Source organism: Aquarana catesbeiana, linkage group LG03, assembly GCF_042186555.1.
Source record: "Aquarana catesbeiana isolate 2022-GZ linkage group LG03, ASM4218655v1, whole genome shotgun sequence".
In the NCBI taxonomy this organism is placed as follows: domain Eukaryota; kingdom Metazoa; phylum Chordata; class Amphibia; order Anura; family Ranidae; genus Aquarana; species Aquarana catesbeiana.
The window spans coordinates 626579875-626651963 of NC_133326.1; the positions used below are offsets into that span (position 1 = coordinate 626579875).

A 72089-nucleotide genomic window follows, 5' to 3' on the forward strand; every position below is an offset into this window, starting at 1 on the left:
AAAACGGTATTAAACCCAAAACCAAAAATGTAATATTTTACAGCTTTCTAATCTTTAGAGTAGATGTGGTGGCTGCATTAGTTTTTCTTTTTTGGCTTTTCCCTCTGTTTTTGCCTGATGACCTGGCCAGTAACACGCCTCCTCTATTACAGTGGCCAGCAGCATTATCAGTTTTGGGGCAGGGGAGTGTTAGATGTATGGTCTGTAGCAAGAGATATACAAATAAACCGCCCCTGAATCTCTCTTACTCCACTGCGCCAAAGAAAAGTGCAAAGCTATATAAAAGATGTGTAAATAAATACAAAATGTGTGTACATACACAGTGTACAGTGAAAAAAGCTGCCACTTAAATAAATACATAAACTGATCAGAATCCCAAAACTATACCTCTCACACGTGTACAGATAGAGATAGCGGCGCTAATATAAATTGTGTAAAATAATGGGTCAGAGCAGTATAATGCCTATGACCCTCTACTTATGCATAAAAATATTAATAATAATAGTGTCATGAAAAATATTAATTTTATCATGAAAAGAAATGTCTTTAACACCCAGTGAAAAGTGTCACTATAATTAATAAATTACAAGAAATGAATGATCAAGTTCAACAGTTGTTTTTCAATCTTCTTGTGTGAAAAATCTTCTACTCTTCCACCACACCACTGTGATCGTGACACCACTCCCTCTGAAGAGCGCACTCACCAGATTGTATAGCCTCCCACTCTCGTGTTCGGCAAAACAGCAATTGAACCACACCTGGGTTGCATGTGATGAACCGTGACTCCAATCAAGCCAGTTCCATATGTGAAAAAATGAATAAAGTGCTCCACATAGCATGATACCATTTTGACAGATTTATTAAAATCACTTCAAACACACTTCAATGATTACACTCACTTTTAAACTGAAACATAAAAGCCTTTAAAAAGAAATCCACAGCAACCACAGCAAGCAACAGGATCAGTGATCCAACGGTGCACCGCGGTCACAGCGGACCTGAAGTGTAAACTGGTGTATCTCTCACCCAACCTTCTAAGGCCCAGCCATCCGATCGGTGTAGTCCTGCTCAGACAGTGGCATCTAATGTCAGTGCGATGGAATGCCGTGTAACCATGCCCAAGACATGTTTCGTCGAAAAGACTTCTTCAAATAGGATTGGCTACACGGATGGTTCATCAATCCTTATATACTATCTATGATCAGTCATGTGATCACCATCAGTCATGTGATCACCATCAGTCATGGTGAAAAAAGCTGCCACTTAAATAAACACATAAACTTATCAGTTTATGTATTTATTTAAGTGGCAGCTTTTTTCACTGTACACTGTGTATGTACACACATTTTGTATTTATTTACACATCTTTTATATATTTGGCGCAGTGGAGTAAGAGAGATTCAGGGGCGGTTTATTTGTATATCTCTTGCTACAGACCATTGTCTATTTATTTACCACTTACAGCCTTGGATGCCATTAATTGTCTGTCTAACAGACGGATAATCCCGGAAGATATCTTCTCCGCTAATCAGATAGTTACTGATGGCGAGGAAGATGTCCTGGGATCTCTAAAGAATTTGGAAAATCTTTTGGAGAAACAAGTTAAAACTTGCTGGGATGTTTTCATGTTTGAGGTGGTTTTATTCATTGACCACTGATGATATATCATTATTATTTCCCTTTTTTTAGACTCGCCTGCAGTCATCCATATTTTTTATTAATAGGATCAGATTGTGTTTCAGTCATTGTTTGTCCTATGCAGCTGTATGATAGTATCATGACTAATTTATATTGCTTGTATTTTAAACTAGACAAATTCATTATCTCCTGTTGAAATGTTCATTTTAATTTATTAATATTCATTTTTATTGGTTACTTTTCCACATTAGCACTGTAACTAGTGGTGGATTATAAGTTAGGATATGTCATATGTCATATATGGTAATGCTGGACGCAGCATTCTAACTACACACCGTAAAAATGTTTGGGATCCACTAATGCATTCAGTCTTTGTACCTGTGCTTCACAGTCAAGGGAACATGAAGTGTGAGCATGTGCAGAGCAGGAGGTCACATGACTGATGGTGATCACATGACTGATGGTGATCACATGACTGATGGTGATCACATGACTGATCATAGATAGTAGGGATGAGCCGAACACCCCCCCGGTTCGGTTCGCACCAGAACCTGCGAACGGACCGAAAGTTCGCACGAACGTTAGAACCCCATTGACGTCTATGGGACTCGAAAGTTCGAAATCAAAAGTGCTAATTTTAAAGGCTAATTTGCATGGTATTGTCCTAAAAAGGGTTTGGGGACCTGGGTCCTACCCCAGGGGACATGTATCAATGCAAAAAAAGCTTTTAAAAACGGCAGTTTTTTCGGGAGCAGTGATTTTAATGATGCTTAAAGTAAAAAAAAAAAAAAGTGAAATATTCCTTTAAATATCGTACCTGGGGGGTGTCTATAGTATGCCTGTAAAGTGGCGCGTGTTTCCCATGTTTAGAACAGTCCCTGCACCAAATGTCATTTTTAAAGGAAAAAATCTCATTTAAAACTGCTTGCGGGTTTAATGTAATGTTGGGTCCTGGCATGACACTGTAGGGGTTTAAGCCCAGTCTCATACTCTTTTACCTTACCCCACATTACCCTCCCTCCAAAAACATCATAAACGACTCGAACTAGTTTTTGGAGTAAATGGCCTCACGGCCTTAAATTTCTTTATTAAAATATAAATTACCATAAATATATAACATAAATAACCGTAACTTTTTAATAACACTTTATTATGAAAATATCAGTAAACAACTGTCACCATGGTCACTGTAAACAATTCTTTTCTTGAACCTACCAGTCGGGAACCCCTGACTCGGCAGTACCCTAACTTCTGGTGACCAAAACCATTTTACCTCCTCCAAGCCCTACATAGCCTGAAAGTACACCACTTCAATCCCCAACCTTCATGGATGGGTACCAGCAAAACTCCCCATCCAATGGATGGGTACCATAACCAACCCCCATCCCCTGGATGGGTACAACATGTTTCATACCAACCAGATGGCTTGCATCCGAGGGTACTTAGGGAACTCAGTCAGGTGGTTGCCAGACCGTTGTTCCAGTGGCGTCACTAGGGTTGGTGTCACCCGGTGCCAAAAAAATTGGTGTCACCCCCCTCCACCAACTACCTCAGTACAGACCCCCCTCCACTAACAACAGACCCCACTCCATCAATATAGCCCCCCTCCCTCAGTACAGACCCCCTTCCATCAATATAGACCCCCCCACTAAGTACAGACTCCCCTCCCTCAGTACAGACCCCCTCCATCAGTACAGACCCCCGCTCAGTGCAGACCCCCTTTCCTCAGTATAGACCCCCCACTAAGTACTGACCCCCTCCCTCAGTACAGACCTCCCATCAGTACAGAAACCCTCCCTCAGTACAGAGTCTGCAGACCCCCCTCCATCAGTATCAACCTCCCACCTCAGTGCAGACCGCCCCATCAGTACATACACCCCCCCAGTGCTGACCCCCATCAGTATAGAATCCCCCGTCAGTGCAGACTCCCCATCAGTATAAAATCCCCCCTCAGTGCAGAGCCCCCCATTAGTATAGATTCCCCCCTCAGTGCAGAGCCCCCCATTTGTATAGAATCCCCCTCAGTGCAGAGCCCCCATTAGTATAGAATCCCCCTCAGTGCAGAGCCCCCCATTAGTATAGAATCCCCCTCAGTGCAGAGCCCCCCATTAGTATAGAATCCCCCTCAGTGCAGAGCCCCCATTAGTATAGAATCCACCTCAGTGCAGAGCCCCCCATTAGTATAGAATCCCCCCAGTGCAGAGCCCCCATTAGTATAGAATCCCCCAGTGCAGCGCCCCCCATTAATATAGAATCCCCCTCAGTGCAGCGCCCCCCATTAGTATAGAATCCCCCAGTGCAGCGCCCCCCATTAGTATAGAATCCCCCTCAGTGCAGCGCCCCCCATTAGTATAGAATCCCCCTCAGTGCAGAGCCCCCATTAGTATAGAATCCCCCAGTGCAGAGCCCCCATTAGTATAGAATCCCCCTCAGTGCAGAGCCCCCATTAGTATAGAATCCCCCTCAGTGCAGAGCCCCCCATTAGTATAGAATCCCCCCAGTGCAGCGCCCCCCATTAGTATAGAATCCCCCTCAGTGCAGCGACCCCTATTAGTATAGAATCCCCCAGTGCAGCGCCCCCCATTAGTATAGAATCCCCCTCAGTGCAGAGCCCCCCATTAGTATAGAATCCCCCTCAGTGCAGAGCCCCCATTAGTATAGAATCCCCCTGCACATGTCCACCCACATACTGTATGCATAAAGTTTACAGACCTCAGAACAGCGCGGACAGATGCACACAGCCGTGTGTGTCCCTCGGGCTCCTCCTCCTCCTGTGTGAAGTAAACAGAGAGGAGGGGGAGGCGGCTTCAGTCCGCTGTGCTGAGGGACACAGCACAAGCCGCAGCGGGCAGTGTAGCAGTGTGTGCCGCTACCTACGGGTGTCACCCCTCTGGCGGGTGTCACCCGGTGCGGTCCGCACCCCCCGCACCCACCTAACAACGCCACTGCGTTGTTCCTAATTTTTACAGACAGTCTATTGACTGGAATGGTACCAGCTGATTGGAGAAAAGCCAATGTAGCACCAATATTTAAAAAGGGCCCAAAAAACATCCCTGGGAATTACAGACCAGTTAGCCTAACATCAATAGTATATAAAATCTTGGAGGGGATGATAAGGGACTATATACAAGATTTTAGTAATAAGAACGATATCATTAGCAGTAATCAGCATGGATTCATGAAGAATCGTTCTTGCCAAACCAATCTATTAACCTTCTATGAGGAGGTGAGTTGCCATCTAGATAAAGGAAGGCCCGTAGACGTGGTGTATCTGGATTTTGCAAAAGCATTTGACACAGTTCCCCATAAACGTTTACTGTACAAAATAGGGTCCGTTGGCATGGACCATAGGGTGAGTACCTGGATTGAAAACTGGCTACAAGGGCGTGTTCAGAGGGTGGTGATAAATGGGGAGTACTCAGAATGGTCAGGGGTGGGTAGTGGGGTTCCCCAGGGTTCTGTGCTGGGACCATTTCTATTTAATTTGTTTATAAACGATCTGGAGAATGGGATAAACAGTTCAATCTCTGTATTTGCAGACGATACTAAGCTAAGTAGGGCAATAACTTCTCCGCAGGATGTGGAAGCCTTGCAAAAAGACCTGAACAAATTAATGGGGTGGGCGACTACATGGCAAATGAGGTTCAATGTAGAAAAATGTAAAATAATGCATTTGGGTGGCAAAAATATGAATGCAATCTATACACTGGGGGGAGAACCTCTGGGGGAATCTAGGATGGAAAAGGACCTGGGGTCCTAGTAGATGATAGGCTCAGCAATGGCATGCAATGTCAAGCTGCTGCTAATAAGGCAAACAGAATATTGGCATGTATTAAAAGGGGGATCAACTCCAGAGATAAAACGATAATTCTCCCGCTCTACAAGACTCTGGTCCGGCCGCACCTGGAGTATGCTGTCCAGTTCTGGTCACCAGTCCTCAGGAAGGATGTACTGGAAATGGAGCGAGTACAAAGAAGGGCAACAAAGCTAATAAAGGGTCTGGAGGATCTTAGTTATGAGGAAAGGTTGCGAGCGTTGAACTTATTCTCTCTGGAGAAGAGACGCTTGAGAGAGGATATGATTTCAATTTACAAATACTGTACTGGTGACCCCACAATAGGGATAAAACTTTTTCGCAGAAGAGAGTTTAATAAGACTCGGGGCCACTCATTACAATTAGAAGAAAAGAGGTTTAACCTTAAACTACGTAGAGGGTTCTTTACTGTAAGAGCGGTAAGGATGTGGAATTCCCTTCCACAGGCGGTGGTCTCAGCGGGGAGCATTGATAGCTTCAAGAAACTATTAGATAATCACCTGAATGACCGCAACATACAGGGATATGTAAGGTAATACTGACACATAATCACACACATAGGTTGGACTTGATGGACGTGTGTCTTTTTTCAACCTCACCTACTATGTAACTATGTAACTTGAGAAATCCTATTCAAGGAAACCAAAAAACTGCCACAGCACGAAAGGGGTAACCCCTTACCCTTGAGCGCACCTCCACACCCTCAAGCCTCTCTGGATCCCTTCTTGCACCCCTAAGGACCACAGATCAGTCCCCACCTCGTTCAAATGTACCCCATCACTGCGTAGATATCGCCAAGTATCCACCTCTAGTTCTCTATGCCTGATGGCTAAGCCCCCGTTCTTCACAAAGAATCTACTCACTTCTTTATTCACTTTGATCCTTGCTCTGTCCACCTTCTTTGCTGACCATGCCCAACGCCATGACAGCCTGCCCACCATGTCAGACCAGACTAGTACCATATTAGGGTATGCTGCTTTCAAATGTAAAAAATCGCATTTTATGTCTCTAATAAGGTCCCTCATGGATCTGGCTCCCATGTCATTCCCACCCACATGCAAAAGCAATACCCGGGACCCCAATCCACCTGACGAGTGCTTCTTGCCTGGGAATCCTTAACTGTCTGCCGTTCGGCCGAACGTCGGCTCTCTTTGCCCCCCAAAAAACGTATGAGTGGCCGAGTATCCATACCAGGCCCACGTCATTACCTGTAAACAAGAAGAACAATACAAAAAACTCCCATGAACATACCGTATCCACCAACATGCCATTTAACTTAAGCAACTATACTTACAACAATTGTGGGCGGACGTACAATTTAAATCTATCCGAATCCCACCTACCAATACGTCGAATGACGTCTTGGCTCAAACCTGCCCTAGCCGCCTCTGTGGCCGCTCCAATCCTGAAGGAATGGGAAGAAAATTGTCGCGGGTCGCACCCCACCCTGACCACGCATTTTTTAAAAACCGCTACAAACTGGAATTTTGATAAGAACCCACCATCCTCGTGTATTAACAAGGGCCCTTCACACTCTGATCTAGTCTCCAAAAAGGATTTTACGACATTCACCGGGCAGATACTCACCTCGTCAATCCTGCCAACCTCCAAGTACCTGCCTTTGCCAGCCTGATCAGTCTTAGACCTTCTGATCCACGCTCTAATCGACTCATGCCCCAACTCCATATCTCCCACCATGAGACCCCCTGGTATTGTCTTAGATGGGCTGACCAACTCGCTGATACGCAGTGCCCCAAAAAATGCCAAGGCAAAAGCTGCCCGAAATAACTTGTGTTCGTAAACGGATATACATACCATTTCCAAACAACCAAACATCCTTCTCAACATGTCAAACGATACCGGTCGCCTCCCATCCCTGCTTTTGTGCGACTTCCTATAACCCTTGACAGCCTGTCTTACCCAAAATTCCTTGGTATAATCACATAACCCTTGCCATTTGAAAAGAAAGGCCAAACCTGCCAACTCGCGGTCTATGGCAGCTGCCGAGATACCCTTTTCAAAACCCTGAACGATGAAATACAGAACCGCATGTCCGACTGTTGGATCATCTGCGGCTATTCCCAGCTCGTTTAAACAAGTAAACCAGGCTCTCCATACCTTAGAGTAGGCAGTCCACATAGCCATACTCACGGATTGCCGAATCCACTTTGCTGCGATTCCAAAGCAATGTTCCACATCCAGTTGGGACAGGCGATCCCTTGTTGTTCCGCTTCCGGCGCCAACGTCCGGAACCTGTCCCACTGAAAACGAGACAAAGCGTCAGCCAAAGTGTTGTCAACCCCAGGTAAGTGTACAGCATAAATAAATGCGTTCACTTGTAAACAGCGAAGCACCAAGTGTCTTAACAACCTGACCACTGGAACAGATGCCGCTGTCAGCCGGTTAACCACTTGGACCACTCCCAAATTGTCACAATTGAAGCGTACTTTTAGGTTCCTGAAGGATTCTCCCCACAGTTCCATAGCCACCACAATCGGGAACAGTTCCAATAAAACAAGGTTTTTCAAGAACCCAGCCTCTTGCCATGCCTCCGGCCATCTGGCCGCGCACCATTGACCTTTGCAGAAAGCCCCAAACCCTGTGGAGCCGGCCGCATCGGTGAATAGCTCCAGGTCACAGTTGCTAACGGGACCTGACATCCAAAGAGCCCTTCCATTGAAGGACTCTAAGAAAACCTGCCATACCCGCAAATCATCTCTATGTTCCCGAGTAAGACTGACAAAATGTGTTGGCGCCCTGATCCCAGCTGTAGCACCCGCCAAACGCCTGCAAAAATCTCTGCCCATCGGCATGATTCGGCAAGCAAAGTTCAGCTTTCCAAGTAAAGATTGCAGTTTCCTCAGCTGTATTTTCCGAAGCCCTCTGGTCCCACGCACTTCCTCTTGCAACTGCAGCAGCTTGTCCATCGGAAGCCTGCACTCCATCTTAGTTGAGTCTATCTCAATACCCAAAAACGTTATAGTCACAGTCGGACCTTCCGTTTTTTCAGGAGCTAAGGGAACCCCAAAACGCTCCGCCAGGTGTTGCAGTGTACCCAACAGAACCGCACAAATCTTGGAGCCCGCTGGGCCAACACATAGAAAATCGTCCAAATAATGGATGACTGAGTTGATCCCCGCGACATCCCTAACTGCCCATTCCAGGAAGGAGCTGAATGTCTCAAAAAGGGCGCAAGATATAGAGCATCTCATGGGTAGGCATCTATCTACATAGTAAACCCCATCCCAGGTACATCCTAGTAACCGAAAACTGTCCGGGTGTACCGGCAGTAACCGGAAAGCCGATTCTATATCAGACTTAGCCATTAGGGAACCCTGCCCATACTTCCATACCCACACCACCGCCGCGTCGAAGGACGTGTACGTCACCGCACACTCTTCTGGAGCAATGGCATCATTGACCGACCCCCTTTTGGAAAAGAGAGGTGGTGTATGAGCCTAAACTTATTGGGCTCCTTTTTGGGAACCACTCCCAAAGGGGAGACCACTAAATCCGGCAGTGGCAAATCTTTGAACGGGCCCGCCATGCGACCCAAAGCTACCTCCTTCCCCAATTTCTCGGCCACTATCGCTGGATGTTGCATTGCCAACTTCAGATTCTGAGCCTCCGGCGGTGTTATTGCCAAAGAACACGGAATCCGAAAACCGCTTGTAAATCCAGCTTCTAATACAGCAGCCGCTGTACGATCGGGATATCTATTGAGGAAAGGAAGCATCCTTTCCACCTGTACCGGGGTCCTCCCTCTTACCTGAAGCATCTCCAACCCGACCTTTTCCTTTCTTAAAACATTTGGACAACGCATGAGATCCCCGCAGCCGGAGCACATGTGTTTAAAGCGACAGTTGGATCCGAATCTGCAGGTGCCCTCGTTGAACTGCCAGCAGTAACCCCATCTTTTTTCGGCCGGTTGTCCTGGAGCTGCGGAACCTCCGACCCCTGCCTGAAAAAACTGATTCGGGGCCCTCACCGCCGTCATCAACCTCATCCATAGGCTTATGTCTTTATGGTCCCAGCGCAGAGTTGGTCTTACCGCCATCCGCTGACGAAATTGTTCATCATACCTTAGCCAAGCCATGCCGCCATACGTCCTGTGGGCTTCGCTAATGGCTTCCAGATAAAAGAATAAAGCCGAGCAGTTCTCTGGTGCCTTTTCACCTACCACACTTGCTAAAATGGCAAACGCCTGCAGCCAATTAACAAATGTACGCGGAATTAAGCGATATCTCCGATTTTCCTCATCCTCTTTTTTGCCCTCCACTGGTTTTAACCTATCCAGGTTAAATTTTTCCAACGGCAATAACGTGAAAATTTCCACGTATTCGCCCTTCCATATCTTTTCCTTTATCTCCGTCTTTAAATGGGCTCCCAAAGGTCCCTCAAAACACACGTACACCTCGCTCCTAACCGCGCCTGCCAACCTAACTGAATCCGGCCTTTTTTCGCCCGTCTTACCTTGATCCCTCGAAGTCGTGGCCACTACTGTCGGGCTGACATCTCCTACCGGTGTCACAGGTAGAACGCCTGTGACCTGCGTGCCCCCCCGTCTGCGGAAGGGTAGGAGCCGTCCATGCACTCGCGGGACTACCACTCGTCCCTGCCTCAACCCGTGTCACTAGCTCCTTCAGCCCGACTAACAGCTCCCTTAAACCCACGTTCCCAGACCCGGGTACCCCCACTATCGGTGTAGCTATGGTAGGGCCAGTAACCCCCGACCCTGTTACCTCCTTTGTATGTTGTAGTCCCCCCTGTCTTCCTTGACCCAATAAAGCATGTAATAAAGATGTAACAGAATTCGAAGAATCGCACTCACCGGGCTGACCTGGACTGGGACCAACAGCCGCCACTCCTGGAACCACCGCCACAGGAAATCGTTCGTCTTCTCCTCCATCCGACCCGGACACTTCCCCTTCATCACTGGGTTCATTCCTGACGATCGCCTGTTGCACCCCAGGCGCGACTGCTCTAGGTGCCGAGGGGCTGCGGTGCTGTGGACGGCCTTCTCTTTCGGAAGTACCGCCAGACCCGTTAGATGCCCCCCTAGCTGAACCTCTGCGACTTCCGAGTTGTGGGGTACTTAACACCTGGCTGCTGGCTGCATTGGAGCCCGACCCTGCATTCCTCGCTGACCCACTCCTCTGCTGCCAAGTGGTGCTAGCCGACCCAGCCGTCTGTGCTATCTCCTGGCAGGCTGACCCCCTCTCTCTGGTGTCATTCCTCCTCTCCATCCCTGCTGCTCCATCCCTCAGTGTCATGCACCTGCAACGCGCTGGGGGGGAAGAGCCACGTGGTCTGCTGGGCGTCCTGGCACTTGTCCCTCTACCTCTGCGACTGGCTCCCCTTGCTTCCCCTGCCCTGGTCACAGGGGGCCGATCACTAGCGATACTCTGGGGATCCCTGTTGTCCTCCGGTCCTCCCCCGGGACTCACTGGGGCCTGCAGCTGGACTGTACCTCTCAGGAGGCCGGGACCGCCGAGCACAAGGTGGGGGCGGCCCCCCCCCCGCTCGCCGCTGCTCTCTCCCCAGCTATCTGTGCAAGCTGCTGCTGCAGCCAGTCCGCGCCGTGAGCGGCAACCGCCGCTCTCAAATCTTCTAGAAATCCCTCCATTGCCGCCATCCTTATGAATAAGCACTTACAGGAGGGGAAAAAAGGCCTGATGTGAAGAGCGGTGAGGAGCTGATGAATCTTCTTCCTCCGCCGCTCTCCGACTGACATCACTTCCCCCCTGCTGTTCTATTTCCCCTCACTGCTCCCTCGGCCCCTCCCTTATCCTTAAAGGGCCAAACTCACTCTTCACCTAATACTTGTGCCATCCCCAGCACTGTCATGCCGGCCCTGCACCGATCGTTTCACTTAGCTCCGGGCCTCTCTATATGGATGAAAATCAGTGAGACAAACGGTACCCCCCAGTCCATTACCAGGCCCTTTGGGTCTTGTATGGATATTAAGGGGAACCCTGCACCCAAATTAAAATAAGGAAAGGTGTGGGGCCACCAGGCCCTATATACTCTGAACAGCAGTATACAGGCGGTGCAAACAAGACAGGGACTGTAGGTTTGTTGGTAAGTAGAATCTGTTTGTCATTTTGAACGGGTACATTTTTAACGTGTTTAGCTCCAGCCAAAAAATCTTTTTTAAGCTTTTTGGAAAACATAGGGAAGGGTTATCACCCCTGTGACATTTGCTTTGCTGTCTTTCCTCCTCTTTAGAAAATTTCACCTCACTTTTTGTCCCAATGACAAATGTTTTTTGAGAATTTGGGGTTTTTTGTGGAACAAGGATTGGAAAGCATCAGTGGAAAGGAGAAATGTTTTTACTATATTAACTCTTACAGGAGAGAATTTCCCTTCCTAGGGGTAGATTTCATCTCACTTCCTGTTGTCTCCTTCCGTTTGCAAGTAGGAGTCATTTGTAAGTTAAATGTTTGAAAGTAGGGGCCTGCCCTATATACTCAGCAGAAATTTGGGCCTTAGGTGTTGTTGTGGCCACAACAACGTAAGCCCTCACAGGGCCCTGCTGTGAAATATTAGATCAAGAATTGTAATTACATGCCCCTGTTGAACAGGGGCAGAAAAACTGGGCCTTTGGTGGTGGTGGTGCTGGTGCTGGTGCCACAACACTGTAAGTCCTCACTCGCTCTTGGTGGGTGCAGAAATGGGCCCTGCTGTGAAATATTAGATCAAGAATTGTAATTACATGCCCCTGTTGAACAGGGGCAGAAAAATTGGGCCTTTGGTGGTGGTGGTGGTGCTGCTGGTGCCACAACACTGCAATCCCTCACAGACACTCTAGTTGGAACGCAGGAACGAGCCCTGCTGCAAAGTATTGCATCAAAAATTGTAATTACACGCCCCTGTTAAACAGGGGCAGAAAAATTGGGCCTTAGGCAGTGGTGCTGGTGCCACAACACTGCAACCCCTCACAGACACTCTAGTTGGAACGCAGGAACGAGCCCTGCTGCAAAGTATTGCATCAAAAATTGTAATTACACGCCCCTGTTAAACAGGGGCTGAAAAATTGTGCCTTAGGCACTGGTGGTGGCGCCCAGAACCAAAAATGTTCTTACAAGCTATCAGCGTGATGATTGAGGAGGAAGAGGATAATTACTCAGGGATAGTCACTCAGCATCAGCATAGGCAGTCTTTGAAGGGATCTGAGATTTCAAAAAAAATTATTCGGTTACATCAGCATCAGGTGCTTGGTAGCTGGTGGTGATCCAAGACTGATTCAATTTTATGAAGGTCAGTCGATCGACCGAGTGGGTGGACAGACGCACCCTGTGATCGGTTACCACGCCTCCAGCAGCACTGAATGTGCGTTCCGAAAGAACGCTGGATGCAGGACAGGCCAGTAGCTCAATTGCATACTGTGCAAGCTCTGGCCAGTGATCCATCCTCAAGACCCAGTAACCCAGAGGATTTTCGGTGGGAAAGGTGTCCAAGTCTGATCTTGCCCCTAGGTATTCCTGCACCATGTAAAACAGACGCTGATCATACCTTGGGGCTGCGGACCAAAAAATTGTCTGAACGCATTGGTCAGACGGCCACCTTCTCCACCGCTCCTTCTTTGACTGACTCAGCAACACTTTGTCCAGAAACAGGAGTTTGTAACCTCCCAGTCTCTGGGAACGCGTTGCACAGACCTTTCTGCAAGGCCTCCCGAAGATGTTTCATCCTCTGCTCCCTCTGCGATGGCAAGATAAGGTCCGCAACCTTACCCTTGTAACGTGGATCAAGAAGGGTTGCCACCTCCATACTGACACAATCTTCCTCCTCCTCCTCGTCCTCTTCCTGTGTGATCGGCGGGCACGCAGGAACACTGTCTGGATAAAGGGGGCCTTGAGAGCTAAGGAAGTCCTCCTCTTCCTGCCTCTGTTCTGCCTCAAGTGCCCTGTCCATTATTCCACGCAGCGTGTGCTCCAACAGGTGGACAAGGGGGACAGTGTCACTGATGCATGCACTGTCACTGCTCACCATCCTCGTGGCCTCCTCAAATGGTGACAGGACAGTGCATGCATCCCTGATCATGGCCCACTGGCGTGGGGAAAAAAAACCAAGCTCCCCTGACCCTGTCCTGGTGCCATAGTCGCACAGGTACTCATTGATGGCCCTCTGCTGCGTGTGCAGCCACTGCAGCATGGCCAACATTGAGTTCCACCTGGTGGGCATGTCATAGATTAGGCGGTTCTTGGGCAGGTTAAACTCCTTTTGGAGGTCCGTCAGCCGAGCACTGGCATTATATGACTGGCGGAAATGCACACAGACTTTCCTGGCCTGCCTCAGGACATCCTGTAAGCCCGGGTACCTGCCCAAGAACCGCTGCACCACCAAGTTAAGGACGTGAGCCAAACAGGGCACATGGGTCATTTGTCCCTGTCGGAGGGAAGAGAGGAGGTTGGTGCCATTGTCGCAAACCACCATTCCTGCCTTAAGTTGGCGTGGCGTCAACCACCTCTGAACCTGCCCCTGCAGAGCTGACAGAACCTCTGCCCCAGTGTGGCTCCTGTCCCCCAAGCACACCAGCTCAAGCACTGCATGGCATCTTTTGGCCTGCGTACTTGCGTAGCCCCTTGAACGGCTACGGAGCACCGCTGGTTCCGAGGACAAAGCACAGGAAGAGGCCATGGAGGAAGAAGAAAAGGAGGGGGTGGAGGAGAGAGGTGTGTCACAATCATTAGCATTTTGGAGGCGTGGTGGCGGAACAACCTCCAACACTACTGCACCTTGTCCTGCATCCTTCCTAGCTGCCAGCAGAGTCACCCAATGCGCCTTGAAACTTAGGTAACGTCCCTGTCCATGCCTGCTGGACCATGAGTCAGCGGTAATATGCACCTTACCGCTGACCGCCCTGTCCAGCGAGGCATGGACATTGCCTTCCACATGCCGGTAGAGAGCCGGAATCGCCTTCCGTGAGAAAAAGTGGCGTTTGGGTACCTGCCACTGAGGAACCGCACATTCCACAAACTCACGGAAGGGGGCAGAGTCTACCAACTGAAAAGGAAGCAGTTGAAGTGCTAGCAATTTTGCCAAGCTAGCATTCAACCGCTGGGCATGTGGATGGCTGGGAGCAAACTTCTTTCGGCGGTGCAGCAGCTGGGGCAGAGAAATTTGCCTGGTACAATCTGACGTCGGTGTACCAAAAGCAGATTGCCCACAAGTACTTGGCTGTGACACACCTAATTCTACACCTTCATTCCTCTCAGTGCAGGTCTCAGAGAGGACTGAAGGTATAGTGGGATTGGAAATCTCAGCTGATGAGGAGCAAGGAGAGGTCCTCTTTGTTCTTCGGTGCGGGTCTTTTAGATACGCTTGCCAACGAACTGCATGGCAGGTCAACATATGTCTGGTCAAGCATGTGGTACCCAAGCGGGAGATGTTTTGGCCATGCGAGATACGCTTGAGACATATGTTGCAAATAGCAGCGGTGCGATCTGATGCACTCGTCTCAAAAAAGGCCCACACCAAAGAACTTTTTGAATAACGCGCAGAGACTGCAACGTCCTGCACATGTGGAGCTCTGGGGTGTGGTGCAGTCAATGTGCTGCCCTTATGATGTGCCACCTCCTCCTCCTCTCTCCTATCAGGCACCCACGTTGAGTCAGTGACCTCATCATCCCCTCCCTCCTCATCACTGGAGCAAACCTTGCAGTATGCTGCAGCAGAGGGAGCATGACTGCCAGATTGCTGTCCTTCTTGGGCGCCCCCTCTGTCCGTACTCATGTTATTGCCTTCATCGAGCTCAGTATCATCATCAGAGCCTTCCAAACGCTGGGCATCCTCCTGGAGCATGTACCCAACACTGTGGTCAAACAGTTCGAGGGACTCCTCAGGAGGACATGGTGGGGCTAGGGAAGGAGTCACTGATGACATTGAGCCGAGGGAAGAGGCCGCTGCTTTGCCAGACAAAGTACCCTGGGCATGGGTGAGAGAGGATGAGGAGGATGAGGACGGCTTGGTCATCCACTCGGTCTTCCGCATGTTGCGGCTCAACACGGCCAGCTGCCGAAAAAAAGACCAAGCGTGTCCCACGGCCATGTGCTGATGAGGATGCACCGTCTCCACGACCAGCACTAGACACAGAGCCTGCTTGCCCTCTCTTATTGGCTTGTGACTGTCTGCCTCTCCTTCTTGGCCTTCCAGACATACTAATGGCCTGTAGCTGCACTAAGCAGGGATATTATATATATATATATATATATATATATGTACTGATACTGCAGCTAGCAAAATCAACTGCCTGCCTGTAGTATGAGAACACCACCAACCTTCTACAGGTAGCTTTAGCTGAACACTGTGAGGTGGACGCACCCCACTAACTTGTAGGTTTAGCTGAACACTGTGAACAGGACGCACCCCACTAACTTGTAGGTTTAGCTGAACACTGTGAACAGGATGCACCCCACTAACTTGTAGGTTTAGCTGAACACTGTGAGGATGCACCACACTAACTTGTAGGTTTAGCTGAACACTGTGAGCAGGACGCACCCCACTAACTTGTAGGTTTAGCTGAACACTGTGAGCAGGACGCACTGCACTAACTGTAAATAGTCTAGCTGCCTGACTGTGGTACTAATAGGATCAAAAGAACACCAGTAATTTTCTTCAGGTAGCTGTATATACTGTAACAAGACAAGCCTGCCTGTCAGTAAGAAGATAACAGGAACGGATCTAGCTGAACACTGTGAGCAGGACGCACCCCACTAACTTGTAGGTTTAGCTGAACACTCTGAGCAGGACGCACCCCACTAACTTGTAGGTTTAGCTGAACACTGTGAGGTGGACGCAACCCACTAACTTGTAGGTTTAGCTGAACACTGTGAGCAGGACGCACTGCACTAACTGTAAATAGTCTAGCTGCCTGACTGTGGTACTAATAGGATCAAAAAAACACCAGTAATTTTCTTCAGGTAGTTATATATACTGTCACAAGACAAGCCTGCCTGTCAGTAAGAAGATAACAGGAACGGATCTAGCTGAACACTGTGAGCAGGACGCACTGCACTAACTTGTAGGTTTAGCTGAACACTGTGAGGTGGACGCACCCCACTAACTTGTATGTTTAGCTGAACACTGTGAGCAGGACGCACTGCACTAACTGTAAATAGTCTAGCTGCCTGACTGTGGTACTAAAAGGATCAAAAGAACACCAGTAATTTTCTTCAGGTAGCTGTATATACTGTAACAAGACAAGCCTGCCTGTCAGTAAGAAGATAACAGGAATGGATCTAGCTGAACACTGAGCAGGACGCTCCCCACTAACTTGTAGGTTTAGCTGAACACTCTGAGCAGGACGCACCCCACTAACTTGTAGGTTTAGCTGAACACTGTGAGGTGGACGCACCCCACTAACTTGTAGGTTTAGCTGAACACTGTGAGCAGGACGCACTGCACTAACTGTAAATAGTCTAGCTGCCTGACTGTGGTACTAATAGGATCAAAAAAACACCAGTAATTTTCTTCAGGTAGCTGTATATACTGTAACAAGACAAGCCTGCCTGTCAGTAAGAAGATAACAGGAACGGATCTAGCTGAACACTGTGAGCAGGACGCACCCCACTAACTTGTAGGTTTAGCTGAACACTCTGAGCAGGACGCACCCCACTAACTTGTAGGTTTAGCTGAACACTGTGAGGTGGACGCACCCCACTAACTTGTAGGTTTAGCTGAACACTGTGAGCAGGACGCACTGCACTAACTGTAAATAGTCTAGCTGCCTGACTGTGGTACTAATAGGATCAAAAAAACACCAGTAATTTTCTTCAGGTAGCTGTATATACTGTAACAAGACAAGCCTGCCTGTCAGTAAGAAGATAACAGGAACGGATCTAGCTGAACACTGTGAGCAGGACGCACTGCACTAACTTGTAGGTTTAGCTGAACACTGTGAGGTGGACGCACCCCACTAACTTGTAGGTTTAGCTGAACACTGCGAGCAGGACGCACTGCACTAACTGTAAATAGTCTAGCTGCCTGACTGTGGTACTAATAGGATCAAAAGAACACCAGCAATTTTCTTCTGGTAGCTGTATATACTGTAACAAGACAAGCCTGCCTGTCAGTAAGAAGATAACAGGAACAAATCTAGCTGAACACTGTGAGCAGGACGCACTGCACTAACTTGTAGGTTTAGCTGAACACTCTGAGCAGGACGCACCCCACTAACTTGTAGGTTTAGCTGAACACTGTGAGGTGGACGCACCACGCTAACTTGTAGGTTTAGCTGAACACTGTTTGCAGGACGCACCGCACTAACTTGTAGGTTTAGCTGAACACTGAGCAGGACGCACCCCACTAACTTGTAGGTTTAGCTGAACACTGTGAGCAGGACGCACCCCACTAACTTGTAGTTTTAGCTGAACACTGTGAGCAGGACGCACTGCACTAACTGTAAATAGTCTAGCTGCCTGACTGTGGTACTAATAGGATCAAAAGAACACCAGCAATTTTCTTCAGGTAGCTGTATATACTGTAACAAGACAAGCCTGCCTGTCAGTAAGAAGATAACAGGAACGGATCTAGCTGAACACTGTGAGCAGGACACACTGCACTAACTGTAAATAGTCTAGCTGCCTGACTGTGGTACTAATAGGATCAAAAGAACACCAGCAATTTTCTTCAGGTAGCTGTATATACTGTAACAAGACAAGCCTGCCTGTCAGTAAGAAGATAACAGGAACGGATCTAGCTGAACACTGTGAGCAGGACGCACTGCACTAACTGTAAATAGTCTAGCTGCCTGACTGTGGTACTAATAGGATCAAAAGAACACCAGCAATTTTCTTCAGGTAGCTGTATATACTGTAACAAGACAAGCCTGCCTGTCAGTAAGAAGATAACAGGAACGGATCTAGCTGAACACTGTGAGCAGGACGCACTGCACTAACTGTAAATAGTCTAGCTGCCTGACTGTGGTACTAATAGGATCAAAAGAACACCAGTAATTTTCTTCAGGTAGCTGTAAATACTGTAACAAGACAAGCCTGCCTGTCAGTAGGAAGATAACAAGAACGGATCTAGCTAAACTGAATACAGTGTATATATATATATATATATGCAACACCTGGGATGCATATATATACACAATACACTGTAAGTGCAGCTAACTGACTGACTGTTCTGCCTAATCTATCTAACTCAAATCAAATGTCACTGTCTGTCTCTCTCTCTCTCTCTCTCTCAATGAACACCGGAACACACACTACACAGGGCCGCCGTGCAGGCGGCCTTATATAGTGTGGGGCGTGTACTAAATCCCCTGAGCCATAATTGGCCAAAGCCTCCTTGGCTTTGGCCAATTATGGCTCTCTGTTCAGGCGGCGCTGTGATTGGCCAAGCATGCGGGTCATAGTGCATGCTTGGCCAATCATCAGCCAGCAATGCACTGCGATGCCGCAGTGAATTATGGGCCGTGACGCGCCACACGAATTTGGCGCGAACGGCCCATATCGTTCGCAATTCGGCGAACGGGCGAACAGACGATGTTCGAGTCGAACATGGGTTCGACTCGAACACGAAGCTCATCCCTAATAGATAGTATATAAGGATTGATTAACCATCCGTGTAGCCAATCCCATTTGAAGAAGTCTTTTCAATGAAACATGTCTTGGGCATGGTTACACGGCATTCCATCGCACTGACATTAGATGCCGTTGTCTGAGGAGGACTACACCGATCGGATGGCTGGGCCTTGGAAGGTTGGGTGAGAGATACACCAGTTTACACCTCAGGTCCGCTGTGACTGCGGTGCACCGTTGGATCACTGATCCTGTTGCTTGCTGTGCTTGCTGTGGATTTCTTTTTAAAGGCTTTTATGTTTCAGTTTAAAAGTGAGTGTAACCATTGAAGTGTGTTTGAAGTGATTTTAATAAATCAGTCAAAATGGTATCACGCTATGTGGAGCACTTTATTCATTTTTTCACATATGGAGCTGGCTTGATTGTAGTCACGGTTCATCACATGCAACCCAGGTGTGGTTCAATTGCTGTTTTGCCGTACACGAGAGTGGGAGGCTATACAATCTGGTGAGTGCGCTCTTCAGAGGGAGTGGTGTCACTATCACAGTGGTGTGGTGGAAGAGTAGAAGATTTTTCACACAAGAAGATTGAAAAACTGTTGAACTTGATCATACATTTCTTGTAATTTATTATTTATAGTGACACTTTTCACTGGGTGTTAAAGAAATTTCTTTTCATGATAAAATTAATATTTTTCATGACACTATTATTATTAATATTTTTATGCATAAGTAGAGGGTCATAGGCATTATACTGCTCTGACCCATTATTTTACACAATTTATCTGTACACATGTGAGAGGTATAGTTTTGGGATTCTGATCAGAGTGTTAGATGTACTAGCAGATTTAAATGCAGTAACAAATTGAAACTGAACTCCATCTAACACTTTATAAGCAGTTATAGCAACAGCATTTACATCCACTCTGATGAACAACAGTACTTGCATTGGGGCTCACCAGCTCTAAGCGATCCATGCATATGTACCGCTCGCCCTAAGCTCAGTTCTTGGTATACTGATTTATAGTCAGTGGTGGTATCTTTCACAAGATACTCCCATACAGCTCTGCTATACAATTCCTGTCTCTAGACCTTGAGAGCCTGCAATAGGGCTTCCGTACATATAGAAATTCATGCCTATACTGTGACTTGACAACTCCCACAAGCTCCTCCCCAGGGACAGATAAGAATCTGCAGCCCTATGGAAATCATCCATGCAGGTATAATGAGAATTCTGAACCAACACAAAGCGATGTAGGCTTGAGCCTCAGGACACAGAAATAATCACAGGAGTTCCCACTCTGCCACTGTGGAAGGTCCCCCAACACATCCAACACTTGCTGCAGTCTGCAGGTGTGGGTTGCTCACCCCAGTTTCCAGATGTGAATAACAGCAAAGGTGAATCAGACAGCTCAGGTAAAGGATTTGACCCAATATACTGGGTTGGACTCCTGCAACAAGGCTATGATGGCTCCCCCACCCCAAAGCACCTTATTCCCATGTTGTTGGGGACCTGTTAGAATATTATTCCAAATTCATAATTTGGCACATATGAAGCACACATGCTTTCATAAGCTTATTACAGCTTTATTACTATTTATTCTATTTCATATATTTTTACCTACACTGAACTGAACTGTACTGTTATACTGTCAGGGCTGGCTCAACCCTTCCTTCTCTGAGCTGGCCGCTCAGCTGTCAGCTAATTGCCAGCTCTCATCTCTCTCCACAGTTAACCAGCTGTTGTGGATCTGCTCGTCAGTCCCGTCTACTTAAAGATCTCCAGCTCACTTCATTCCTGCCTTCGTCTCGGTCACATCACAAGAAACCATCTCCTGCGTTCCTGTTTTAAGACTGGCTTTGCTGACATCCCTTCTGGCTCCTTATCCTGCTTGCTGTTCCTCTACTTGGATCCCTGACTTCTGGCCTGGCTGATTACCCGATCTGGTTACTGAACTCTGGCTTGGCTGACTACCCGATACGCTTACTTTGTTTAGCTTTTTATTAATAAACAAGTGTGATTTTACTGTACTTCTGTCTCGGTCTGGTTCATGGTTTCTGACAGTAGGCAAAGGCCATGAATTCAGAAGATACAGTCAATCCACTTGTTGGTAATATTTTTTCCAGATTGGATGAGCAAGTTCATCGCATGGATCAGTTTGCCATGGCGTTACAAACGCTCCTGAGTCGCACGGCTCACCTGGAATCCCCCACTGTGGCTGCTCCAGTACAACCTGAGTTGCAGGCCGTCCCTGCTGCTGCGCCAGTCTCTGTGCAGGCACTCGCCTTGAGTATTACCTCTATAACAGGTATGTCTGGTTTCGCCCCGATTCCCGGTTAAAGACGAGAAATTCTTCTAAATACGGTGAGTAAAAAGTATGGAATTTATTGATGAAATAGCTAGAGAAAGCAAGCTAGAGTTTAAAGATGTGTCTTTTTATCCAACTGTCACTTATGGGTATATATGTACAAGGAATGTTTACAGGCTAATACAGATTGACAAAGCCAGGTTTACTGTACATAAATTAAGGAAAAAGATAAATAAAAATAATAATAAGAAGAAAGTTTGGAAATGGAGAATGCTGATGAAATAGAAATGAAACCTAAAACTTATCATGTATGTAGCGCTGGTAGATTTTTGATCTACCATCTGATAGGTAAATTTAGTGGGTCGCTTATTAGAGGGAGTTAGATTTGCCTCAGTTCCAGCTTGGCTGACATTGCGTGTGGTTCTACATTGAGCCAGTGGGTGTCGTTGTTACCATTGGTTGGTGTTGGAAGAGCAACGTGTCGAAGTGTATGGGTGCTCCTCTGTCCCGGAGACAAATCGGTGGAGATGGTCCTCCGAGTTGCATTCTGGGAGGGGGTATTTATGGGACAGACGCCATGTTTAGGGTTTTTTTTCAGCCACCTGCTGGCCCTCCTGGCCGACAGGTCTGCGTTAGAGTACCACCTTGTGGTCCTCCGTTCCGGAGGCCCGCGTCGCTGTGGCGCGTGGGTGAGCCCAGAAGCCTGTCTGGGGCCTACCACAGCAGCCGAGGAATGGTCCTGAGCTATCCAGAGTGAAGAAGCTGGACAACCGAGGAGATCCCAGGGGAAGACCCATCATGGAAGGATCATGCAGAGTGCTGGTCTGGAGAGGGGCCTGGTGACTCGGTTGTAGGAGGTATCCTGAAGTAATCTTACTGCATAGTACTGCCGGGTTGGCTTAGAGATCCAAGTACTGTGTCTGACATTCACTGCAAACCAATACATCCTGTGGCAGAGGATCGTACAAATTTTATTTCAAGCAAGTCTGTGGCAGAGACTTTTGTTCGTGCTACGTACTGGCTGCTAGGCAAGTGAGAGAGGCCTATCCAGGCAAGCAAAGATCGCATCCCACAAGAGGATCGCATTCAATTACAGTGTTCAACTCTAAAGGACGTTCTAAAAGAATCCTAAAGAAAAGGTTTTTGAGCTTCCCTGCCGCTTTCCTCCTGCCTCTTTCCTGCTACTTCCTTTGTTACTTGGTTCATTAAAGCATTGAAAACATACTCAAGTGTTGGTGCTTATATCATCCAGAGGTAAACTCAACAGAACCCTAGACCCGGTGCCGGTGAAACAGAGGTATCGAGAGTGAAGGTAACAGCCCGCTTAAACCAGCAGCTCCACCGAGAGTTATTGCTACATGTGGGGGCCCATCTGGGATTTGTTGACCATCAAGTCTCGCAACCCAGAGAGGTGTTTCATCGGGAGTTTACGGTGAGAGCTGGACTTTGTCAAATTTTCAGGAAAAGAAGAGGTTAAAAGTTGCAGGACTTTATTTCTGAATGCGTAGGCGGGAGACGCCAGTAAAAGCCCGGGAGCTACGTGATCAGAGGAACAAGTGGGAGGAGCCTACCCTACTTGATACCGTGTGGGACGTGTGTGTGTGTTTTGGCACCAGAGAAGAAGAGAGGCCTCGTGATCGTGCTGAGAAGATCAGAGTGTGGCCATGTCTTTTTCAGCGATGCAGCCAATTATGGGACCAAGAATGTTCCCTGCGATCACTGTGTCAAGTATGGTGTTGACCGGAACCCTGCTTACAGATACCGGTATTCGTCTGAAGCCGCAGGGGAGGTTTGTTCTTTATACCTCAGGAGATATTGAAGGGCTGGGCATGATCTGCCACAGATGTGACGGACTGGCCGTACATCTCTGTCCATTTGGTCGCTGTCCGCAATGTGGAGAGTATTTGTTTGTGGTGGAGCAACCTACCATGTCGCCCCGTGCTTATCGAATGGATTGGGCAACAGGTATCGCCACAGTAGAAGCTGCTACTACTATGGAAAGAGAACGGCAGGCCGTGACTTTGCCTGTTGTTGCCGAAAATGTTCTGGAGAGAGACACTGCTGTTGCCGTCTCATCAAGGGACATTACTTTGAATTCTGCGTCCACCACACCTGCCGCTATTGTGCCTGTTCAGAAGAAGGTGGGATATGTGAAGGCTTCCCGTGGCTGTGGCCGAGGCCTACCCCAGAGACTACCCGAACCGGATCCAACAAAGTCCACGACAGGAACGGGTAAGCAGCTAATGGGGAATGTATCTGGGACTGTAAATAAATACCTGCCAGCGGAAGAGCTGGGAGATTCGGAAATAGAATCCTTGTCGGATCTTTCCGGTGATGATGACCTATTTGAGACTATGTCACAAGAGCTGTTATGGGCACAAGGCGAAGATGCCGCCTCTGCTATGACTTTCCCTGAATGGACAGCCCTGATTTCTGGGAATACAACACCTTGTGTGGAGCCACACAGCACTGTAAATGAGATATTGTTAAAAGTTGTTAGTTAACTACAGACACCGGCTGGGTCTATGGTGAGCAAATCATTGGATTCCTGTGTGCCTCCTGGCATGTGGAAAAACAGATCTCTACCCAAACTTGCACGTTTGCAGAGAATGTTGAACAAGCGTGTAGCTACGGAATATAGTTTGGAGTTCCCCTATGTTCCTCAGGACATAATGCAAGTGATTGAAGTTAACCGGGAACTTTGGTACAGTGAAGCTGTTTGGGACTATTTGTCTGTGCCTAAGCCTTTCTGAAAGACTGGATGTTCTGTTAAAATGGATGAACGTTTTAGTGGATGTTTTATGCACTGGAACTTCGGTCGGCACGTCTATGCTGACAAAGTGGTCATCTGCAGGCCCGGAAAAGATGACGTTGTGTATTTCATTACTACAGTAGATAAACTGGGAAAGACACTGACCTTGCCAGATCCCCGGTTTTATTGGTGATTATGGACAAAAGAACTTTGGAGTTAGTTAGTTAGTGTCAGTATAAAGAGATCTTCGTGGTCAAGATCTGGATATTCATCCCAGCGTTTTAAATCCAAGGACTTCTTTTTGCTAGCTGGATTTCTTTCATTTGAAGAAGGAAAAATTTTATACAGGGATGGACTCCTAAAGATTATTCTGATATAGATTATAGGAAGAGAGTCTCATTTTTAAATGAGGCTTTGCTCCTGAAATTGTGTAGGTTATTTGTGTGTTTGATATGTTTTCCTTTTCAGGAATCATTTGATCTCCTATCAAGCTGTTAGGCTTTTCAGCTAGATAGATAGTGAGGGTATGTACAGTCATATGATGGTTTTGTTTACGGACGTGAACAAATTTTTTTTTTTATAGATGTTAATCTTATAATGTCTTTCTACTGTCTTTCCTTCTTCTTTATCTAATCCAAGTTTTTTTAAGCTCAAATACCTACTCCCAGGCTTGGGAGTTATTATCATTATTTTTGGACAGACGTTGGGGACAATGTCTATTGTAGTGTGGGGAGTATGTAGCGCTGGTAGATTTTTGATCTACCATCTGATAAGTAAATTTAGTGGGTCGCTTATTAGAGGGAGTTAGATTTGCCTCTGTTCCAGCTTGGCTGACGTTGCGTGTGGTTCCACATTGAGCCAGTGGGTGTCATTGTTACCATTGGTTGGTGTTGGAAGAGCAACGTGTCGAAGCGTATGGGTGCTCCTCTGTCCCGGAGACAACTCGGTGGAGGTGGTCCTCCGAGTTGCATTCTGGGAGGGGGTATTTATGGGACAGACGCCATGTTTTGGATTTTTTTTCAGCCACCTGCTGGGCCCTCCTGGCCAACAGGTATGCGTTAGAGTACCACCTCGTGGTCCTCCGTTCCGGAGGCCCGCATGGCTGCGGCGCATGGGTGGGCCCAGAAGCCTGTCTGGGGCCTACCACAGCAGCCGAGGAATGGTCCTGAGCTGTCTATCCAGAGTGAAGAAGCTGGACAACCGAGGAGATCCCAGGGGTGGACCCGTCATGGAAGGATCATGCAGAGTGCTGGTCTGGAGAGGGGCCTGGTGACTCGGTTGGAGGACGTATCCTGAAGTAATCTTACTGCATAGTACTGCCGGGTTGGCTTAGAGGTCCAAGTACTGTGTCTGACATTCACCGCAAACCAATACATCCTGTGGAAGAGGATCGTATGGGTTTTATTTCAAGCAAGTCTGTGGCAGAGACTTTTGTTCGTGCTACGTACTGGCTGCTAGGCAAATGAGAGAGGCCTATCCAGGCGAGCAAAGATCGTGTCCCACAAGGGGATCGCATTCAATTACAGTGTTCAACTCTAAAGGACGTTCTAAAAGAATCCTAAAGAAAAGGTATTTGAGCTTCCATGCCGCTTTCCTCCTGCCTCTTTCCTGCTACTTCCTTTGTTACTTGGTTCATTAAAGCATTGAAAACATATTCAAGTGTTGGTGCTTATATCGTCCAGAGGTAAACTCAACGGAACCCTAGACCCGGTGCCGGTAAAACAGAGGTAACAGCCCGCTTAAACCAGCAGCTCCACCGAGAGTTATTGCTACATGTAGAACTGCAAAACTAAAATTGCAAATACATGACCAACTTATGAAAGTTTTAAAAGACTTTCCTGTTTATGATTTTGAGGAAAACGTGTTTTCTAATTGGGATTTATTTGAGATGTATGTGGATCGTTTTAATCTGTCAAATGATCAACGTAATTACATATTTCAGCTGTGGGTTCCTGTTAATTTTGCTAAACAAATTAGTTCACCTGTTATTGATGACAAAGGTCAGGAGAGACATAATAACGAGACAGACAGACTGTGACAATTGAAAAGAGAATTAACAGAAAAGGGGGTTAATGGCGCTACCTGTGTCCCGAAAGATGATCTATCAGGTTCACACAGGGGCGACTTGTCAGACGACTTAGCCGCCTGACAAGTCGCGTCCCGTTCTGTACTACAGAACAGTTCTAATAGGAGCGACGCAAGTCGCTCCAACTTAGAAAAAGGTTCCTGTACTATTTTTGGGGCGACTTCAGGCGACTTGCATTGACTTCTATACAGAAGTCGTTTTGCAAGTCGCCGCTGAAGTCGTGTGCAGGTCGCCTCTGTGAGTCGGCCTGCAAGTTGTGTTGCCCCTGTGTGTACCGTCAGTAAGGGAATTCCTTGCGTAAATTGGATCACAGTGGTATAGTTAACCACCTACACCCTGCATGTGCGGGTAAATAAATGTAAGGATCCACCTGTATGAAGACAGATCTCTAACCTGTAACATTAGAGGATGAGTCTGCAATGGTGGTCTTATTTACACCCCTATAAACATTAAAATTTAAAAATGATTAAATATATTTAACCAGTGATAGCAGTAAGTACAACCTTGTAGTAATCCAAAAATATTATAACATAAGTCCAAAACCATAAGTGAAACTCTATGTGTATAGGGTGACCTTAATATTGTGAATTGTCCAAACACTAACAGGTGATAAAAAAACATATAAGTGCTCCAAAGAATATAAAATTAGGTGTGACATTTTTTTTTTTTTAAAAATGCAAAAAATGCAGCAAAACAAAAATCGCAACAATTGCAAAAAAACCCAAACAACCAGATGAAAATATGTATACAGCCGATACAATGTGAATGATTGTTTGTGCTTTAATAGATTATTGCAGGTCACTTTAGTGCTCGCAGTTCTTGACAGGTGACTTGCGTGCTCCCCCTTATAGGTCCCCACTCACCAGCTCCTATAACCCCTGCAGGGGTAATGCGCATGTAGATCCACAATCTAGACCGGTATTCCCAGGTTCCAGTATCTGCAATCTCTCAAGCGTCCCTTGGATTTCCAGGCAATGGAAGATATATACAATTATAAATAAAGAAAATTGCGCTGCGCTTAGGTATATAACAATATATGCGTTCACCCTATCGGTATCATATGCAAAGGTGCCAAGTACATGTGATTCAAATCCCAAAAAAAATTTCGTATATCCAGAAAAATTTGCTACTAAATGCCACATCCAAAGTACAATGTGCTTAATAATAAATGGGTTCTATATGCTTAAATAAAATGTGTTACTGAATGCCACATCCAAAGTGCAATGTGCTTAGTAATAAATGAGCTATATATGCGTAAAAATATATTGTTCACATGCTAATCAATTAAAATAAAAAAGGCTAATAAATGTGCCAAAGAAATGCATCAAAGTGCCATGCATATTAAATCCAAAGTGCAGTGTACGAATAATAAACCCTACATAAATCCATATATAAATAATCAGTAGTATACAATAAAAAAATAATATAAGTGAAAAAAACATGCGCTATGAATATAGTATCTTATACATATAAACTGCAATAAATCATACAGGTGACAGGTGATAAAAAGCATATATGAGTGATATGCGATGCTTGAGACAATAATAGTCCTTATCCGTGAAAAAATCTTCCAAAATGGTATCACACAGCATTGTGCAGTGGAAAGGTTCCAAAGGTGAACTACAGTGCATAAAGGTGTTTCACAGAAAAATCAAATCGTTGAACCACAGTGCCGAGATCATGCCGTGATGTGCCTCGGTGACCCCCAAAGTAGTTGCGCTCACCTTAGAGCGTGTGAAACAGGGTTTAGCTGCGTCAAAACATGCTATGGAGCTACCCCTGGGCTCAGTATTAGGACAACAGATGATCTCCCACCAGGCTCTTTAAGACTCCACAGGCATCAAACCATAAAAGAGAAGGGACTACATAGTATAATATCGCCAGACACTTTATTAAAAAACATGTAAAATCCAATCCCCACACTGGGGTACTCACATTCCACAGGTGCTTAGTGTGCACCAAACAGTACAAGCAGAGTAACGCTAATCGGCGTGCTGTGGGGTGTCAGAGATTCCCAGCCCAGCTCTGTGCTGATCGCTCCGTCCTGGCCCCTCCCCTACATGTCTTCGCCACAGGGAATCACGTGTCTTCATCAGGGAGATATGATTGGACGGGCGCTCTGCAGTTTAAATACACTAACGGCGGCCATTTTCCCTGAGACCGCAGACTCTTATGTATTAGGCTCCGCTCCTCTATGTATAGCACAGCCTTTACCATAATACGTTCTATCATTGTAGCCATACTAATCACGCTGATCATAAGGGGAACCAAATATGCAATATAACTATATCCAGGACGGAGTCTCGGAGGGGAAAGAAACTAAGAAACCACAGCACTCTTATAGCCAACATTAAATCAAGTAAAAAAATATATATAAAAACGATCTCACATATATCTGCTATAGCGATCTCATATCTAACTCTATTATAAAAACCACATACAATTATTGGGAGATCCACAGTGAATATACTGGCTCTATTTGCAAACAATGCCAGTGATCAGTCTGCAAATACCTATCCTCAAGATGAATGTTAATGTGTATGGTAATTGAACTGATTTAATTATGAATGATGCCTGTATACGGCTCTCCCTCCGAGCTGTTGTTTTTCCTATATTTTAAGCAAGCGGCGCATACAGGCATACATACTAAAAAATCCATCTTATGCATATAGACCAACTAATAGCATAAGGCCCTATATATCTACAAAGGTATAAGGCTCACATAAAAAAAATTTTAAAACTTACTTATATTAAAATAAAAATTAAAAAATATATATTAAAAATTATAATATAAAAAAATTAATTAAAAAAGAGAGCACCTTGTTTGCGCGATAGACTGGTGCACAATGTGGTGGAACCACCCCCACTGAAGCCTAAGATGTTCTGGGACCTAAAGGGATTTTTCGGTTGTGGGAGGTGTTATAGTTGTGTAAGAGTACCGTCTAATATTAAGAAAGTTAAAGAATTCTATAACCCCCATAGGAAGCAGATACACACTATAGAGGATTTTGTTTCATGCGACACCATTGGAGTGGTATATGCCATTCAATGTCCTTGCAACTTATTATATATTGGTCGCACTATTAGGGCCCTGAAAGACCGTATGGAGGAGCATGTGAGGAACATACGGAATGGGTCTGATAGCCATTTCCTGTATGTGCATTTTAAGAATGAGCTCAACCAGAGCACGCAGGGCATGAGGTTTTGGGGATTAGAGGCTCCGAAACGAAACTGGAGAGGCTCCAACTATGTCAGAGATATTAGCAAGCGCGGCTCTTTGTCACCAGGTGGGTTGAATAAAGAGTTCGATCTCACATGCTTCTTGAGCAATTTTTAGTCTTCATACTGTACATTATACGATTAATTCCTATATATACTACCCTGGCTTAGATTAGCCGGGAGATTGACATGCATCACTCTGTACCCTACTTTGTCTGAATATCACTTAATTTTTATTATATATATTTCTGGAATTTAGGTAGTCTATTACATATAACTTCATAGCAAGATTATTCTGATGTCTTTTATTATGCAAGTAATTGGAGGGACTTCGGAGGTCCCATATAAGGGTGTCATTTTTACCCCCCTCCTTTCTTTTAGTCTATAGGCTCTAGCTAGGAATGAATAAAATTCTCCCCTCCCTTCTGAGGACATTTAATTAGGTACATATGACTGATTTTTTTAGGTGTCCACTGGTTTATGCACTTTTTTAATTAATTTTTTTATATTATAATTTTTAATATATATTTTTTTATTTTAATATAAGTAAGTAGTGTTTTAAAAATTTTTTTATGTGAGCCTTATACCTTTGTAGATATATAGGGCCTTATGCTATTAGTTGGTCTATATGCATAAGATGGATTTTTTAGTATGTATGCCTGTATGCGCCGCTTGCTTAAAATATAGGAAAAACAACAGCTCGGAGGGAGAGCCGTATACAGGCATCATTCATAATTAAATCAGTTCAATTACCATACACATTAACATTCATCTTGAGGATAGGTATTTGCAGACTGATCACTGGCATTGTTTGCAAATAGAGCCAGTATATTCACTGTGGATCTCCCAATAATTGTATGTGGTTTTTATAATAGAGTTAGATATGAGATCGCTATAGCAGATATATGTGAGATCATTTTTATATATATTTTTTTTACTTGATTTAATGTTGGCTATAAGAGTGCTGTGGTGTCTTAGTTTCTTTCCCCTCCGAGACTCCGTCCTGGATATAGTTATATTGCATATTTGGTTCCCCTTATGATCAGCGTGATTAGTATGGCTACAATGATAGAACGTCTTATGGTAAAGGTTGTGCTATACATAGAGGAGCAGAGCCTAATACATAAGAGTCTGCGGTCTCAGGGAAAATGGCCGCCGTTAGTGTTTTTAAACTGCAGAGCACCCGTCCAATCATATCCCCCTGATGAAGACACGTGATTCCCTGTGTCGAAGACGCATAGGGGAGGGGCCAGGACGGAGCGATCAGCGCAGAGCTGGGCTGGGAATCTCTGACACCCCACAGCACGCCGATTAGCGTTACTCTGCTTGTACTGTTTGGTGCACACTAAGCACCTGTGGAATGTGAGTACCCCAGTGTGGGGATTGGATTTTACATGTTTTTTAATAAAGTGTCTGGCGATATTATACTATGTAGTCCCTTCTCTTTTATGGTTTGATGCCTGTGGAGTCTTAAAGAGCCTGGTGGGAGATCATCTGTTGTCCTAATACTGAGCCCAGGGGTGGCTCCATGGCTAAACCCTGTGTCACACGCTCTAAGGTGAGCGCAACTACTTTGGGGGTCACCGAGGCACATCACGGCATGATCTCGGCACTGTGGTTCAACGATTTGATTTTTCTGTGAAACACCTTTATGCACTGTAGTTCACCTTTGGAACCTTTCCACTGCACATTGCTGTGTGATACCATTTTGGAAGATTTTTTCACGGATAAGGACTATTATTGTCTCAAGCATCGCATATCACTCATATATGCTTTTTATCACCTGTCACCTGTATGATTTATTGCAGTTTATATGTATAAGATACTATATTCATAGCGCATGTTTTTTTCACTTATATTATTTTTTTATTGTATACTACTGATTATTTATATATGGATTTATGTAGGGTTTATTATTCGTACACTGCACTTTGGATTTAATATGCATGGCACTTTGATGCATTTCTTTGGCACATTTATTAGCCTTTTTTATTTTAATTGATTAGCATGTGAACAATATATTTTTACGCATATATAGCTCATTTATTACTAAGCACATTGCACTTTGGATGTGGCATTCAGTAACACATTTTATTTAAGCATATAGAACCCATTTATTATTAAGCACATTGCACTTTGGATGTGGCATTTAGTAGCACATTTTTCTGGATATATGAAATTTTATTTTTGATTTGAATCACATGTACTTGGCACCTTTGCATATGATACCGATAGGGTGAACGCATATATTGTTATATACCTAAGCGCAGCGCAATTTTCTTTATTTATACCTACCGCACGGCCATGAATATGTGATCTGTGTTTGCAGCTGGGTATTTATTTCTATATTTGGTTTGTTTCTTCAGTAGGGCATTGGATTATTGTGGCTCGCAAGATCTTTCCTTTATTTTTATATATACAATTATGTTCCTCAAATGAGAAATTGGCTCCCATAGTGTAGTATCCAAAAAATATTCAGTTTATTAAGAACATTTAAATCAGATATAAAAACAAATATAAAACCAAAGTCCATCCAGCATAGGTGTTCTTACACATAAAACAGCTCTAACTGATGGGTAGCAAAAGGAACCCGAGCTATAGGTCCGCAGCGTGTGCTTCAACTGCGTTCCACCCACTAGCTCTGGTTCCCGGAGGTGACGTAATGTGCGTAGCGGTGCCGTACGCATTTCGCCATAGACATCCTCAGTGACTGTGACAATTGCTGCTATGTATGACTGGTGAAGAACCGACCATAGAAATGTTAGACCTTTTACAGACTACCGCAGAAGAAGACCCTTTTAAGTTTAAAATTAGATTCTGCAATGCATATGAAATTATATTTGGAGTAGACAATGACCCAGGTTTGAAAATTGCGTTCATAAAAAATGTAAGTACCTTGACCCAACTTCACTAGCTATAGTATAGGAATGACAAACTGAATGATATAGTAAGCTTCATTGATAAAATTAGGAGAAAATTGAAGCTAAGCAATCTCACACATGAAGTAGCTATAATTCAATGTGACAAAAATAGTCAGGCTACAGACATGTCAGAAACTACAGTTCTTAGCAAGAATGGTGATGACAGGTGCAAACAAGTGAGGCAAGGAAAGTCTATCACGTGTCTTTACTGTCATAAATTTGGCAATATAAGAAAATATTGCTGTAAATTTAAGAGAGACTCACAAATAAAAACTAACGATATGGACAATAAAAAATAAGCTTTTGTACAACCTGCTTTTTTATGTCGAGATAAAAGTTTGACTGAATTACCTTATGCCACCAAAGTCAAACAGATCAGTAATTTTACTGTTAACAGCAGTTCAGACAACATGGCGAAAGGAGCTGTCACTGAAAGAAAGGGTATATTGCCATTGCCAAAAATAGAATCACATCGAAATTCAATTTCTCTACCAATACTTACAATATGTAGCTCCAATTATGTTGGATGAGAATGGTAGACCATACATACAAGGTTAGAATTACCAGAGAAAACATACCTGTGAAACCTAATTCTCCTATGTGTAATATAGTGGGTTTTAATAATACAGGTAATTCTGCTGCTAGACAGGTATCTAATGTAAAATTTTGAAGTACCTGGACTAGTGAAAACTAATATTGACATTTGGGTATGTCACGATGCAGAGAATATACTTGGCATTGATGTAATCATAAAACAAAAGTGGGTAATTGATTTGGCTAATAAAAGTATTTGGAAAGATCCGTCTAGGCCCAAAGTAGTGCTTATTGATCCCTCTGTATACAGTAATGTTGGTTCTGTTACCAATATGTCTACAGAACAAATATGGCCTGATATTGATGGTAATTGTGCTTTAAAGGAAGTGGTACAACGTTTTCCAAGTTTGTGGTTGAAATAAATATTAAACAAAATATTGCCTGGGTGGTTATGGATTCCCTCTATTTATTTCATATACTGTATGTACTAACTTGTCTATTCCTATAGTTAGCTAATTTATTAAAACTCTGATAATATTTCTGTTGATAGTACAATGATATAAAGTTAGCTATGAAAACAAATACACTGCTTAGTAGGGATGAGCCGAACACCCCCCGATTCGGTTCGCACCAGAACCTACGAACGGACCGAAAATTTGCACGAACGTTAGAACCCCATTGACGTCTATGGGGCTCGAACGTTCGAAATCAAAAGTGCTCATTTTAAAGGCTAATTTGCATGGTATTGTCCTAAAAAGGGTTTGGGGACCCGGGTCCTGCCCCAGGGGACATGTATCAATGCAAAAAAAACTTTTAAAAACGTCCGTTTTTTCGGGAGCAGTGATTTGAATGATGCTTAAAAGTAAGTAAGTAAAAAAAAAAAAAAGTGAAATATTCCTTTAAATGTCGTACCTGGGGGGTGTCTATAGTATGCCTGTAAAGTGGCGTGGGTTTCCCATGCTTAGAACAGTCTCTACACAAAATGTCATTTTTAAAGGAAAAAAAGTCATCTAAAAACGGCTTGCCGCTTTAATGTAATGTCGGGTCCTGGCAATATGGATGAAAATCAGTGAGACAAACGGCATGGGTACCCCCCAGTCCATTACCATGCCCTTTGGGTCTTGTATGGATATTAAGGGGAACCCCGCACCCAAATTAAAAAAGGAAACAGCAGTATACAGGCTCTGTACTCTGAACAGCAGTAAACAGGCGGTGCAAACAAGACAGGGACTGTAGGTTTGTTGTTAAGTAGAATCTGTTTGTAATTTTGAACTGGTACATTTTTAACGTGTTTAGCTCCAGCCAAAAAATCTTTTTTAAGCTTTTTGGAAAACATAGGGAAGGGTTATCATCCCTGTGACATTTGTTTTGCTGTCTGTGCTCCTCTTCAGAAGATTGAACCTCACTTTTTGTCCCAATGACAAATGTTTTTTGAAAATTTGGGTTTTTGTGTGAAACAAGGATTGGTGATAAAGCATCAGTGTAAAGGACAAATGTTTTTCCCATATTAACTCTTACAGGAGAGAATTTCCCTTCCTAGGGGTAGATTTCATCTCACTTCCTGTTGTCTCCTTCCGTTTGCAAGTAGGAGTCGTTTGTAAGTTGGATGTTTGAAAGTAGGGGCCTGCCCTATATACTCAGCAGAAATTTGGGCCTTAGGTGTTGTGGTGGCCACAACACTGTAAGCCCTCACAGGGCCCTGCTGTGAAATATTAGATCAAGAATTGTAATTACATGCCCCTGCTGAACTGGGACTGAAAAATTGGGCCTCTAGGCACTGGTGCTGGTGCCACAACACTGCAACCCCTCACAGATACTCTAGTTGGAACATAGAAACGAGCCCTGCTGCAAAGTATTGCATCAAAAATTGTAATTACACACCCCTGTTAAACAGGGGCTGAAAAATTGGGCCTTAGGCACTGTTGGCGGCGCCCAGAACCAAAAATGTTCTTACAAGCTATCAGCGTGATCATTGAGGAGGAAGAGGATAATTACTCAGGATAGTCACTCAGCATCAGCATAGGCAGTCTTTGAAGGGATCTGAGATTTCAAAACAAATTATTCGGTTACATCAGCATCAGGTGCTTGGTAGCTGGTGGTGATCCAAGACTGAAATTCACTTTTTATGAAGGTCAGTCGAACGACCGAGTCGGTGGACAGACGCACCCTGTGATCGGTTACAAAGCCTCCAGCAGCACTGAATGTGCGTTCCGAAAGAACGCTGGATGCAGGACAGGCCAGTAGCTCAATTGCATACTGTGCAAGCTCTGGCCAGTGATCCATCCTCAAGACCCAGTAACCCAGAGGATTTTTGGTGGGAAAGGTGTCCAAGTCAGATCTTGCCCCTAGGTATTCCTGCACCATGTAAAACAGATGCTGGCGATGGTTGCTGGAACTGATCATACCTTGGGGCTGCGGACTAAAAAATTGTCTGAACGCATCGGTCAGATGGCCACCTTCTCCACCGCTCCTTCTTTGACTGACCGAAGCCTCAGCAACACGTTGTCCAGAAACAGGAGTTTGTAACCTCCCAGTCTCTGGGAACGCGTTGCACAGACCTTTCTGCAAGGCCTCCCGAAGATGTTTCATCCTCTGCTCCCTCTGCGACGGCAAGATAAGGTCCGCAACCTTACACTTGTAACGTGGATCAAGGAGGGTTGCCAGCCAGTATTGGTCCTTCTCCTTGAAACCACGAATACGAGGATCCTTACGCAGGCTTTGCAGGATCAGGGAGGCCATGCAGCATAGGTTTGCTGAGGCATTCGGTCCGGAGTCCTCTGGGTCACTAAGGACGACATGGTCCGCAGCCACCTCCTCCCAGCCACTTACAAGTCCATGTGTTTCTTGGGACTGATCCCTTAAAGACTGCTGCTGATGCTGAGTGCCAGGCTCCACCTCCATACTGACACAATCCTCCTCCTCCTCGTCCTCTTCCTGTGTGATCGGCGGGCACGCAGGAACACTGTCTGGATAAAGGGGGCCTTGAGAGCTAAGGAAGTCCTCCTCTTCCTGCCTCTGTTCTGCCTCAAGTGCCCTGTCCATTATTCCACGCAGCGTGTGCTCCAACAGGTGGACAAGGGGGACAGTGTCACTGATGCATGCACTGTCACTGCTCACCATCCTTGTGGCCTCCTCAAATGGTGACAGGACAGTGCATGCATCCCTGATCATGGCCCACTGGCGTGGGGAAAAAAAACAAGCTCCTCTGACCCTGTCCTGGTGCCATAGTCGCACAGGTACTCATTGATGGCCCTCTGCTGTGTGTGCAGCCGCTGCAGCATGGCCAACGTTGAGTTCCACCTGGTGGGCATGTCACAGATTAGGCGGTTCTTGGGCAGGTTAAACTCCTTTTTGGAGGTCCGCCAGCCGAGCACTGGCATTATATGACCGGCAGAAATGCACACAGACTTTCCTGGCCTGGCTCAGGACATCCTGTAAGCCCGGGTACCTGCCCAAGAACCGCTGCACCACCAAGTTAAGGACGTGAGCCAAACAGGGCACATGGGTCATTTGTCCCTGTCGGAGGGCAGAGAGGAGGTTGGTGTCATTGTCGCAAACCACCATTCCTGCCTTAAGTTGGCGTGGCATCAACCACCTCTGAACCTGCCCCTGCAGAGCTGACAGAACCTCTGCCCCAGTGTGGCTCCTGTCCCCCAAGCACACCAGCTCAAGCACCGCATGGCATCTTTTGGCCTGCGTACTTGCGTAGCCCATTGAACGCCTACGGAGCACCGCTGGTTCCGAGGACAAAGCACAGGAAGAGGCCATGGAGGAAGAAGAAGAGGAGGGGGTGGAGGAGAGAGGTGTGTCACAATCATTAGTAGTGGCATTTTGGAGGCGTGGTGGCGGAACAACCTCCAACACTACTGCACCTTGTCCTACATCCTTCCCAGCTGCCAACAGAGTCACCCAATGCGCGGTGAAACTTAGGTAACGTCCCTGTCCAGGCCTGCTGGACCATGAGTCAGCAGTAATATGCACCTTACCGCTGACCGCCCTGTCCAGCGAGGCATAGACATTGCCTTCCACATGCCGGTAGAAGTCTTCCGCATGTTGCGGCTCAACACGGCCAGCTGCTGAAAAAAAGGCCAAGCGTGTCCCACGGTCACGTGCTGATGAGGATGCACCGTCTCCACGACCAGCACTGTTGCCTCTAGAAACAGAGCCTGCTTGCCCTCTTTTATTGGCTTGTGACTGCCTCTCCTTGTTGGCCTTCCAGACATACTAATGGCCTGTAGCTGCACTGAGCCGGGATATTATATATATATATATATATATATATATATATATATATATATATATATATATATATATATATATATAATGTGTATATGTGTGTGTGTACTGATACTGCAGCTAGCAAAATCAACTGCCTGCCTGTAGTATGAGAACACCACCAACCTTCTACAGGTAGCTTTAGCTGAACACTGTGCAGAGCTCGCAAAAAAATAACTTGTAGCTTATTTATCTGCCTGCGGTAGTGATAGGATCAGGAAAACACCACCAACCTTCTACAGGTAGCTTTAGGTGAACACTGTGCAGAGCTCGCACTACACTAACTTGTAGCTTATTTAGCTGCCTGCGGTAGTGATAGAATCAGGAAAACACCACCAACCTTCTACAGGTAGCTTTAGCTGAACACTGTGCAGAGCTCGCAAAAAAATAACTTGTAGGTTTAGCTGAATACTGTGAGGAGGACGCACTACACTAACTTGTAGCTTTAGCTGAACACTGTGCAGACGTCGCACTACACTAACTTGTAGTTTTAGCTGAACACTGTGAGGAGGACGCACTACACTTTGTTACTCAGAGAGATTGGTGGCATCCTTAATAACATTCAACAAAGTCACATAAGTACCCGGGTTAAAGTGGCTCAGGATTTTGTCCACCATGTTGAGAGGTTGGTAGAGAGTGTGGTGGTACAGGACAGAAATCTGTCATGGGCTCCGGCGTGCACGCAGGGGCAGGCGGAGGTATCAACCAACATCAAGCTGATTGTACAGTCTCTGTATGAGGGGCAGTGGCCTTATGAGTTAGCATCACAGCTCAGTAAGATTGTGCCAAAACACATCGCTTACACTAATGAGAGATGTTATGCTTCCTTACTGATCCCATATACAGAAGTGCAGACTCGGGCTGTATATTTGGTGGCATCAATGGGCTTACTGACTGGGGATTCTATCTTGTTGCATTTGAGGCTAAATTACCCACATGTGATCAGAGAGGATGGAAGCTGGAGGCAGGTTGATATTTCCCTCTGTCAGAGGCATGACCATGATGTCCCTCTGTATGCCAGGTCAATACATGGTGGTGAATGAGAAATGTTTGGAAGAGTTTTCACTCTGTGTACTGTAGGGAGAGATTATTGCTGGGAAGGAAGCACCTGGGTATTATTTGGGACGTAGACAAATTTGTTTTTATTTGTCCTAAAGAATACCGATGTAACGTTAGTCATGGAACTAGGGTGTTCCTTGAACCTAACAATAGCTAGAGGCCCATGGTATACATGGGGAAGGTCTCTATCTCTCTCTCTGTGCAGAGCAATGTGGAGCAGTCTTTCTCTCTCTCTATGTGTGCTGGGCAATGTGCAGCAGTCTTTCTCTCTGTATCGGTACCCCCGTAGGGGCTGCAGAATATAGTAGTTTCACCTGCCCAGCCTGGCATTCACTTCCAGTCACTCTCCAGACAATGAACAGTCCATCAGCTTTGTTTTTATATTTTATTGAGGGATTAGAACTTGGATGGGGTAAAGGAATTCATGGAATGCCCAGAAAATTACTCTTGCATGGTATGGGACAATTTAGATATTCTCCTTCTGCACAACACTTGCTGCAGACTATCTCTCCTTCTCCCTCCAGCACACTTCTTTAGGCTTAGCTAGCACATGGTTTGGCCTTACTCTGGTTTCAGCCAGGCCTTAGCAAAGTTCCCTATTATGGGCCCCTCTTTGGTGCTTGCTGACCTTTTTGATGGACTACTGATCCCAGTCAGGCGTTGCTGACCCTGACAGCTCTCCCAGCTGCAGCAGCCTGACCTTTTCAGTACATCACAGTCTCTTCTGCTGGCTCTACATGCATCTCTGACTACCTCCCAGTCCTCTCTGGCATGCCTCTCCCAGCTCCCCCGACTGTGCCTGTCACTCACCGACACCTGATGGATCCCTCCTGGAGACTTGCCTGGCAGTATTCCCCGCTGTTCTCTCCTGCTCCTTTTCAGGACACCCCTTGGTTTATGTGGGGTTCCTTCACAGCTCCCTCCAAGGCCCCCCGACAGCCTAACACTCCATCTCCAGTTCTTCCACCTGAACAACTCCTCCCCATCTGGGCTGACTCTAGGTTTTTAAGGAGGCCTGCCCCCTGCCAATCCAGGTTGGGGATTGGTCAGGGCTCCTTAGACCACCCCAGACAGCTCCACCCTTCTCCCACTCCTTCTTTCTAGAAGCAGAAGGGAGATAACCGAAAGGTGAAACTAGCTGTGAGAAAGAGAAGTTGAACAGGAGGCTTGGACTTTATAGGCACAACCAAACAGTTTATACAAAAATATAGTTTTTATTGTAAACATAGAAGATCTATATTTTTAAAATCCACATTCATAAATCAAATATAAAAAATAAAGTGCAGCTACTGTACATAACCAATTAACAACTGCATGGAAACTTGGAGATGAATAAGATCATTCCATTATAATGATGGATCCAGGAGTGTGGTTATATTACAGGGAAGCGATGAAAGAATGTTCTAGGCTCGCTCTACATGTTACACGCCTTGCTTTCTTCAGGAGCATCAAAATGACTGACAAAAATGGAAAAGAAGACTATAAATAAAATACAATACAATATACTATAATATAATAAACATGGTGTACTGTTTCACATAACCCCAAAATGGCAGTCTACATTGTCTGAAAACCGTCAGGACAAAGCAAAACGAAACTAGCTGTAAGTCACCAGACTACTCTAAACCACTCCCAGCCACAGATCAAAACAAACAGGCTTAGCTTTCAGCTAGGCCTGCCTAAGTTTACCTGCACTGACAAAAATCTCAACACTAGCACCTACCCAAAGCCGATCCGCCCTATACACTCACTACGCAAGCTGCATAGGGCCCCGCAAATTACTCGAGGCCCCGCCTCCCCCTTGTGTCATAGCGCGTCAATTAATGTTTACAAAATCCATGACAAAATGAAGTGAAACTATCCTTCTGGTCACGAAAAGGGGAAGAAAAAAAACACCATGAGAGTGAATTGTGGGAACAACAATCAGGTAAACTTGTGTTCTCTCCTCTCCAAGTTTGATGTCAGCAAAGTAGAGTTATGTTTATGTGCATTTCTATTGTGTTTTTTTTTTTGGTCTTGCTAACCTAGCTGGGCAGGCAGGCAGTGCATCTCTTGGTCTGTGTCTAGCTGCTAATGCCAGTCAGCCATTTTAGCTTTTATTCATTCACAGCTTATGCATTTTTGATATCAAGAATTCGATTTTTTTACTTTTTGCAATGTGAATTCTTAAATATTTTTATTAGTAGGACCCCTTAGTTAATTTTTACCTACCAATGTCTATTTTTGATATCAGGAATTACATGTTCAGTTGTACAAAAGTTAATTCTTGATATCACTCACAGGGATTATTGATATCTGCATCACTAGTTCACTATTTAAATATTACAAGAGCCAAGCCATAGTATAAATAGTATTTTATATTTGAAAATGTATAAAAGCAAATTGGGAGCCAGTTTAATTGGATCTGATGCAGCTTATAAAAATGAGTTATCTATAATTTGCAGGTGCTATGCTTAAGTTGGTCAGTAGAAGAGATGCTGGATCATCAGCACAGACTCAGTTGTTACACATCCAGCCTCCCCAGCCAGCACTAGCACAGACCCAGTACAGCCAGATTGATCAAAAACAGCACAGCCATCTTCAGCAAGTACTAGCAACACAGACCCAGGTGAAGTACAGGCAGTCTCAGCCAGTACAGCCGTCTTCAGCAGTACTAGCAACACAGACCCAGGTGAAGTACAGGCAGCCTCAGTCAGTACTAGCAGCACAACCAGAGGTGTACGGCCAGCATCAGATACAAGCAGCTCAGACCCAAATAGATCAGTTGCCGCTCCACCAAATGACCCAGCAGATTAGCCCCCAGTCTTAACAGACTTTATGAGGACTGAGTGCGCAGAGGTCCATTCAAACCAGGACTGGATTTTTCTTTCCCTAAAGACAAGTCTAGAAGAGCTTTCCATTCAGGCTTATTACAGAGACAACTATCAAATGGGGAAAAGATTCAAAGGAGCTGGCTTACATACTCAATCAAAAACAATGCTGTTTATTGTTTTTGCTGTAAGCTCTTTTCTACAATAGACAACAAAATTATAAAGGAAGGTGTGAATGACTGGTCAAATATCAATGCCATTCTGAAACACCATGAAAGTAGTCCTGAACACACAAAAAATACGATTAAGTGGAGAGAACTTGATCTGCGCCTAAGTCGGGGACAGACTCTTGACCAGATACAAATGACCATTTACGAGGCTGAAAGAAAGAGATGGCGGGATGTCCTTACACGTTTAATAAGTATCACCCAGTCTCTGGCTGAATGAAACCTAGCATTCAGGGGTTCGTCAGAAAAAACTCTTCCAGCCAGATAATGGAAATTTCCTAAAAGAGGTTGAATTACTGGCAAAATTTGACCCCACTATGGAAAACCATCTCAGCAAAATTAAAGATGGAGAGACACATGCTCATTACCTTGGGCAGCACACACAAAATGAGCTAATACAGATTGTGAGTGGCAAAATTCTGGAAGCAATAGTGATTCAAATAAGAGACTCAAAGTACTTCTCCATTATCTTGGACTGTACACCTGACTTTAGTGACCAAGTGCAAATGTCCATTATTCGGAGAAGCGTGGCTTTAAAGGAAAATCCAGAGATCAAGGAGCACTTCTTCGGCTTTGTGAATGTTGAGGCTACAACAGGTTTACTGTCATCTTAAAAAAGCTGAATGAGCTGAAGATTGCAGAGGACAAGCTTTTGATAATGGGGCCAACATGAAAGGCGAGAACCAAGGAGTACAAGCCAGACTGCTCAGAAAAACCCCCAGAGTGGTGTTTGTCCCATGTGGAGCACATACTCTAAACTTTTTTTTAATTGCAGATGCTGCCAAATCTTCTAAAGATGCAGTAGGGTTCTTTGGACATGTGCAAAAGCTCTTCACCTTCTTTTCAGCTGGCACACAAAGATGGAGTGTTTTAAAGAAACATGTGAAGATAACCATGAAGTCATGGAGTGACACAAGATGAGAGAGTAGGCTCAAAAGCGTTCATGCAATAAGGCACCGGGCATCTGAGGTTCGGGAGGCATTACTGGAAGCCAGACAGACAATCAATGATCCTGTGGCCAAAGTGGAGGCACAAGCACTTGCAGAGGAAGTTCGGTCCTACCGTTTCCTGATTTGCTGTGTCGTATGGTGTGAGATACTGACTATTACAAACTTGGTGAACAAGCTCCTCCAATCTGCCTCAATGCAGTTGGATATAACAGTTAATTTAATCTTGAATGCAAAAGCATCCCTCACTGCATACCGGGAAGCTGGATTCTCTAAAGCCCAGACAACAGCCAAAAGCATTTGCGAAGTAATGAATGTGGAGGCTGTTCTGAAAGAGAAGAGACTGAGAAACAGCAAGAGGCTTTTCAGCTATGAGGCTCCTGATGAACCAGTGACTGATGCACTGAAAAACCTTGAAGTCAACTCCTTTAACATGGTGGTCGACTCTGCTGTGACATCCATGGATGAGAGATTTGAAACACTCAACCAGGTGAAATCCAAATACGGAGTTTTGCTAAACTTCAGCACTGCCTCACAGATGTCTAGTGAATCTTGAAAGGCTCACTGCATGGAAGTTCAAAATACTCTAACCTTCAGAGATGACTATGACATCAGTGGAATGGATCTGGCACACGAGATTCAGAATTTACCTGATCTGCCATCAGATAAGATGACTGCATTTGAGTTACTTTCATTTCTCTGTGAGAAAAACCTGGAGGAACTCTATCCTAATCTTTGGATAGCCCTAAGAATTGCAGTCACCCTGCCTGTAACAGTGGCATCATCAGAGAGGAGCTTTTCAAAATTAAAGCTCATCAAAGGCTATCTGAGGTCTTCAATGTCACAGGAACGTTTGAGTGGATTGGCCATCATGAGCATAAATCATGATGTGGGGAAACACCTGTCCTATGATGACATCATTGATGATTTTGCCTCAAAGTGCAGAAAATGAATATTGATTTTAATTCAAACATTCAAATGTTTACACATTTGTAACATGTAACGAGTAGTGTAAATGACTGCTTAACTAACTATGTGATATTCTTCTCAGTTTCTTTTAGACAGTTCAAATAGTCTGGTGGTGCCCATACTGGTGCCGAAAATTCCCAGGTTGTAGAGAGAACCATAGTTTAATCCCAAAAGCCAAAGTTCAGGGTTATAATTTATTATTTTCTTCTTATTTATGTTTACGTTAATATTCACTTATTTAATAATATTCACTTGTTATCTTAATATTATAGAAAATACTCTATACAATAAATATTGTTTGAACCTCATTCTGTTCTATATTTGTTGTACTTATTCTTTGACTGTTTTGTTTACAGGAGGGAGGATTGTATTGGGTGCACTGAAGTGTCAGATGTGACTGTGTGGCAATGGCAAATGGTTTACATAGCTCACGGCATCACTGGTCAGGTAGAGGGCCCCTTAGCAGAATTTTGCTTAGGGCTCCAGGGCGGTCAGGATCGGCACTGCACCTACCTAAGTAGAGGGTGCTACATCTCTGTGTGGGGCAATGTGGAGTAGTCTCTCTCTCTGTGTGGGGCAGTCTTTCTCTCTCTCTGTGCACCACAATGTGGAGCAGTCTCTCACTATGTGTGCTGAGTAATGTGCAGCAGTCTTTTTCTCTGTGTGGGGCAATGTGGAGTAGTCTCTCTATCTCTCTGTGGGGCAGTCTTTCTCTCTTTCTGTGCAGCGCAATGTGGGGCAGCCTCTCTCTCTTTCTGTGCGGGGCAATGTGGAGAAGTCTCTCCCTCTCTGTGCCAGGCAATGTTGAGCAGTCTCTCTCTCTCTCTCTCTCTCTCTGTGGGGACAGAAATTAAGGGGAAATCTCTCTAGTTTAACCTAGGTGACAAAATACTGATGGGTTACAAAAATCCGCCGTTACTATACTGAAAATAAGAAATATGTTTTTAGCCTTCAGATCTACTTTAAATAACATTGCATATGGTATTTGTTTGTAGCTTAAATACTGAGATTTGCACTTAAAACTGTAATTTTGCGACTTTCTGAAAAGGCAGTAAAAACGTGGCTGTGCCAGTAAATTCTGGGTGTTGTGTCAGTAAATTTCACTTTGGTAGGTTGGCAACGATAAGTGACTAAGGTACAGATCCTGTTTAATTATCCCTCTTTAAGCCCCTCCCATGGTTAGGCAAAGTCTGGCCATGCACGCCGCAGAACTTATTTTTTTGTTATATCCCAGGGCGCCACAGGTCTTTCATAATCCTAGTCATTCTGAGTTTTTATTTGTAAAATCAGGCAGATTACTTGTTATGAGAGGCAGCAGCGAATAAAGGAGGGATGCAACTACTTCTCTTCTGCCAGAAAGTAGTGGGCTACAGAGGTTTCACAATTAGTTCTAGCAGCATGCCAGATGAGTGGTTAACGCTAGATGATGTAATCCAGGATGGAAGAGAAAAGAAATAGGCAACATATAGGTAGGAGGGCAAAGGGAAGGGAATAGCATAGAGAAATGTTAGAGCACAGTATAAGTATTTTCGCAGTATAGGGGTAAATACTTTAGAAGGTTTTTTTTTTTTAACGTATTATTTGCAAATAATTTAGAAAACAAAACTTTTCCACATTGAGGTTGTGAACTATTTTGTGCAGATGATTCAACCCCAGTAAAATATTCTTCAATTCCAGGTTGTAGAGCTTCAAAATGTAAAAAATGTGAGAAAGTCATACTTATGTAAAGTTTTGGACATACGATCGAGATAGATTTTTCATCTGCATGTTTTTTTTTTCTTAGATTTGATAAATGAGGCCCAGACTACTAAAACATTATTGAGTAGTCATTGTTAGGATCACTGCTTTAATTAATAATCTCATTGCTTTACTTGCCTTTCTTGATATGATATTTAAAATAAAATATTCAACTAAGCAACTGAGTAAACACCCCTTTTTGTTCTTCGTTAAGATTCTTAATGCCTTGCTTCAGTTCCTTAAAATTAAATGACAGTGCTGTGCAACTTCTTATTTAGACACAGACACAGATAGCTCAGAGTACGGAGTCCTGTTTGTCAGCTTGGTACAATGAGGAAAACTGAAGATCTGAGAGTGAACTCAGGTAATCCATATATATATGATAATTTATGCATACTGAAGGAGGTAGACATCCTGTCAGGCAACCTTATTAAATACCCTAATGTGACAAGTATCTGTATTACTGGTTCTTTACTAGTGATATGTGGAGTTATTTGGGATTAACTAATACCACTGCAAATTTCCAATTTCCCTGGTGGCAGCATTTCCTTGAAAGAGAAACGTTCACTCATTGAGCTGCTTATGCAGTAGTTGTCTGGAAACATAAATCAATCTACCCTTTTTTAACAAATTTTTTTTTTTTTTTTTTTTGTATTTAGGGTAGGTAATTTGATTTCATTTAGTGTTCTTTGTATTGGTGTTTTTTCCTTTTTTTTTTAGTATACTTGACCATTATTTGTTGTTTTAATATACTTTATTTGCTGCTTGTTTTTTTTTCTCCCCCCAAAAAACCCCATAAAATAAGGAGACTATTGACTGTATTTTTGGCAAAAGAACAGATCTATATCTCACAGCGCCAATTTAGTGCCCATCAAATCCTTCAAGAATTACTCTCAGTTGTATTTAGCACATCATATAGCACTTTGTCATGTTCTGATCGGTTTGGATTAAAAGCACCTCTTTATTTCTGTTAATGCTGGCTGTAGCTCCACTCCATTGTGATTCCAATTTATGGGGGAGGCAGGTACAGCCAGCACTGAGCCCCTATGCCCTCTCTAAGCTCTCTGTCCTTATACTTTTTTTAAAATTCATAATAGTAAAGGATTGGTCCACTCTGGTGGAGCTGTGTGATGGCTTTACAGTTACTTGTAAACATACACAGTCCAGGCAGATAGATCACATAGCCCTGCAGTGCTGAATGATCTTTTACTATTATTAATGAACAAGCAGCACTGCAGGGCCGTGTGATAGAGTTGCTAGTAAACATACCAGGCACCAGCAGCTCTATCACACAGCCCCAACCAGTGCAGTCAGAAAGTGGTGGGCAAACTGTCCAACAATACTGATTAGCAATAGCAAGATGGATCAAAAACAAGACAGGACCAAAATACTACTTGAGAACGTGAGAGAACATGCAATAAAGTTTGGAAGAACACAGCTAAAAAGCACTGTAAGTACGGAGTCTTTCTGCTAAAAGCTGGCAGACCCTAGTTGTAATAATCCTAATTCACCATGATCACTGGAAAATATTGGATCACCAGATTACAAATGAGCAAAACATGCATGTCTAGTTTGAATCCTAATGTACCCAATCTGGTTTTCTCATCTTTCTAATATTTAGGTGACTATGAAGCTTTCCAAAAGTATGAAAAAGGTGACCCTTATTAATTACCTGCTGTTGACATGCCTTATCCTCTTTTTAGTTTGGCATCTTCAGCCATCTTGATTGGTCCAGCCCATAAGGATGCAGTTGCTGTACCTGCGTATGGGAGTTATTTTGTCCCGCAATGTACAGTGTTCTGACAGACTTATGAACTGGTATCCTAGCCTTAGGTATATGCCAGGTGATTTTTTTTTTTTTTTTCAATCTACTCTTTATAAGATTCTGTGGCGCATAAGGTTAGGTAGCAACATTGTTGGGGAACTAATCTTTGAATATGAATTTAATCATTTCTAAAAACTGGGTGAAGGGGGGGTCGAGAAGATTATTTTATTATTCCTAGTTTAGAAATTGCCTACAAAAATCAGCCTCCTGTTGTATTGTCAAATCAATGATTGACCTGAAAAATGATGGCCAAAAATCCCATTTACCCTCACTGGTGGCCAGAAGACCAGAATTTGAGGAGCTGAGGTTACGGGGGGGGGGGGGGGGGTGTAAGTTGATAAAAGTTCAGAGAGAAAATGGAGTGCCAAGCCATGAAGAGTCTTATAGGTTTGCAAGGGGATCTTAAAGTCTATGCAAAGCCTGATGGTTAGCCAGTGCAAGGACTCCAGGACAGGGGGAATATTATCACTTGTACAAGACCTAGTCAGGATTCTGGCTGCAGAAGTAGCTGTATTTTATGTACAATCTGAACTAGTGTAGGTTACTGCTTAAAGTGATTAAGAAAAATAACAAACATGTTATACTTACCTGCTCTGTGCAGTGGTTTTGCACAGGGCAGCCCAGATCGTCTACTTCTCAGGTCCCTCTTCGCTGTTCCTGGCACCTCCCTCCTGTCGAGTGCCCCCACAGCAAGCAGCTTGCTATTGGGGCACCCGAGCCAAGCTGCAGCTCCGTGTGTCCATTCAGACACAGAGCTGCGGCCCGGCCCCATCCCCTTTCTCTCTTGATTGGCTAACTGACTTTAATTGTCAGCCGCGGAAGCCAATGGCACTGCTGCTGTGTCTCAGCCAATCAGGAGGAGAGTCCCAGATGGCTAAGACACTAGTGGACATCCCTGGAGAGAGATGGGGCTCAGATTAGTATTAGGGGGTGCTGGGGCTGCTGCTACTCACAGAAGGTTTTTTTATCTTAATGCATAGAATGCATTAACACCTTTAGGTGTAAGAGGGGGGGGAAAGGCAGCGCGAATGGGCATGAGGCATTTGCACTAGTCCATCCAGGACCCCCTTATGGGCAGACCCAGCAGTGGCTTCTTCCACTGCTACCAGGAAAATTATATTATCTTACTTTCATGTGTTAACCTTTGCATAATTAAGATTAAAATTCATGCTTGTCTCCAGGGGACTCTTCTGATGATAATACGTATGTCAATCTGCAAGATTTTAAAGCACAGAAGATAGAGAATCATCCAAACCATGAAGGTAATTTATTACTACAAGGTGTAACTAGTTTCCATCACTGAGTACTAAAGACACATGCACCAATTTATAGGACATTTATCTTCTGCTAACATGTATAGTGGTGCAATATTGGCCCTAAAAGTCATATCAAACAACCTGTGGGCCATTTATTTCGGGGAGAAGCAGGGGGCTTGCAAAAAATACATTTTGTTTGGCATGAAACACCCATTTTAATGGCTATGATCATGGTGATGTTCCACGGTGTAAAGCGTAACCTCTTTTCATTGCGGAACCATTCAGCAAACTACTGTGTCTTGTTTCTAGTGCAGATATAAGTGTAATGTTGTTTTTGGGAATAAAATAAACAAAGATAGGGAGAAGGGGCAATCACGTCCCCGGGACTTTAACGGTGCTTTGGATACTAGGTGCATAAAACTGAACAAATCATATGCAACTAAATACATAAAAATCACTTTTTTATTTAACAATACATAGTAACAAAAACAAATTATTTTAATTTAAAAAAAAAAAAAAACCACTAAATAGACCCATCCATCGCGGCGGCGTCTGACGTCACCGTCGCAATGCGGACAAACAGTGAGGCATTCCAATTCACGGATGCAGAGTGCTGCCTTTCTTCCCTTTTTTTCTTCGTCCTAACCCCTTTCCTATTGTTTTCCTCCTCTTTCTTTTTCTTACTTTTTCTCTTCCATCTTATTTTATCTATTTCAGTGTATTAGATTCGTGCCTATATCTCTTTATATGATCTGTATGCAATTGTATTGTGTTAGTGTGCAGAATTTAATAGACCCATCCATCGCGGCGGCGTCTGACGTCACCGTCGCAATGCGGACAAACAGTGAGGCATTCCAATTCACGGATGCAGAGTGCTGCCTTTCTTCCCTTTTTTTCTTCGTCCTAACCCCTTTCCTATTGTTTTCCTCCTCTTTCTTTTTCTTACTTTTTCTCTTCCATCTTATTTTATCTATTTCAGTGTATTAGATTTGTGCCTATATCTCTTTATATGATCTGTATGCAATTGTATTGTGTTAGTGTGCCGAATACCCAGAAATGTGACATCAAAGATCCTACAATTTGACAGGGCAGGCAGTGACTGGTTGGGGTTCTGCTCCAACAGCGCAGAGCTTCCACTAGAGTAACTCTCCACAAAACATGAGGTTCTTGTGTTGTTCAGTTTCAGTTATCTACTGTAACTGCAACTTCAGGATACCTTCAGGCACACGGTCTAATTGGGGGGCGGGTAGAGCGTACGTGACGTACACTGGCCGACTGCGCTTGGAGTTAAACATACTGATCGTGTGTAAAGGGCTGAATGCGCGTGCGCAAGCCAGCGGTAACACTGGCATTGGAATCTCACTCCATCTGAGGAGTTTTGCAGCGCCTCTCAGTCAAAGGGAGAAGGGCTACGCAGTGACCAATAGTTATTGGACAAAAAACACAGTGTCTGCCAGCTGATGGTAAAAAAACAAGTAAAAACAATGAATTAAAATTAGTTTGGTCTAAGACACGGGACGGAGTCAATCACATAGCTGCTAATATAGTTGGAGGGGCCAAACAAGGGCACATACAGCAGTGAAGTGGATAAAGATCATTCTGTGAATTAAGGTCTATAGTCCCTACAGCTGCCCGTTTTTGCGTCCGGTAAGAATGTGCGCCTCTAGGGCTACCAGGGGTGAGTGATTGATTACTCACAGAACCCCTGGGTGCCCCTGGTGTCCGTATGAACCAAAGAAGAAGGGAGAGACATCATGCAGAGGAGACCGGCTGCAGAATCCATTGATGAATCAACTGATTGTGTACCAAACATAAAGCAGGCCTGGAAAGAGGGTATACTGCACACTTAGGAGCAAAATAGCAAAGAAGACAATGGAAAAAATACAATGATTAAATTCTGCACACTAACACAATACAATTGCATACAGATCATATAAAGAGATATAGGCACGAATCTAATACACTGAAATAGATAAAATAAGATGGAAGAGAAAAAGTAAGAAAAAGAAAGAGGAGGAAAACAATAGGAAAGGGGTTAGGACGAAGAAAAAAAGGCAAGAAAGGCAGCACATAGGATGACCTTCTCCTGGCAGTTTATAACCAGTTTCTCTGTAGCAACCATGAATACCAAGAGATCCAAGCCTCCTTATAAGTGGAAGGATAGGACCTTCCTGGGTTCTCACTGTACAGTTCCCATACTTTGAAGGGCCTTGGGAGTGCAAGTAGGACTCCCTTCGACGAACACCTTTTCCCAAGCCTGATACCTACTTGAATCTTGCTAAAATGTAGATCCAGTCCTTAGATGCTATAAACAACTTTATTACAGCCTGAAGTAGAGAAAAGAAGGCCGAATACCCAGAAATGTGACATCAAAGATCCTACAATTTGACAGGGCAGGCAGTGACTGGTTGGGGTTCTGCTCCAACAGCGCAGAGCTTCCACTAGAGTAACTCTCCACAAAACATGAGGTTCTTGTGTTGTTCAGTTTCAGTTATCTACTGTAACTGCAACTTCAGGATACCTTCAGGCACACGGCCTAATTCTCTACTCCACTAGGTGAATAGCTTCCAGTTACCCAACCAACAGGAGACCCTCTAGGCTGGAGCTCCATGCCAGGCCAAGCTTTCTAGGACTCCAGCCCTGAGGCCCTCGAACAGGCACACATTCTGCCTACCTGGGATCTTTCACCTAGTAAAGGACAATTCTAGAACAGAGCTCAGCTGTTTTGTAAAAGAATGGTCCAATCCTCTGATGACAAAGTCACCAGGGATTGGTGAGCTACCAAGACAGGCAGAGCTCTCTGCGCCACGCCCTGTCAAAGCCTTCTGGAGCCCACTAAACAAAGTCTGGCAGATGATGCAAAACAGAGAAGCCCTTTAGCGTAGAATTCTAAAAAACATCTTGCAAAATAGCAGAACTAGGGATGAGCCTGGCTTTGGTGCAAAACCATGGCTAACAAATCCAAAAGGATGCTCTCAGTGCCAGCCTAATTAGCTGTGGCCAGGGCATTTCCTGCCCCACAACTGCACATACACAAAGGGGTGGAGATGCTAGTGACACCATTGACTTAACCACTTCAGCTCCGGAAGGTTTTTACCCCCTTCCTGACCAGGCTATTTTTTGCGATACTGCACTGTGTTGCTTTAACTGACAATTGCGCGGCCGTGCAACAATGTAATCAAAAAAAAATTGATGTCCTTTTTTTTTCCCCACAAATAGAGCTTTCTTTTGGATGTATTTGATCACCTCTGCGGTTTTAATTTTTTGAGCTATAAACAAAAAAAAGACCGACAATTTTGAAAAAAAAAAAAAGCGCGTGTGTCCCAGACCCGTGTGAAGGAATCATGTACAGGTACGTGATTTTGTGCTTAAGGGCCACCCTGCCACAGTAAATTGTCATCTGGCTATCTCAACTCAATGACTTTACGAGCTACCCAGTCACTTTGGGTATGTGCAGCTGCAAGGCAGAGAATGCCCCGGCTGCAGCTGATTGGGACGATATTGAGAGCATCCTTCTGGGTTCAGCTGGGTTTGAACTGAACACAAGCTCATCCTTATTCAAAGAAAATAACTAAAGCAGGGCTGTAAAGCTGGCCATAGTTGGTGCGATTTTCTTTCCTCCTACAAAGCTTTTGTGTTCTTCCAGCTGGGGCCGTGGGGGCACAGGGAGCCATCCCGGCTGGTAGAACATACAGTGATTATTGCTGGTGGCTATATCTGCTGGCAATAATCACATGAAAAATCCGAAATGCTGGTAGTATCCAAGTTGATCGATCAATCAACTTGGGTACAATCAGCCTGCCCATACATGATTTGAATCTTGGCCAGTGCCTGCTGAAATGGCTGAGATTCAATCCATCAATGGCCGGATTTAGAGTACACATGCCTACATAAAGAATATGTGCCCCCACACTTGAAGCCAATGTGTATGAGTCCTGAGTCCTAACTCTCTCAGATACTCCTAGGTTCATCCAGCGCAGCTAATGTTTTTCAAAGAAAATTGACACTACAGTGTTGTCCTACATGATTTGCAGATGCACTCACTAACCGTGTCTCTATATTTATTTCAGGGGCTCCAGCTGCCAAGAATACCCAAAATAAAATTATACTGATACTGATGGTTCTCTTGATGTTCCTTATTTTGGCCATCTTAACAAGTCTTCTGTTTATTAACTGTGAGTATCAGTCACTTTGTTGTGGGAATGACGAAAAGAAAAAAATATATTTTCCTAATTTTGTGTTGCACCTTTTGACATTAGCTCTTTTGTTAGTTTATAATAATATGGGCTTGACATAAGTTTTCCACAAATGGTTACTGTAGCACATGGCATGGGCGTCTGCAGAACTTTTTTCAGGGGGGGGGGGCATCATTTTAAGGTCACCAATGCTCCACCCCTTTTCAATAATGTCATGAAGGGGAGGGGCTTAGTCATTATCACATAAAGCGTGATAACCCTCCCCCTTCCATTGCCACATTTGGCACATTTTGTTTCTGCAATAATAATCCCCAATATTGGTGTCAGTTTCTGCAATAATAATCCCCAGCGTTGGTGCAGTAGCTGCAATATTAGCCCCAGCATAGATGGTCAGTGGTGATATGCTAATTTAAAACCATGCAGCATGAAGGAACTAATTAACACTGACATTGGCCACTAATTCAGCTCAAGGGGTTAATGAACACTGCTATTGATCACTAATGCGGTAGCGGCCAGTGGCAGTGTTAATAATTACCCCTTTGTATTGCAGCAGGAATAGGTTAACACTGACACTGGCCACTAATGCAGCACAAAGGGGTTAATTAACTGCTACTGGCCACTAATGCATTAGAGATCAATGGCGGTGTTCATAAACGCCTTGTGCTTTTGTGGCCAGTGTCAGTACATTAACCCCTTCATGCTGCATATTACTGGCTAATGGCTTAATTAACCCCCAATCACAAAATCCACCACAGCTCCCAAGACATTAACCAGTCCAGTGCACTGGAAAAGCGTCACTGCAACATTACACTGTTAAGCAATATGTATATATTCCCCTCTGTCTGCCATTGCTCACTTACCTAATTCCAGCAACATGCACGTTCCCTCGCGGTGCATGTCAGAGGCGGGGACTAGAAATGATCTGTGGTGCGGAGTTCACTCCTCCTGACAGAAGTGTAACTAATGCCTTCTCAGCTGAGTGTAGGAGCGCAGGGAGCGTTCCAGCACTCGGCACTCCGCTGCAGCTCTGCAAGGACACTTTAGGTCTGACGTGGGTAGTGATCTGTGACTGTGTACTGATGTGCATGTTCATCTGCCATCGAGCACAGTTTAGCCGGCACTGCCCGCACTGTCACGTTGCTGATTGACCCCCCTTGCCCCCTGCTGTGGACGCCCATGGCACAGGGGTAGGCAACCTTTTGAGCACAGTGTGCCGAAAAATGTTTTCAAAGAAATTCAGTGTGCCGATTTTATAACAAAAAAATGTCAACTTCACACTCTCAATCACGAACATTTTTTTTATAAAGTAAATGCTGTAAACTATTTTAGTAGTGAGAAATTAACAACCTGCACTCTCATGCCTTAGAATCAGGCCCAATTTATGCAACTCCACACCTCAGATCACTGTCCCTGCTGCAAATTTGTTTCACCACTGTACCCCCCTGCTCTGTCCCACCACTGTACTATCCTGCACATCTGCCCCACCACTGTACTACCCTGCTCATCTGCCCCACCACTGTACTACCCTGCTCATCTGCCCCACCACTGTACTACCCTGCACATCTGCCCCACCACTGTACTACCCTGCTCATCTGCCCCACCACTGTACTACCCTGCTCATCTGCCCCACCACTGTACTACCCTGCTCATCTGCCCCACCACTGTACTACCCTGCACATCTGCCCCACCACTGTACTACCCTGCACATCTGCCCCACCAATGTACTACCCTGCACATCTGCCCCACCACTGTAACCCCTGCTCATCTGCCCCACCACTGTACTACTCTGCACATCTTCCCCACCAATGTACCCCCTTTTATATCTGCCCCACTACTGTAACCCCCTGCACATCTACATCTGCCCCACCACTGAACCCCCTGTAATGGTGATGTGGTGCAGGTAATGTTGGTGAAGGTCCCTGGGAGTTGAATGACCCAGAATACCAAGAAAATAGTCGAAGAGTCAAGTAGTCAAAATAGTCAAATCCAAGGCTTTTTCACAAAAATCAGGACAACTGATGGAATCCCACTATTTATTCTTGTACTTTCATATGTAGCACCCCTCCTACTTGGGGGAGAGAGTAGCAAACTGACCTCCAACAGGGAGAAGGCTAGCATTTATCTCAGGGCATCCATGACCACAGTGGGCAGTGTCAGATGACAAAGAAGGGTGCCAGCCACTTTAGTATTTTGTAGTGGACTGGTTCTGGCTCACCAGGAGAGAGGGTTAGGGTTAGGTCCCCAGTAGCAACCGGCCTTCCAGACTTCATATTCCAAAATAGTGCCAGGATTCTCAGAGAGCAGACTCCCTTTAGCAGACACGCCAGTCTCCCTCCAGCAGATATGCCAGTCTCCCTCCAGCAGACATCCATTAGGCAAAAGAAGGACCAGGACTCTCAGAGTGTCAACCAACTGCCCACCAGCAGACATCCATTGGGCTCTTCTGTCTCAGGGGAATATCGCCCAACAGTCAGGCAGGGGAGCCCTGTCCATCCTGTACTAGGCTCTATAGGTCTCAGGCCTGCACAGCACAATACCCTGCACACATCCTCCCCAGGCCGCAGCCTGGGGGGGAGAGAGCTCACCATGTCACTCCCTGAGCTTTTATAGTCTTTTCCACCATGCACCACTGAAAGAAAGTACTAGTGGGGTCCAGAAGGGACCTAAAAGCTCAATAGCAAAATATTTGTTTTGCCCCATTCCTTTAGCCTTAAAGTGATTAATAAAAGCAATATATATAATTTTTTAATAACAAACATGTTATACTTACCTGCTCTGTGCAGCAGTTTTGCACAGAGCAGCCCTAATCCTCCTCTTCTCGGGTCCCCTGCAAGCGCTCCTGGCCCCTCCCTCCTGCCGAATGCCCCCAGTGAAGGCAGCTTGCAATGGGAGCACCCTTGCAGGTGTGCTCCTGGGCCACTGCTCCGTATGTCCATTCACAATTCACATACAGAGCCGCGGCTTAGCCTGCCCCTCTCTCTCCTCATTGGCTCACTGGCTGTGATTGTCTTAGCCAATGAGGTGGGAGAGACCCAGCAGAGCTGAGGCTCCCGTGCTCAGCGCTGGAGAAAAATAAGGCATGGGGGGGGGTTTGGGGTTCACAGACAGCAATAAAAATTGACAAGATGCACTCTATCCAAAACTGAAAACAAAACATTTTGCCTTTAGTTATAATTTAAGTGTCAGTGACACCTAGTTGTATGAGTCGGGCACTGCAGCAATTCTGAAAGTATAAATTCACTTTTTACAAAAAAGTAATAAATGCACATTGTTTTGCAGGTAAAAAAAAAATGTGCATTTATTTATTTATTTTTCCTGAAGTCTGTAAAGCATTGCACCAGTGATCAACAGATCTGCCAGTGTATCTGTGTGTGCGTAGAGGCAATCAGATACAGTACCTTGAAAAAGTATTCATGCCCCTTGAAATTATACACATTTTGTCATGTTACAACCAAAAACATGAATGTATTTTATTCGGATTTTATGTGATAGACCAACACAAAGTGGCACATAATTGTGAAGTGGAAGAAAAATGATAAATGGTTTCTAACATGCTTTACAAATAAATATCTGAAAAGTGTGGCGTGCATTTGTATTCAGACCCCTTTACTCTGATACCCCTAACTAAAATCTAGTGGAACCAATTGCCTTCAGAAGTCACCTTATTAGTAAAAAGAGTCTACCTGTGTGTAATTGAATCTTAGTATAAATACAGCTGATCTGTGAAGCCCTCAGAGGTTTGTTAGAGAACCTTAGTGAACAAACAGCACCATGAAGGCCAAGGAACACACCAGACAGGTCAGGGATTAAGTTGTGGAGAAATTTAATGCAGGGTTAGGTTATAAAAAATACCCCATGCTTTGAACATCTTAAAGAGCACTGTTCAATACATTATCCGAAAATGGAAAGAGTATGGCACAACTGCAAGCCTACCAAGACATGGCCTTCCACCTAAACTGACAGGCTGTGCAAGGAGAGCATTCATCAGAGAAGCAGCCAAGAGGCCCATGGTATCTCTGGAGGAGCTGCAGAGAGCCACAGCTCAGGTGGAGGAATCTGTCCACAGGACAACTATTAGTTGTGCACTCCACAAATCTTGCCTTTATGGAAGAGTGGCAAGAAGAAAACCATTGTTGAAAGAAAGCCATAAGAAGTCCTGTTTGCAGTTTGCGAGAAGCTATATGAGGGCACAGCAAACATGTGGAAGAAGGTGCTCTGGTCAGATGAGAACAAAATTAAACTTTTTGGCCTAAAAACAAAACACTATCTGTAGCAGATACTGCACATCACCCTGAACACGCCATCCCCACTGTGAAATATGGTGGTGGCAGAATTATGTTGTGGGGATGCTTTTCTTCAGCAGGGACAGGGAAGCTGGTCAGAGCTGATGGGAGGATGGATGCAGCCAAATACAGGGCAGTCTTGAGACTAGGGCAGAGGTTCATCTTCCAGCAGGACAACGACCATAAACATACAGCCAGAGCTACAATGGAATGGTTTAGATCAAAGCATATTCATGTGTTAGAATGGCCCAGTCAAAGTCCAGACCTAAATCCAATTGACAATCTGTGGCAAGACTTGAAAATTTCTGTTCACAGACACTCTCCAACCAATCTGATGGAGCTTGAGCTATTTTGCAAAGAAGAATGGGCAAAAATTTCGCTCTCTTAGATGTACAAAGTTGCTAGAGACTAGGGATGAGCTATCTGTTCAGGTCGAACATGAGTTCGACTCGAACATTTGCTGTTCGCCCGTTCGTCGAAAACCGAACATTATGGGCCGTTCGCGCCAAATTTGAGCCCATAATGCACTGCGAGAGCGCAGTGCATTGCTGTATGATGATTGGCCAGAGCATGCACCATGACCTGCATGCTTTGCCAATCACAGCACCCCCAGCTAAGAGAGCCATAATTGGCCAAAGGCAGGGTGCCTTTCGCCAATCATGGCTCAGGGGGACTAAGTCCACGCCCCACACTATAAAAGGCCACCTGCACGTCGGCCTCGTATAGTGTGTTGTTGGCGTGGACGGAGAGAGAGTCTCATTTAGATTGAGCAGGCAGGCAGATTATTCAGTTAGCTGCAGTGTATTGAATATATACATACAGATATATATATATATATATATATATATATATATATATATATATATATATATATATATATATATATATATACACATATATATATATATATATATATATATATATATATATATATACACATATATATATATATATATATATATATGTATATATATATATATATATATCTCCACTGTAGCCAGTTTAGCTAGATCTCACTGCAGGCCGTTCCTGGTGTACTGTTTCTAATATACTTCTGGCAGGCAGGTGATTCAGTTAGCTGCAGTCTATTTTATATATATATATATATATATATATATATATATATATATATATATATATATATTAACTGCATACAGTTTAGATATATCTCAGTACCGTGCACCCCTAGTGCAGTTGCTACTACTGTAGTTGTTATTAGACTTCTGTTGGTGTACACAGTACCGTGCACCCCTAGTGCAGTTGCTACTACTTTCCTGGTGGTGTACACAGTACACAATACAGTGTAGTGTTTTTTTGCTAAACAAAATTTAAAGCATGTCCGGAAGGCCACCAAGGAGAGGCAGACGCTCACAGGCCACTAAAAGAGGGCAAGCAGGCTCTGTGTCTACAGTCGACAGTGCTATTCATGGACACTTTGCATCCTCAGCACGTGGCCGTGGGGTTCTTTGGTGTGGGCCTTTTTTGACACGTGTGCAGCAGATTGCACCGTTACTGTTTGTCTGAAGCGTATCAAGCGTGGCCAAAACAACAGCTGCTTGGGCACCACATGTTTGACCAGACATATGACATCCTCCCATGCAGTCCGTTGGCAACAGCACTTAAAAGACCCACATCAAAGAACAAAGCGGACTTCTCCTTGCTCCTCATCAGCTGGGTTCTCCAACCCCACTATACCTCCAGTCCTCTCAGAAACCAGCACTGAGAGGAATGAAGGTATAGCAATAGGTGTCCTAAGTACTTGCAGCCAATCTGCTATCAGTACACCTCCATCTGATTTTAGCAGGCAAATTTCCCTACCCCAGTTGCTAAACCATCGAAAGAAATTCAGTCCCAGCCATCCACATGATCAGCGTCTGAATGCTAGCTTGGCCAAATTGCTAGCACTGCAACTGCTGCCTTTTCAGCTGGTAAACTCTGCCCCTTTCATGAATTTGTGGAATGTGCGGTACCTCAGTGGCAAACGCCAATTCCCAAACGCCATTTCTTTTCATGGAAGGCCATTCCGGCTCTCTACCAGCATGTGGAAGGCAATGTCTTGGCCTCGTTGGACAGGGCAGTCAGCAGTAAGTTGCATATTACTGCTGACTCATGGTCCAGCAGGCATGGACAGGGATGTTACCTTTCTTTCAAGGCACACTGGGTAACTTTGCTGGCAGCTGGGAAGGATGCAGGACAGGGTTCAGTATTGTTGGAGCTTGTTCCGCCACCATGCCTCCAAAATGCTATAGGTGATTCTGCCACAGCCCTCTCCTCCACCCCCTCCTCTTCTTCTTCCTCTATGGCCTCTTCCTCTGCAGATTTCTCCTCTGAACCAGCGGTGCTCCGTAGGCGTTCAAGGGGCTACGTAAGCACTCAGACAAAAAGATGCCATGCAGTGCTTGAGTTGGTCTGCTTAGGGGACAGGAGCCACACTGGGGCAGAGATTCTGTCAGCTTTGCAGGGGCAAGATCAGAGGTGGTTGACGCCACGCCAGCTTCAGCCAGGAATGGTTGTATGCGACAATGGCACCAACCTCCTCTCCGCCCTCTGACAGGGACACTTGACACATGTTCCCTGTTTGGCTCACGTCCTGAATTTGGTGGTGCAGCGGTTCTTGAGCAGGTACCCGGGCTTACAGGATCTTCTGAGGCAGGCCAGGAAAGTCTGTGGTTATTTCCACCAGTCATATAATGCCAGTGCTCGGCTGGCTGACATTCAAAGAGAATGCAACCTGCCCAACAACTGACACATTTGGGACACGCCCACCAGGTGGAACTTAATGTTGGCAATGCTGCAGCGGCTGCACATGCAGCAGAGGGCCATCAATGAGTACCTGTGTGAGTATGGCACCAGGACAGGGTCGGGGGAGCTTGGCTTTTTTCGCCACGCCAGTGGCTACTGATCAAGGATGCATGCACTGTCCTGTCACCATTTGAGGAGGACACGAGGATGGTGAGCAGTGACAGTGCATGCATCAGTGATACTGTCCCTCTTGTCTTCCTGTTGGAGCACACGCTTCGTGGAATAATGGACAGAGCACTTGAGGCAGAACAGCGGGAGGAAGAGGAGGACTTCCTTACCTCTCAAGGCCCCCTTTATCCAAATACTAGTATTCATGCAGGCCCGCCGATCACACAGGAAGAAGAAGAGGAGGAGGAGGGGGAGGATTGTGTCAGTATGGAGGTGGAGGATAACACTCAGCATCAGCAGCAGTCTTCAAGGGATTGTTTTCAGTCCCTAGAAACCCATGGAGTTGTAAGTGGCTGGGAGGAGGTGGTTGAGGATCATGTGATCCTTAGTGACCCAGAGGACTCAGGATCAAATGCCTCTGCAAACCTACGCTGCATGGCCTCCCTGATCCTGCAAAGCCTGTGAAAGGACCCTAGGAATCGTGGTATCAAGGAGAGGGATCATTAATGGCTGGCAACCCTTCTTGATCCACGTTACAAGGGTAAGGTTGCAGAACATATCCTGCCTTCGCAGAGGGAGCAGAGGATGAAACATCTTCGGGAGGCCTTGCAGAAAGGTTTGTGCAATGCGTTTCCTGAGCCTGGGAGGTTACAATTTCCTGGTGCTGGACAACATGTTGCTGAGGCTTCGTTCAGTCATAGAAAGAGCGGTGGAGAAGGTGGCCGGCTGACCAATGCCTTCAGGCAATTCTTCAGTCCTCAGCGCCCAGGTCTGATCGGTTCCAGCAACCATCGCCAGCGTCTGAATTCCATGGTGCAGGAATATCTAGGGGCAAGATCAGATTTGGAGACCTTTCCACCAGAACATCCACTGGGTTACTGGGTCTTGAGGATGGACCACTGGCCAGAGCTTGCTCAATATGCAATTGAGCTACTGGCCTGTCCTGCATCCAGCATTTTTTCTGAACGCACATTTAGTGCTGCTGAAGGCTTTGTAACCGATCAGATTGTGCCTGTCCACAGACTCTGTTGATCGGTTCACATTCATTCATGCTGAGTGACTATCCTATTACTCCTCAATTTTCATGATAATAGCTTCTAAGAATATTTTCAGTTCAGGGCACCACCACCACTAAGGCCCAATTTTTCTGCCCCTGTTTAACAGGGGCATGTAATTACAATTTTTGATCAAATATTTAACAGCAGGGCTCATTCCTGCTCTCAATGAGAGTATCTGTGAGGGGTTGCAGTGTTGTGGCAACACCACCACTGCCTAAGGCCCAATTTTTCTGCCCCTGTTTAACAGGGGCATGTAATTAAAATTTTTGATCTAATATTTCACAGCAGAGCCTGTTCCTGCGCTCAACAAAAGTATCTGTAAGGCTTTACAGTGTTGTGCCACCACCACCACCGCCTAAGGCCCAATTTTTCTGCCCCTGGTTAACAGGGGCATGTAATTAAAATTTTTGATCTAATATTTCACAGCAAGGCCTGTTCCTGCGCTCAACAAAAGTATCCGTGAGGCTTTACAGTGTTGTGCCACCACCACCACCGCCTAAGGCCCAATTTTTCTGCCCCTGTTTAACCGGGGCGCATAATTACAATTTGTGATCTAATATTTCACAGCAGGGCCTGTTCCTGCGCTCAACAAAAGTATCTGTGAGGCTTTACAGTGTTGTGCCACCACCACCTAAGGCCCAATTTTTCGTTCCTGTTTAACAGGGGCATGTAATTACAACTCTTGATATAATATTTCACAGCAGGGCCCGTTCCGGTGCCCACTAAGAGCAACTGTGAGGGCTTACAGTGTTCTGGTACCACCAACACCTAAGGCCTAATTTTCCACAGAGTGTATAGGGCAGGCCGTATAGTATATACAGGCGGCCCCCTATTTTCAAACATCCAACTTACAAATGACTCCTACTTACAAACAGAGGGAGACAACAGGAAGTGAGAGGAAATCTACCCCTAGGAAGGGAAATTCTCTCCGGTAAGAGTTAATATGGGAAAAAGGTGTCTCCCCACTGATGCATTATCACCAATCCTTGTTTCCCTAATAACCCAAAATTTTCAAAATCCAATTGTTGGTACAGAAAGTGTGGTGAAATCTTCTGAACAGGGGCACAGACAGCAAAACAAATGTTACAGGGGTGATGATAACCCTTCCCTATGTTATCCAAAAATCTTAAAAAAAGATTTTTTGGCTGGAGCTACACTTACAAAATGTACCTGTTCCAAATTACAAACAGATTCAAATTAAGAACAAACCTACAGTCCCTATCTTGTAACCCGGGGACCGCCTGTATACTGCTGCTGTTCAGAGTATATAGGGCCTGGGGGCCCCATGCCTTTTTTTTTTTTTTGGTGCGGGGTTCACCTTAATATCCATACCAGACCCAAAGGGCCTGGTAATGGGCTGGGGGGCAACATTACATTACAGCCGCCTTTTGTTTGCATGTCCTCTGGGGCAGGACCCGGGTCCCCAAACACTTTTTATGACAATAAATTGCACTTTAACGGTGTTAGCGTCTTCAAACAAATTTTTTGCCTGTTCGCATGTTCTGCTGTGAACCGGGGGGTGTTCGGCCATCCCTAGTAGAGACATACCCAAAAAGACTTGTAGCTGTAATTGCAGCGAAAGGTGGTTCTACAAAGTATTGACTCAGGGGGGCTGAATAAAAAATGCACGCCACACTTTTCACATATTTTTTTGTAAAAAGTGTTGAAAACCATTTATCATAGTTACATAGTACATAGTAGGTGGGGTTGAAAAAAGACACAAGTCCATCAAGTCCAACCTATGTGTGTGATTATATGTCAGTATTACATTGTATATTCCTGTATGTTGAGGTCGTTCAGGTGCTTAACTAATAGTTTTTTTAAACTATCAATGCTCCCCGTTGAGACCACTGCCTGTGGAAGGGAATTCCACATCCTTGCTGCTCTTACAGTAAAGAACCCTCTACATAGTTTAAGGTTAAACCTCTTTTCTTCTAATTTTAATGAGTGGCCATGTGTCTTGTTAAACTCCCTTCCATGAAAAATTGTTGTGGGGTCACCAGTACGGTATTTATAAATTGAAATCGTATCCCCACTCAAGTGTCTCTTCTCCAGAGAGAAAAAGTTCAGTGTTCACAACCTTTCCTCATAACTAATATGCTCCAGACCCTTTATTAGCTTAGTTGCCCTTCTTTTTACTCGCGCCATTTCCAGTACATCCTTCCTGAGGACTGGTGCCCAGAACTAGACAGCATACTCTAGGTGCGGCCGGACCAGTGTCTTGTAGAGCGGGAGAATTATCGTTTTATCTCTGGAGTTGATCCCCTTTTTAATGCATGCCAATATTCTGTTTGCTTAATTGCTTTGTTAGCAGCAGCTTGGCATTGCATGCCATTGCTGAGCCTACCATCTACTAGGACCCCCAGGTCCTTTTCCCTCCTAGATTCCCCCAGAGGTTCTCCCCCAGTGTATAGATTGCATTCATATTTTTGCCACCCAGATGCATTATTTTACATGTTTTTCTTTACATTAAACCTCTTTTGCCATGTAGTTGCCCACCCCATTAATTTGTTGAGATCATTTTGCAAGGTTTGCACATCCGGCGGAGAAGTTATTGCCCTGCTTAGTATCATCCACAAATACAGAGATTGAACTGTTTACCCCATCTTCCAGGTCATATATGAACAAAATAAATATAATTTTCCTTCCACAATTATGTGTCACTTTGTGTTGATCTATCACACAAAATTCCAATAAAATACATTTACATTTATTTATTTTTGGTTGTAACATGACAAATATTAGCAGGTTATTGAATCATGCACTTGGAAGCTTGTTGTATGTAGAGAATACTTTACTTTCATGGAGAAGAAGAACGACAAGGGCGCCACTCTAAGTGCAATATTTAAAAACCAATTTAATGTATCTTAAAAGCAGGCACTCACAAGGGTACATGTAAACAGACATGTGTATAAAATACAGGTAGTGCCAGGTGTCCCAGGGATATAGTCCAGTCACATCTTAGGTATCGTTCCGCTTCATAAGACAGGCTGCGCTGATGAATTGTCGGCAGGTCCGGCCCAGTGGCGTCACTAGGGTCGGTGTCACCCGGTGCGATAAAACATGGTGTCACCCCCCCCACTCCAACTATAGTCGCCCCCCAGTACAGACCCCCCTCCACTAAGTAAAGACCCCCCCCCTGTCAGTGCAGACCCTCTAGGAAGTACAAACCCTCTCCATCAGTATAGACCACCCCCCTCGGTACAGACCCCCCCTCCCACAGTATAGATCTCCCCCTCCCTCAGTATAGACCCCCCCTCAGTATAGACCCCCCTCCATTAGTACAGACTCCCCCAGAACAAACAACCCCCCTCCATAACAAACCACCCCCCTCCATTAGTACAGACCCCCCCAGAACAAACCACCCCCCTCCTCCATTAGTACAAACCAGCCCCCTCCATTAGTACAGACCCCCCCAGAACAAACCCCCTCCCTCCTCCATTAGTACAAACCAGCCCCCTCCATTAGTACAGAACCCCTCAAAACAAACCACCTCCCTCCATTAGTACAGACCACCCCCCCTTCATTTGTACAGACCACCCCCCTCCATTAGTACAGACCCCCCCAGAACAAACCACCCCCCCTCCATTAGTACAGACCCGCCAGAACAAACCACCCCCTCCATTAGTACAGGCCACCCCCCTCCATTAGTACAGACCACCCCCCCTCCATTAGTACAGACCCCCCCAGAACAAACCACCCCCCCACCATTAGTACAGACCCCCCCAGAACAAACCACCCCCCCTCCATTAGTACAGACCCCCCCAGAACAAGCCACCCCCCCTCCATTAGTACAGCCCCCCCAGAACAAACCACCCCCTTCCATATGATATAGCTGTAACCAGCAGCATAAACCAACCTCATCAGCAAGCCCCGCCCCCCCACCCCACAACATCTCACCTCAGGCAGCGGAGGACACCCCCCATCTCAAGCCGACACCCCCCACCCGTTACTGTACCAGCTTGGGCGGCTCAGGTGCACAGAACACCCGGGCGGAGAGGAGGAGAGGAGAGAGACAGAGTGCAGCCGCGCCGCCCGGGTGGAGAGCAGCTGCAGATCGAGACAGGCTTGGGCAGGAGTCAGAGACAGAGGAGGAGGAGAACACATGGCAGGCATGGCCACGGCGCTGGAGGTGTGTCCCGGCTGAAGGAAAAAAAAAACTGCCAAAGGGAGCCAGGGCTTTCATTACCCTCGGGATGGTGCCACCCCTCTAGTGGGTGGCACCCGGTGCGGACCGCACCCCCCCGCCCCCGTCTAGCAACGCCACTGGTCCAGCCGCCGGAACGCACTGTGTGTGTTCTGAGGGAGCAAAAGCACTTCCGGGTCCATGCAGGGATAGCAAATAGGCGACGCGTTTGTACGTTCCAGCGGCCGGACCTGCCGACAATTCATCAGCGCAGCCTGTCTTATGAAGCGGAACGATACCTAAGATGTAACTGGACTATATCCCTGGGACACCTGGCACTACCTGTATTTTATACACATGCCTGTTTACATGTACCCTTGTGAGTACCTGCTTTTAAGATACATTAAATTGGTTTTTAAATATTGCACTTAGAGTGGCGCCCTTGTCGTTCTTCTTCCACAGTATCCAGAGGATTGCTTCTTCTTTATCAACAGGGCTGCCTTCTACAATTGCTCATATTGGACTATAATTTAGTTCTCTTTAGATTTTAGCAGTTCAGAGACTGTTGTTCTGATTATCCATTTATTATTTCAGTTCCAGATTGTCTATTAATGTTATTAACCTCCCCAACCACCCTATTTTTCCTTCATCAAAAGAAACTAGATTCTGGGGGGTCAAAACTGTCTTTCTAATTGTGCTGAATTTAGCGCTCACATCCACATGTTTTACTTTCATGGAGGATTGGCAATGCATGTCTTTATCATATCTGTACATCATTGAACAGGAACTGAAAAACAAACAAGTGCACTAAACTTAGATAGACAATACATCCTGTTATATCATAGAATACATATACTATACACTATAATACTACAGCGCCACCTGCTGGTATAGACAGGTACAATGCATATATACAGTTCACAGTATATAAAGCTATCTGCTGTTGTTCTTCCAACACCCCTTCTCAACAGAATGTGCTTTATTAAATTATATTCAGCTTCTTCTGGAAATAACTATGATGTTGCTTCAACAAAGGCTGGCTGAGTGCATCGGCAGTCATCTCCTCTGATGGGCAGTATTGAATGTCAATTCAATACTTGCAATCAATTGCTCTTGATTGCCCCTCAGTAAGTGATACTTGACGTCAATGTGTTTGTTCCTAGGTTTGGTCCTTTCTGATTGTGTAAGATTTATACATCCCTGGTTGTCTTCAAAAATGGGAACTGGTTTTGACATGTCTATCCCAATGTCCACAAAAACTTGACAAATCCATATCACGTCTTGATAAGCGTGTGCTTGGATTCATACTGGAAGATGAATCCACTTGTGCATTTGCGGTCTGTGCAGTCCCCGGCCCAATCAGCATCCACAACATATCCGACCAGTTTTGGATTGGATGTAGCTGGTAACCGTAACTTCATCTGAATTGTTCCTTTGAGGTACTGCATCACTCTTTTTACTGCATTCCAGTCATGCTGTCAGGTAGCTTATGAAAAGAAAGAAAAGAAGAGCGCACCAGCCTAGTGCATTATCCTTGACAGATTTATTGATTAAAAACGAGATAAAATCTACTCACAAAGGTTGAAGAAACAAATCGCATTTGTAAATGCCACAGCGGCGATTAATCCAGTGGTAGCAGTTTTCCAGGTCCCAGGAAGGAGGCGTACGGACTACTGCTGGCTAACGGGTTTCGAAGGTTACCCTTCTTCATCAGAGCCTTAGTAGTGTTAATCTCCTGCTGGTTTTTATACATGTGTCCACCCAACCAAGGCTGATCAGATTGGTTCTGAGGCTCCTCCTTTATATGGTGGGTGGTTCTTTGGGGGGGGGTTGGGTCTAGGCTATGTTGTTATTATTATTAATATAGGGCCATGGTGAAAAACATAATTTTGGTCTAATTTAATTACTAGTTCTAGTTCTGGTATTTTATTTTATTTTAACTTTTAAATTTTAAATTTTAAATTTTAGATTTTAGTTTTTAGGTTTTTTATTTTTATTTATTTTTTATATTATTTTTAATTAATATTTGATGTTTAAATCAGCGGCCATGTATATATTCGGGAATGCAAAGATCCAGTAACAGACTAAAACGGTCCTGTCAATACTGTCACAAAAAGTGAGCCGAAGCATAACGAATGTTCCTTTTGGGCTCCTCTCCCCTTCTATCTATAGATTACAGACCTCAGGAAAGAATAAATAAACCAGGGGTTACAAATCAAAGATTGGAAATAGAGTGGCATACCTTATGATGTGTATGTCTGATGACAGCTCATTGGCTCGGGTAAAATATCTCTGCAAGGACCGTAGCTGTACCGGCTTCTATTGCTGGCCGGTGACACGTTCCTGTGTACAGTAGAGCCTGGTGGAACGCACGCCGTTCATCCGCTTCCAGGTTGCGGTCCACAGGGCGGAAATGCGGTCGTGACGTCATATCCGGTGCGCCCTTCGGCGCACGAGATTGACTAGCTGTAGTAAACAGTAGTCTCCATTTTGTTGAAGGCAAATGATAGAGGCAAAGAGGGGGACAGAATCGTCTAAGTTGTGGATTATATGGGGATATTAGAAATAGAAATAGAATTCTTGGAAGAGATAAATAAAAACGTATAATACACTAATTCGGGTGATGCCACTGGGGAGGAAAGGGAGGGGGCCTAATTATCAGATGTTAGGCATGATATTTATCCAAATATAAACTAGATGGAGACAGGGGCTATTAAAGAATTAATTCTAGAGCTGTAACCAAAGGGTGACAGTATGCTGAACGCATGTAATTAAAAAACCAGCAAGAGAAACACCAAAAAAAAAAAAAAGGCAGTAGTATAAAATATATAAAATATAATGTATAAAATATATATATATATATATATATATATATATATAAAAAAAATATATACATAAAGATCAGCATAGACATATATGCGCATAAAAATCAGATTAAAAAACAATTAAAAATAGAACCGTATAGAGGTACACAGAATGTATGTGTACTTAGCCAATGTGATATAAAAAAGGTTTTGTTATAGCCACATATAAGTAAAACATATAATGGTTCTTAGCATTATTTCTGGTATATCTAGAAGTTATATAGTAGACACCAGCGAGAGGAATAACAGAATTGTTGTGTCGAATTACATTGTAAAATAGTGGTGATAATAATGATGACGATAATAGCAATCGTTTAGGTTAAAGTCAGACCACCTATTCTGTTATAATTGTTAAAAATGGTGGTAACAAAACAATAATACAATATAGAAAAATTATTATATATATAATATAAGAGGGGAAATTTTTATATGGTATTTTATGGCAGTAAAGATTGGATTACGTTAAATTAGATAAAATTAGAAATTATATAAAAAAAAAAAAAATTTTTTTTATATTATTAAATAATAAGTTAATTCGATCGAATGAGGTAGATATGGATGTAATAGATTGTAGAATGTTAGATAGAGCCACTACCCACAGATAGACGTGCATATATATATATATATACATGCATACACATATACATATATATATACACATATACATACATACACACATGATTACTCGTGTATAAGCATATATATAAGCGCACACACATACATACAGCCACGCAAAGACCCGTAAATGCTATGGTCTAGTCTTATGGTACATGCATATTGGACACCATCTGTGGGAGGGGTATTAAATTAATGTGACTGAAATATATATAAAATTGATCCAAGATCTAATAGGATATGACTCAATGCAATGGAAATGGAATGATAGTATCTGACAAATCTGATATAGGGCGATAGTTGGGGCCTAGTGATAAATGAGTATCTCAACGGTAATGAATTAATAATATAGAATAAAAATTGAATAGATGTAGAATTGGCCTTCAACAGTGGCTTAGTACTAGCGTTATACTATTTTATGTATTTCTGGGTCTTCGTTTAAGCCTCCCGGGGCGAGACTGCCAAGGGTGAAGATCCAGAAGGCTTCTCTCTTGCATAGCCTCTGGTGTCTTCTTCCTGTATCCAGCTCGCCTCCGATCGACTCAATCCCAAATACTCTCATACCTGCGGGGTCCCCTTGGTGGACCTCTACAAAGTGTCGAGGGACTGGATATTTGTCTCTTAGATTTATAATGCCACATTTATGTTCACCAATTCTAACTCGTATTGGACGTTGTGTACGGCCAACGTACAGACGCCCACATGGACAGACGATACCGTAGATAACATACTCTGTTCCACAGTTTATGAATTGTTTGATTTGGTGAACACGCCCATCTCTCCCTGCTACAGTTTTTTTCCTATGCCACATGTACATACATGTGCCGCAGTTCCTAATACCGCACCTGTAGCATCCTTTTTGATCAAATATTGTTGTCCAGCTATTAGTTGGTTTGTTGGTAAATGTTTTTACCCTACTTGGGGCTATCAGGCTCCTAAGATCTCGGGGCTTCCGGAAAACAATATTAGGGTGATCAGGGAGTATCTTACCCAAAACAGGGTCGTGCTTCAGAATATTCCAATTCTTTTTAATAACATTCTGAATTTCGAACGCTTTATTCGTATATTGGGTAGAGAAACAGGCCTGTTGGATGACTGAAGTGGTCTGGTGTCGAGATTTTTTGTTATTTGAATCACCACCAGGTGGATCATCATACAAAGCCAGATACTTAGAGAAGGCTGATTCTATATGGTTGGCTTCATATCCTTTTTCTCTAAACTTCTGCATGAGGAGTTTGCTCTGTTCTAGATAGTCATCTTTTTTGGTACATGTCCGTCTGAGGCGACAAAATTGCCCAAAGGGGACATTCTTTATCCACCTGGGATGATGGTTACTTTTAGCGTGTAGATATGAATTTCCCCCACTGGGTTTAAAGTGAGTTTTGGAGAAAATGTCGCCATCTTGGTCACTCTGTAGTTCCAAATCTAGAAAGACCAGACATTTTTCGTCTAGAACATGAGTAAATTCTATGCCAAACGGATTGTTTTTACAGTGTTCTAAGAAGTTCTGGAGACTTTGATCTGGCCCATCCCAGATGATCAAAATGTCATCTATATATCTCGCATATAGGACCAGATTTGCCCCAAAGGGATTGTTTTTCCATATGAAGTGTTCTTCCCAAAATCCCATAAAAATATTCGCATAGCTAGGGGCAAACCTAGCTCCCATAGCTGTACCCTTTGTCTGCAAAAAATGTTCACCTAAAAAGGAAAAATAATTGTGTGTAAGAGAGAATTCAACACAGTCCAGTAAGAATTTGGCCTGCCTAGGGTTCATTCTGTCGTCCTTAAGTAAGAAATGATTAATAGCTCTTAGGCCAAATGTATGATTTATTGATGTATATAATGAGGCTACATCTAAGGAGAGCCAGGTAGCTTAAACTTTCTTCTAATTTTAATGAGTGGCCACGTGTCTTGTTAAACTCCCTTCCGCGAAAAAGTTTTATCCCTATTGTGGGGTCACCACCAGTATGGTATTTGTAAATTGAAATCATATATCCCTTTTTTGTTATTTCTTTGAACCTTGATCGTGTCCTGAAGAAGCCTAATGGCTAAACGCATAGACGCACAAGGGCTCTCTGTACAAATTGTATCATTTTCATATGATTTTTAATCTTTTGAACATTGTGACTATACCATGTACTTTTTTCAATAAACATTATTTTTGTTACTTCTCCATTGTTTCCATGCCTCCAAAAGTCCGACCTGTGGGTAATTTCCTAGCACCCTTCCTTTTTTTTGCTCCCCCCCAATTTACGGATGCGGCATTGTGAGTGCTCTTTTTCTAATTTTCCTGAAATCATATCCCCTCTCAAGCGCCTCTTCTCCAGAGATATAACTAATGTCTTCCAGACCCTTTATTAGCTTTGTTGCCCTTCTTTGTACTCTCTCCATTTCCAGTACATCCTGAGGACTGGTGCCCAGAACTGGACAGCATACTCCAGGTGTGGCCGGACCAGAGTCTTGTAGAGTGGGAGAATTATCGCTTTATCCCTGGAGTTAATCCCTTTTTTAATGCATGCCAATATTCTGTTTGCTTTGTTATTAGCAGCTTGGCATTGCATGCCATTGCTGAGCCTATCATCTACTAGGACCCCTAGGTCCTTTTCCATCCTAGATTCCCCCAGAGGTTCTCCCCCTAGTGTATAGATTGCATTCATATTTTTGCCACCCAAATGCATTATTTTAAATTTTTCTACATTAGACCTCAGTTGCCATGTAGTTGCCCACCCCATTAATTTGTTCATATCTTCTTACACAGTTTCCACATCCTGCGGAGAGGTTATTGCCCTGCTTAGCTTAATATCCTCCGCAAATACAGAGATTGAACTGTTTACCCCATCCTCCAGGTCGTTTATGAACATGTTAAATAGGATTGGTCCTAGCACAGAACCTTGTGGGACCCCACTACCCACCCCTGACCATTCTGGGTATTACCCATTTATCACCACCCTCTGAACTCGCCCTTGTAGCCAGTTTTCAATCCATGTACTCACCCTATGGTCCATGCAAACGGACCTTATTTTGTACAGTAAACGTTTATGGGGAACTGTGTCAAATGCTTTTGCAAAATCCAGATACACCACATCTACAGGCCTTCGTTTATCTAGATGGCAACTCACCTCCTCATAGAAGGTTAATAGATTGGTTTGGCAAGAACGATTCTTCATGAATCCATGCTGACTACTGCTAATGATACCGTTTTCATTACTAAAATCTTGTATATAGTCCCTTATCATCCCCTCCAAGAGCTTGCATACTATTGATTTTAGGCTAACTGGTCTGTAATTCCCAGGGATGTATTTTGGGCCCTTTTTAAATATTGGTGCTATATTGGCTTTTCTCCAATCCGCTGGTACCATTCCAGTCAGTAGACTGTCAGTAAAAATTAGGAACAATGGTCTGGTAATTACTTGACTGAGTTCCCTAAGTACCCTCGGATGCAAGCCATCTGGTCCTGGTGATTTATTATTGTTAAGTTTCCCAAGTCTATTTCTAATTCTGTCCTTTGTTAGCCATAAGGGTGCTTCCTGTGTTGTGTCATGAGGACAAACACTGCAGTTTTGGTTACTGAAGCCCCCCGATTCCCTCGTGAAGACTGAGGAGAAGAATAAATTCAATGCTTTTGTCATCTCTCCATCCTTTGTAACCAGTTGTCCTTCCTCATTCTTTATGGGGCCAATATGGTCTGTCCTCCCTTTTTTACTGTTTACATACCGTATTTATCGGCGTATAACAAGCGCCGGCGTATAACACGCACCCCAAGTTTAGGAGGGATTTTTAAGGAAAAAAACTTTTAGGAGGGAAGTTTAAGAAAAAACTTACATTTAAATGCTCATTAATGCAGCCTCATCAGTGTCCATCTGCAGCCTTGTCCCTCATTGCAGCCTTGTCTGTGTCCATCTGTAGCATTGTCCCCCATGCAGCCTTGTCCCCCATTGCAGCCATGTCAGTGTCCATCTGTACCTTGTCCCTGATTGCAGTCATGTCCCTCATTGCAGCCTTGTCAGTGTCCATCTGCCTTGCCCTGTGTCGTTTGCAATGGCTTTTAAAAATGGCACCGCCGTTCTCGGGCGCTCCCGGCCGTCCTCGTCCGGCATCTTCCTCCGCGGCGTCTCCTTCCCTTCT

At 44.6% G+C, this 72089-nt stretch overlaps 1 long non-coding RNA gene across 2 annotated transcripts; it reads left to right on the forward strand.

The window, feature by feature from the left end:
* Positions 1-30479: 30479 nt before the first annotated feature.
* On the forward strand, positions 30480-52084 carry LOC141133196 (uncharacterized). 2 transcript variants are annotated; one of them, XR_012243018.1, is made up of 3 exons: positions 30480-30711; positions 47835-47915; positions 51980-52084. It is a non-coding gene; the product is annotated as an uncharacterized lncRNA (long non-coding RNA). The 2 variants fall into 2 exon arrangements; XR_012243019.1 differs by lacking the exon at positions 30480-30711 and adding an exon at positions 45103-45192.
* The last annotated feature ends 20005 nt before the right edge of the window (positions 52085-72089 follow it).